This window comes from Pseudorca crassidens, chromosome 11 (assembly GCF_039906515.1).
Source record: "Pseudorca crassidens isolate mPseCra1 chromosome 11, mPseCra1.hap1, whole genome shotgun sequence".
NCBI lineage: Eukaryota > Metazoa > Chordata > Mammalia > Artiodactyla > Delphinidae > Pseudorca > Pseudorca crassidens.
This window is the reverse complement of record NC_090306.1, coordinates 13,003,751-13,075,839: the sequence shown is the minus strand read 5'-3', so window position 1 is coordinate 13,075,839 and position 72,089 is coordinate 13,003,751. Positions and strand designations below refer to the sequence as shown.

Below are 72,089 nucleotides of genomic sequence, written 5' to 3'. Positions count from 1 at the left end.
AGGAACCAGACCCTGTGCCATCAGCGTCAGGCGTGAGTGAAAGTGCAGCCTGCCCTCCGTCTCCTGTTGCTGACGATCCTTCAGCTCTACCATCTCCCACCTCCTCTCCCTCCTCCAGTCAGTAACTCTTCTTGCCTGTTCACTCGATGCCAGCCCCTGTATGCCAGCTGTTGGACTGTACTGCTGTACTTTTCAAGGTACTGTACTGTAAGATTAAAAATGTTTTATTTTTTGTGTCTGTTTTTTATGTATTATTTGTGTGAAAAGTATTATAAACCTATTACAGTACAGTCTTATATAGCCGATTGTGTTAGTTGGGTACCTAGGCTAACTTTGCTGGACTTAGGAACAAAATTGGACTTAACGAACGTGTTCCCAGAATGGAACTCGTTCGTATGTATGTAGGGGAATTACTATATATCCATCCATGTTACAAATTCCTTCTAGTCTTGTTCAAAGTCAGAGTATAAAACTAAATGCATAAAATCATTTTTTAACTCCTTCAATAAAGTGTCCCTAAACAAGGAAATAGCTCATTATATAGACTATCCTAGTAAGAGGAACTGCTAGTAAAAGCGAGATCCCACCCAGGTTTTAAATGGAGACGAAATAACCCTTTCAAATGGTCGACAGCCCTCTTCAGCCAACATTTCTCCTTTCAAACCTAAATCCTTTGTGTTTCACTTTCAGCCTTTTCCCTTCTTTTCTGCCTTTAGTAGTGATAGATAAAAATGCTTATCAACTGTTCTCTAATAAGAAACTTAAAATACTCATAGATCATCTTGAAATCGTTTCTCATCCAAAATAATCCCCAATCTTTTGATCTTCTCTCAAAGGTCTTATTTTCCAAAACTTGGATAATCTTGGTGGCTTTCCTCTGAACATCTTTGATGCTTTCACATATAATTTTGGTTGTGGAGCTCAGAAGTGGGTACAGTATTCATCCTGGTGTGAAATGTGTTAAGAACCATAGCTAACGAGCACTGTATCTTATATTGCTGCTTTATGTATGATATCAATAAAGTTCTTTTTTTCTAATAAAAATTCAGCTTCACTAATTCATGGCCAAGTTGCACCAGAGCTAATGGTTTCATGTTGCTGGGGGATGCCCATGATGTTTGTATAATCTGATTTTCTCTGCCACAAATGAACACGTGTGTCCATATCTGTCATATTGCAATTTGATCCAGCAAAATGGTATGTCTTCTATTTATATTAAGATTCTTTAGAATTCTTAGTATTTCCCCAAAATGGCTAAATATCATTACCTTTCCCAAGCATGTTTTGCGAGGTCTCTCTTTGTCAGCCAGTTGTATATATTCAACACGGAGCCTGCAGCTGACTCTTGTGAAAACCACTTGTTCATTGATGATCACTCTTTAGGTAAAATTTTCAGTTTTGTGTCCACTTGGAGGCCTATAAGTGCCACCCTGGTAGGAGAAGGGGTGGTTTGGCAAAACTGGGAGGTAGGCTAGGGACTAATACAAAGAGTTATTATTTAAGGCAATGGGGAGACCAAAACAAAAGGCATCCCACAAAAAATTTAGACTTACCATTATGAAATGATCTGGTAGGGTTTAGAGATATGACAGCCTGGCTTAAAAGGCCTGGGAGGAGGGACCAAAGCTAGGTAGTACGGATAAATTTCCCAATTGATTACCTAGTATGCTATTATGAGATCAAAGGAAAGAGAAAGTTCAAGTTGAGAATGGCTATCATTTCCCGTTGATCCTACCAAGTCGAGCACTATCTCTGAAACCAAAGAAAAACGGCGTTGTTTAGAGAATTAAAGATGCAAAACTCTTTTTATTACCCTGAAATTCTATTTCCTGGATTAAAAATCAGAGCTTCCATATTCTTTGATAGGAGAAGGTTATTTTCTGGCTCTGTAGAAAGCCATCCCTATCCCTGCTACGCACAATACATAAGGGAACATTTAGCCTCGTATTTCATATGCCATCCCTTACCATATAAAGCCCCCTAGAATACATAATAAAAAGATAAATGAAAAGCACATTAGAAACGCACCTAGTGGTGGGAATCCGGCCAATGTTGATTGCAGATGTTTTGTTTGAAACAGTGGCTATATTGAGGGGGGGAGACATGCTCTTTATATAAAAGCTAGTCTTGCCAGAGAATTCTGGGAGGAAAGAAGATGCTCTAACGAATACCACCTTCATCTCAAATATGCATATCAAATGTATGCATTTCACTTTATTTTCTTCTAGGTTACCCTAGGTATTACATATAGGTCATGTTTTTTTAATCATTTGTAGTGATTCTTTCAGAGTATTTCATCAATACTTCTTCATTACATGAAGTTAACAACCTAAGGATGCACTCAGTTTGAGCTGACGCACCACCGCATTAAAGTAAAAGTTAAAATTCCATCGTTTCCAACCCCCCAAATAGCAACCATGGCTTCCTGTAGTCCAGACTCATCTTCCACTTTTCTGTATGCCCTGTGCTCCAGCCACACTGAACTTTTCACTCTTCCCTAAATAAGTGTGTTCTATGAGGCCTCCTTTTTCTGTCTAGGCTGAATCCTCTGCCTGGCAAACACCTACTCTCCTGCCAAGTGCCTGCTCTAAAGATATCACTTGTGGCAAAGCTTCTCTCATCTCGAAGACTGAGTTAGACACGGCTTCATCAGCCTCCCTCACTCTGGCACTCACAGCACTGTGTTCTAATTGGTGGCAAATGTGTTTTGCATCCTCCTCTAGACCATGAGCAACTCAGGAGTTCTCCAGGGTGAATAACAATATCTGGCATAGAGTAGGGGCTTAATAAAGCTTTGACAGACTAATCCATCAGTTGGACAATGAGATTTACCATTCAGGAATGTTTACATAATCCCGGAATCTCCAGATCAGTAATTCATGGCTAAATTATTCAATAATGTGCCAAAGAGGGTGATGAACTAGGGAAAAAATTTAGGAACAAATTAACCTGGAATAAAGCAAGGCTCAGTAAATGAAGTATGGCTCATGGAAAAGCAGATGTGTGTGTTTCCAGGGGGGCCCATAGAGATAAATGGGGGGGGCTGAGCCTCCCAGCTTCTCGGTCTAAATGATATGGCCACTGGCGATGCTGATTCCACAAATCAAGGGTGTGCAGCCCTGCTTTCACACCCAGAAGCTACGATGAATCACGCACACCCTCACCTTTCATGCTTTCCTTGACAAGTGAATGTTATAGTGGAGTGCCAGATTAGCCCTGATTCCAGTAAAACAGGCAAAAATTAGAGTCCTCTTTCAGATGCCAGCTCTTTAAAGCAAAACAAAATGAAAGAAAACCAGAAAATCAGGCTTGTTTCTTTAAATACAAGTTCATAAAAGACAACCGGCTCAGTTCACCAGCTTTGTTTTAAAGTGGCAGCAAGAAGAAGGAGGGGCTGTGGCAGTTCAAGGTCCCAAGCTACGGTAACATGTCTTCTTGAGCTTCACCTGAGATTCAACAAGAAGACATTTTTTTAAAAAAATATTTATTTATTTATTTTATTTGGCTGTGCCAGGTCTTAGGTGCGACATGCGGGATTTTTAGTTGCTGCAGCACGTGGGATTTTTAGTTGTGGCCTGAGGGATCTAGTTCCCTGACCAGGTATCGAGCCGGGACCCCCTGCACTGGGAGCGTGGAGTCTTAACTGCTGGACCACCAGAGGAGTCCCAAGAAGACATTTCTGATTAATATTATTAATAATCTCTCTTGGGATTTGTGGGAGGTCTTAGGTGAGCCACACAAAATTTCATGCATGGGGTACCAAAGTGACTCCAAATATTAAGACAAAACAGATGTGGTTTAGGTCTTTCAGTACTGTTTTGTCTACAGAACATAAAACAAAATGAACAATGCATTACGTGAAACAGCAGACTCGTCAAAATGCTCAGGTAATATGCTATGGAGAGGTGAAAAAAAAACCCGCATTTATCTAATCCACCCTCCGGAAATGGCAGAATTCCAGGTTGTTTAGAATAAGAACCTCTGATAGAGATGAACATTTGTGGACCCCGGAACACTCCAACTCAGTGTAGTTAGAATAGCTATTGTCCCCGATGAGAAAATCAGCTGTTTATGCTTCTGGTTTATAGCTCCAAGTTCCCTTTTTTCCTCTGTTGAAAAAATCTCACACGTTAATAAACATAAATGAAAAATATTTCTGGTCTAAAATTAAACCCTATTGCTTTGATGGATCATTAAACCCCACTCACAGATTCTTTCCTCCAATCTGAAGTTTTTGTGGCAAGAATGTTAATTTTTTAACTCCCAGCAACCATTTCAGCTCAAATTCTTTGACAGAGACGACCAGGGACATAGAGGGAATGAAACACTTAGCAGGGCCGGCCTTCGTGCTTTTTATGCCCCAAGTAAGGAAACAAGAACAAGACTATAGTGGCCCTGAATGGAATCAGAAATGGGAGAGAGGTTTTCTCCCCCGACAAGAGGCTTCTTGAAGAAAAACAACGTTAAGATGCAATCTGTATCGGGGAAGCCCCTCAACGCCGGCTCCAAGTTCCTGTGATATTGCAATCCATCCAGAGCATCGACACCTGAAGACAGTGCCCCCAAACTTCTGTTTTCTCCTGGACTTGAGTACATGCCTGGTTTTGAATTCAGGAAGCTGGAGGCACCCTAGACTCACTGACAGACGCATAGGAGATGCCAAGGGCTGCTTTCAATTTGAGCCTGAAGTTTTACATTTTAAGAAGACAAATGAACAGCATTACCTGTTTACTTCAATATTGACAGAGGAAAAGCCCGTGTCCCCCTTGCACCTGTTAATACTTGCGCCTTCTACTCATGTGACCGAGGCAGCTGCTCATTTCAATTAGCCCAGGGCCAGTCTTGGCATTTACCCACAGACACAATACCGCACAAAGAAGTACCTCTGTGCCTCCGTGCTGGCGGGGCTCCAAGTCACACTCAGCTTTCAAAAAAAGGTGAAAGTAAAGAAAAACATTGATGTTAAGAATTCTCCTTATTTGAGGGACAAAAGAGGAGTATGGGATTAAGAGATGCAAAGTACTGTACATAAAATAGATAAGCAACAAGGATTTACTCTATAGCACAGGGAACGAGATTCCATATCTTGTAATAACCTATAATGGAATACAATCTGAAGAAAAATAACTGAATCACTTCGCTGTACATCCAAAACTAACACAATATTGTAAATCAGGTATACTTCAATTAAACAAAGATATTTCTTGATTTAAAAAAATTGAAAAAGAATTCTCCTTATTTGTCTAATAATAATTTTTAAAAATATATCTAAATAAGAAGTAATTGCCCAGCCTGTATCTCTTGCCTTCAGTGTTGTTTGTTTTCAAAATTAGGTCCTCTGGTTAGAAGGAATTACAGACTCTCGCTTCCAGCTCATGTCTACCATCATTTGGGGGAGGGGCCTGGGAGCATGGAGACAAGCTCTGCGTATATTCAGTGATAAAAACATCAATGGCAGCTTCCTCCTTGAATTGCTGCTGAAAGCCCTACCATTCTTTGTCTCTCTTTCTCAAGCACCACCAGACATTACTTTTTCATGTGAATTATATTGAATGTGCCCGTATATGACATCCCTAAGAGATGCACAGAGACATTTCTTTATTCACTTCCCAAGTCTTCACTGCTGCTAGCACAGGAAATTTATCACCTCCTGGGCAAAGACCACGCTCTTACTTTTAGTGAAGCTCTAATCTTGCTGTGAGACACTTAATATATGCCTGGTGCTGGAAAAGTTCCTTCATTCAGATAATGAGGGGTGGGTACCTTCAAAACTACCTGTCTGTTCTATTACACATGGATGGAGAAATAGCCTGCTCTGGCCCATAGTGGTGAGTTACTTCCTTTTGCTTCATGATAGAAAATGAGCCAGCTGACTGGGTCTGTCTTGTGTCTACGCAACCATCTGGAGCACCATGTCAAGGGGTAAGCAGACATGTTTCCCGGGCCTTCACTGCCTCCATAAACTGGCCTCAGTGGGGAACTTCTCTCTCATTTGCCAGGAGGTGCATCTGTAGACAATCTCGTTTTTCAGTCTGAGTGTTTACACATTTAGTAAGAGGGCAGGTTCTATAAAACTCCTATATCTGTATATATTTGTTTTGCTGTCAAGTTCCCTGTAGTTTTTGTTTGTTCAGGGGCTGAGTTTGTAGCAGGTGTTTGGAACAATTAACAGAAGCAGGGATACCAGTAGTGGGCAAAGGGTGGAAGACTATGAAACCAAAGCTTGACATTTTAAAAAACAAAGACACTTAAAAAATACACTTAAGAACTGCAGACTAGAACACACCAATAGTGTCATTTAATCTCTTATAATTAAACTATGAATACACGCCTTGGCCATAAAATATTGGACTAAGTATAAAAATGTCACGTTTGTGAATATATTTTATATGATTTCTTTTTAATACTAAAACCATATTCGATAGGACTTGTAAAGCTTGAAGAGTGAGACATATATCAGATCTGTCTATGCAAATGACAGAATCAGTCCATTCTATTTGCTCCAGGTCGGGAAAATGCACATACAGAGAGAACAACCAGGAATGCTCTGAGCATTTTTGCTATTTGCAGAAACTTATAATCAGATGGAGGGAGGCTTTTTGCTTCTGTGTGGGTGACTAAGATAGTTAATTGGAGCTATGCCAAAGAGTCTTTTTCATATCAAAGCAGTTTGGGGAAAATTATATTTATTTGGATGGTTTCACACTTTGAGTTTTGATTTCATTAAAATCAGCATGAATTTACAATTATAGATTTCCAACTTATTCCATAAGCATAAATGCCAACTCATTTATGTTCTAACAAATAACACAGGCCCAACACTTTGCCTAGAGAAGAATAACTGGTCTCAATCCTCTGTTTTTCATGATTTTAACAAAAGAAGTTTGAGCAGTTCTTTCTACTCATATTCATTGACCCAATAGGTGCTGGTGTTATATGCATGGGGGAGATTTGGCCCCTGTCTGTAGAAGTTCCCTCTTTATTTGTGAAGACAGGTATATTAAAATTTATAAAAGACCGTATAATCCTTCACAGAATTGTGTCAATCGGTTACTCCCAGAAGAAGGAGTAGTACTTAATTCTGCTACTACAGTCATAGACAGTCTTTCTGAAAAGTTAACATTTTAACTAAGCCTCCGAGTATAATTAGAAAGAAGGTACTACATCAAAACATTTTCTCTGGGTACTTGAATTAGCAGAATATCACTGGGTTGCTAGATAAGGAGACCAGTGGGCTATTAAGAATATTGAGTAATCTTTTTTTTTTTTTTCTTTTGCACTATGCGGGCCTCTCACTGTTGTGGCCTCTCCCGTTGGGAAGCACAGGCTCTGGACGTGCAGGCCCAGCGGCCATGGCTCACGGGCCCAGCCGCTCCACGGCATGTGGGACCCTCCCGGACTGGGGCACAAACCCGTGTCCCCTGCTTCGGCAGGCGGACTCTCAACCACTGCGCCACCAGGGAAGCCCTTGAGTAATCTTTACAGTGAAAGAAGTCAGCCTTGCCACAGTGGTGTGGATGCCTTAGGAAAGATGAAAGTCAATGTCCAAGAATTGGTGGGCAGGAGAGAGAAAGAGAATGAGACACTATGAAAGAAACTGTATATAAAGTAGCACTAAAGGGGAAAAGAACCAAAGAAAAGCAGAAAATGTCCCCAAATTGGTGGTCATATGTAGAACAAAAGAGGTTAGGTGGATTAATAAACGGTGTGGGATTCAGGTCAATTTAGGCCCCTTCTCTCCCTGAATCATTAAGGCTAAGAGCTCTCACTGACTTTCATCTTCCAATAAAGTCTAATTATCCATAAGGACCTAGCCAAGTAGTTGATTATTTTTCAGATTGGTCCAGTGTCAGATAGATATTAAATCAAAATGGCATTCACCCTCCTACCCAGGCTTACCCCTTTCTCCAAGCTACATTAACTCTTCTTGGGGGCCCCACATTCCTATTCTTCATGGCAAACTACCCAAACTACATTTTTCATTCAAGCATAGATGTCTTTCTAGACCAAGTGATGAATAGATTCACATAACAGACCTTACTAAGTATTGTTGACCTTGAGTGTATTGCTAGCACTAAAATGCATATTCTCTCCTATCCTTTTTCCTAGTGTGTCTTGCATTAGGCTTTCCCACTTATCAAAGACAAAATGATTGTAAAGTAAAATTCATCATCTGTGGCTATTAAGCCATCATAAATTGATAGTATTTCCAAGGGAACAGGCAGATGGCTAGCTGTCTAGGTATATGACATTAGGGAGGAGAAAACAACGTTTCATAAATACTAGATATTTTTCTTTCTTGTATGATAACCTTCTTAAGAGTATATGTCTTATCTTTAGTTTATTTGGACTGTCTGTTTTTATTTTTATTCCCAATATCTTTAAACTCTGTAAATCAACTCTCTCTATATAAATTCTCTTCCAAAACTCCTCCCCATAAAACTGTATCTTGAGTTATATTTAGCACATGGTGATATATATGTGGTTGACTATGTAGGCACTGAACACGGCAGTGCAGCCAGTGAGAATTTATGGGTTAGCCCACAGAAGAAAAAAGGTGAACATTGCTTTGTAGGGAGAAAACAAACCAAAATGTTCTGTAATTAATTATACTGTTAATTCACAACTTGGCTAGGTCTATAGTACCTGCCCATTCTAAAGGAAGCAGCTCAATCAACCCTTCTTCACAGAGCACAGGAATAAGATTCAAAAGACCTGAATTTGAGTTTATCTCATATATTTCCTGGCTCTACAAATTTAAATAACATAATCTCCTTGAGCCTTACATTCCTTTTTAATAAACTGGGGATAATAGCACCTTTCCTGCCTGCCTCGTGTACTGTTTGGAAAAATCAAATAAGGTGATGTATGTGCTAGGTTATTGTGCTGGGCCAGACCACAGAAGCTGGTTCAGTTTCCAGGATTAGTGAGAAGGACCACAATGAAGACGCCGTGCAAGGTATACAGGCAAGATGAAGGAGAGATAAAGATGGGATGGGATGCACCACCCTGATGACTTCTTATTCCCACTGAATGTATACCTGAAGTTTGATGGTCTTAGCCATCCAATAAAGTATTCACCAAGTCAGAAGATTCCAGAATTCATTGCATTTTAAGTCACTGATGGCTGGTGGAGCAGTGATTGGAATAGGTTACATGTGGCCAAATTACCCAAATTTAACATCTTGGTTCATAATCTCTTTCTGCCCCATTGTTATGTAACCTACTATTTCCATGTTCAATTTCTTAGACTTATTCAAAATTTTCATGCAATGAACATGACCATGGCCTATCACAGTTCCAAAATTTTTGTAAAATATGATGTTAATGCAAGACAAGAGGCTATTAGGTTCATATGGTTTGGTCTTACAAAATACAATTGCCTCTAACTTATTAAAGAGCTAATTATGATGTTGTGGATTATCCAGGACTTTAGAATTTATTCTTTTTCCTCTTTTGAAAAATTCGTTATTATTTAATATATACAAAGAGACTAGATAGATAATAGTGGGCATAATTTACACAGAAGGGCTGAAACAAATAACACCATCATTACACCAGGCACATAAAAATGGGCCTGGAGAGATATTTTTCCTGATGTGCAATGAACTCAAAATGAAGTACTGCCATTCTCAGTTCTATCCTAGAGCTAGATAGCCTCACAGCCCAGGAAGTCCTCTCCTTGAGATGGATGTAGATGAGGATGGATGCAGCAATAGTTTATCACAGATCATGACTCAGCCCTTTTAGAACCTGAGTCCCTGTTCACAATAGAGGTGGGAGTTTTTAGAGCAGGAATAAAACATGGTTTCAACACACCAACCGCGACAGCCATGTCAGACCTAGGCTTAGAGCCTTCAGGACTCACTTGTTCTACATTCTGGTATTTAAAACAGGGTTTCTCCCTTCCTAGCTCACCTTTCACAAGGCTTTTTTTTTTTTTTTTTGGCTGGGATCTTAGTTCCCCAACCAGGGATGGAACCCCGGCCCCAGCAGTGCAAGTGCCAAGTCCTAACCACCAGGGAATTCCCCCAAAAGTCTCTTTATTTTGTTATTTTTTAAATATTTATTTACTTGTTTGTTTGGTTGTGCCGGGTCTTAGTTGTGGCAGGCGGGCTCCTCACTTGTGGCATGCACGTGGGATCCAGTTCCCTGACCTGGGATCGAACCCGGGCCCCTTGCATTGGGAGCATGGAGTCTTATCCACTGTGCCACCAGGGAAGTCCCCCTCACAAGTCTCTTTAAACCAATGTTCAGATTTATCTCTCATTGACTTTTGTCCTAAGTTGCTATTATAACTGGTTGTTGTTATAACTCCTTTACTTAATTTATGGTAAATAAAATATGGTAAATAGAGTAAAAATATGTTTATGGCCAGGCCTTCCTAATGAAAATAAAATCATGTTTGTAACTTTTTTTTTTTAAGGAACAGACTGCCCTTAAATATAATAGTGTTTATTTATTTTTTACTTGTTGACAGTTTGCTTTATTTATTTATTTATGGCTGTGTTGGGTTTTCGTTTCTGTGCGAGGGATTTCTCTGGTTGTGGCAAGCGGGGGCCACTCTTCATCGCAGTGCGCGGGCCTCTCACTATCGCGGCCTCTCTTGTTGCGGAGCACAGGCTCCAGACGCGCAGGCTCAGTAGTTGTGGCTCACGGGCCCAGTTGCTCCACGGCGTGTGGGATCTTCCCACACCAGGGCTCGAACCCGTGTCCCCTGAATTGGCAGGCAGATTCTCAATCACTGCACCACCAGGGAAGCCCCATGTTTGTAACTTTTAAACAGAAAAACATACTCAGTATCACAACCTTAACATGATTATTGTGAGTTTCCTTTTTTTCCAAAGAAGATAATATTTTTTAAATATTTATTTACTTTTTGTTTTATTTACTTGTAAACGACATTCTGTAGGAAAGTTCTCATGTACACTCTAGTTTCTTTCAGTGAGATGATGAGGTAATCACAAACAAAAGTTTACACTATCTCCTGAGCAACATACCACACTAGGAGACTGGATGACAGAGTAAAAAGAATATTCCAGTGGAGTGAGGAGATCCTTGTTTTAACCTGAGGCTTGGCCATGTAGCTTTGTGTAAATCACTTTGCTTTTGGGCAAAGTGATTTCTCACTTATAGAATGGGTTCCATCATCCTTAAGGTCCCTCCCTGATAAAGTCCCTCATCTATAAAATGACTATAATAACAGTAGCCACCCCCAGGGTTGCAGTGAGGATTAGATGATATTCAGCACAGAGTTTGTTTTAAGGACATTAACAGAAGTTCAATAAATTAAATATTTCCATGCTAATTTTATTATTAATATTCGTCCTAGTTATTTATTGTCAGGACTGTTATACTACTATGATATGAATATGCTACACTGGCATATTTACTGTACATAATATAAATATGTAAGCTCTTCACAGAATATTTAGATGTGTACAGTAGTTGCAAAATATACTAGAAATGAAGGCCAAAATATTGGAGTTAAAATATCTTAGAAGTCTAGGTTTTGATTTTTGAAAAAACAAACTTATCATTACTGTTTTATGAATTCTAGAAAACAGCCAAACAAGTTTAACAGGTTTTGTCTGTTTCCTCTGATCTTGTTTTTCGTGTGTTTTAGTATCTGATTGGCAAGGACTTGGACCTGATGAACTGATACGGTCAACATCACCAGGGAACTTCTCTTTATGCAGGGAATTGATGGCCAAACCTTGGCCTCAAGCATGATTAATATGCCCAATATTCTCCTTCAACCTCCACAACTTATTCAGATCCTAAGGAAAGAGACACTTTGGGGAAACAGACTATTACTTTGTTTCCAGCTGTTTTCTTTTCCAAACTTGTTTCCAAACGTTTTGGACTGAAGTATTGCAGCATGATTCATAAAGACATTAACCTACATTAATATTTGTAGATATGGATGTTAATTTGTGAATTCTTATTTACACGTGTAATTCATACATTCTCCTGTGGAGCAGAAAATTCATTTCCTCGTTTTTTTAATGCTAACTCATTCTCATCTCTGGTTTCAGCTAAGGAAGTACAAAAACACTCTCGCAAATTTCAGTTGATTGAATCTTGAATAGCAATTTAAAGTCTGAACTAAGGAAAAACTTGAAATGTTTACAAGGTAAATGTTCAAAGATTAATACCACTTTCTTGCCTAGAAAGACTTTGTAACTTACTAGGACAAGACATATCATATACGACTACAAGGACATGAAGCTGATTAGCAAAACAATTAGATAATTATATTATTATATTAATAATCAGCCTTTATAATAATAATTATTATATCAAAATAGAAATTGCTTTCCAAAGTAGTTACCTCATCAGACTATATGCTTATTCTAATGACTCTGCCATAGCTCAAAGCATTTTGAGATCTCCTCCTCCCCTGTAATTGTATTCATTAACAATTTCAGTAAGAAATTTAAATAATATAGAGGTTTACCTGAAGAGTAAGTTTCCAGTCTTGATTATTCACGTTCATTATAGGAATACCTACTAATAAATTTGTGCTTTTTCCAAAAATCAAATGCATCCTCAAAAAGTAAATATTGGCCATTTTTTAAGGACTTTGGAATAACAAATAAAATGGAATCATAGATCCTTTGTATAATATACAGTCATGAAACATTTTTTAATTACCAAAAAGCATTACCAAAACTAATACAAAAACAATGCCAAACAAGAGGTTATGATTATACACATAGGGAGTCCAATATGGGCAGAGGTAGGAAAGAAAGCTTCAGGAAGTAGGTGAAATTTAAGTGAGGTCTTGAGTGATAGATAGAGGTGGATAAGTATGTAACACTACAGAGTAATATGTCACAGATGATATGTTTTAGATCTAGAAGAAAATTCCTAATTTTACTGTTAAGGAAACAGAGAACCAAAGAGATGTGATGACTTTCTCATGGAAATCCAACTAGTTAGAGGGCAGGAATTGGTTTTACTGAGGGTTGGTTTCGGGCTCTTTTCATGACAATAGGACATCTAACATCTCTGTGTTCAATCAAATCCATAAGTGGTTTGGAGTATGGAATAGGATTTTTTATTTACTGCATTAGAAAACCTAACAGATTGTTTTAATGTTAAATTCAAATCTAGCAGTGTATTCTGTTAACATTTTAAAATGTTGTTTTCAAGTTTAAAATATGTTACATGCCTTTCAAGCTAAAAGAGACCCTTTTATATTTTATTAATTTCTAGATAATTACGAGTACGCTCATGAAAATTGGTAGAATGACAAATGTGGTATAAGATCCCCACGATGGGAAATGTTCAGCACGTATAGACAAGGCGTTGTCTGGAGATACAGCTTGATTACCTTTAAAAAGAGGGGAACAAAAAGGTTAGAGGAAGCTAAATTTCTCTATGTGGAAAATATTTTTCTTATAGTTATCAGCACACTTACAAAATTCACATCTTACTGCAAAGATAGAGTTGAAACTCTGAAAGCTGCTGTGATTACTATAAAGAAGTCCCAATGTTGAACTAGAGGGAGCGTTTCACAGGAAAAATACTTTCCTCTGCCCGTGTTATGAAGGGGTTAATTATGAGACCTGAGATAAGGTGTTGGAACATCTAGGTACTTCATCAAGCCATGGAGTCAGGAAACAAGGGAGAACAGATGAAGGTGCTGGGGATAATAATGATGGCAAGTAATGATTTCCCTAGAGGTGAACTGATCTATGGCCACAAGCAAAGAAAAAAAGGCTAGAAAGTACCATAACATTACCTTGGAGTACTTAACAGACTCGAAAGCAGTAACCCTGTGTCAAAAAAGGCCCATCAGCCTGCTCATTTTAGGTAAAAGAATTATGCCTAAGTACAAGAGGGGAATGCAAAATTCACATATGAAATTAAACAGCTGAAAGGTATGATTTAACAATGCTCAAAACTCAATAAGCCAAAGATAAACAGCAAATTAGATGACTCAATGTCAGGAGGAAAAAACATCTTCCATCGATCCCATCGTCAAAAATTAATCTGCCTGAGAATGCCCTCTGCTCCAATCCCCGAGCTGATGAAGAGTGGAGAAATGGAGTAAAACCTATGTACGAACGCTTCACCTTCAGGCTAGACCCTGATTACAATCTCCTGTGAGACATTTCAGCATGAAGCGCCTCTCATGTTGGGACTACAAAATTAAATTGCGATCAATACTTTACAAAAATAATTGGGGAAAAATGTTCAGAAGTCAGAGCTGCACTGTGTGGCCACAAACATATGAAAGTTATTTTTTTTTTTCTACCTTTCTGGGGGTTATTCTTCAGGATAGATCAGTTCAAAGGTGTCTCTTGACAATAGTGTTCTTGGAACGGTTTCGCTCACCTTGTTAGGGAATTTTAAAAGCAGAGGAGCATTTACAGCTTACGGAGAATGGGAGCTTATTGCTGTATTCTGCTTTCTTTCCTTTGGAGTGCTAATCTCAGCCTGTAAATTCTTCTTGTCCCTCTCCCACTGATGTTGATTTAAATTCCTTTGCAAATTAATTTTCGTCATTAAACAGAAATGACAAAAAAATGTTATATTCCAACGAAATTAAAGAAACAAACAAAACCATAAAGATTTGGTAGATTTTGAAAACTTTGCTTAAGATTGGCTTCTGAATCCCTCACTACCTTTAAATGTTGACCTCTGTAGTTAAATTTAGGGTAAAATGTATTGAATCAAACTCTTTCCTGCCTTGAATAATGCTTAGTATTCAGCTTTTCCTTCTTGTCTCCCTCTGAATGAGTTCTTATTTTTGGCAAAGATTTACTTTTTAATCCGTAAAAAGAGGGGAAAGTGGAAAATGTAAATGCCTATGTAAAATTCTTGCTTTTTCAATAAGTGCTTATTTGGGGTTTTGTTAGACAGTGAGTTCAAAATATTGTATTTTTATAATTGCTTTTTTGGAATCTACATAGGCTTTTCTGGGTTTTTATTTGTGGTGCAACCCTCTGAGTAGACAGACTACTGATTTCCCTCACGTGAATCATTTGTTATAACCTGAGTCACACAAACAGAGGGAAAAAAAGGAGCTGCATTAAGAATACACAGTACGGGCTTCCCTGGTGGAGCAGTGGTTGAGAGTCCGCCTGCCGATGCAGGAGACGCGGGTTCGTGCCCCGGTCCGGGAAGATCCCACGTGCCGCGGAGCGGCTGGGCCCGTGAGCCATGGCCGCTGAGCCTGCGCGTCCGGAACCTGTGCTCCGCAACGGGAGAGGCCACAACAGTGAGAGGCCCGCGTACCGCAAAAAAAAAAAAAAAAAAAAAGAATACACAGTACGAACCACACTAAAGTAGGTGGTATGTGGCTAGCTCAAGGCGAGTACCCGAAGAGTAGTCAATGGCTTGGTGTCATCCTGGGGGAGAGGGAGGTAGTGAGTAGTGTCTTATAGGGCTTTGGGACTGGGGGAAGGGATTGAAAGTGTGCTTATTAAGTATGAAAATGACTTCTTGGACTAGATTGCAAACACCTAAGAAGAGGTGAATACCATTTAAAGTGACCTTCACCGAAGAAATGACAGCACCCTCAAGAACAGTGGGCAAGGGCAGATCTTACTGGGCACCCCCAAATGAAACAGACAACTTGTGTCTCATGAATTAACTGATAAATTTCAAATCGGTTACCTTCCACTACTCTTCATGCTCTTGAACAACTTATTATTTTCACACTGTTATTCTGATCAGAAAAATAGAATGCAACATGATTTTAAGATTCACTGGAGGTGAACATAACAGAGATGAGGAAAAAACTATGCAGCAGGATCAGGAAGGAGAGGAAGGAGAGACATCGAACCTTCCCTTAGACAACCTATGGCCCAACCTACTGTGTCCTCCACACACTGCACTCCCACAAAATACACTTTCTGCTCGCTCAGAAATATACCTTCTGCAACGTGCTTCACAATTGCAACTGTGTCACAATGACTCAACTCCTCAAGTCTCAGTTCAGACATCTGCTCTTCTAGAAAAATCTCCCTAAGTCTCCCAACCCCATAATTAAGCATCTTGACCCTGTGTATACATTTATTATGGCATTTCTCTTAATATATTAAAATTAATTTTTTCCCTACTAGATGGTGATATTTCTATTAGACTGGTTTGTCTTTTATTCATCTTTGTACACTCAGACATTTTTCCAAAGTAAATAACCCAATTTCTTTTCAATGTTCTTTCACTGATTTAATTTTTTAACTTGCTGTGTGTCACATGGGACTTATCGACTTGAGGTTTGGATTCTTCATCTCTAAAGTGAAAGGGTTGGACTAAATAAAATGTCTCTAAGGTCCCTTCTGGGTCTAAAATTTCAGGCAATAAAAATGATGGAATATTTTGCTAAAAAGCTAATCACAATGGCTGCCCCAGCCATACCCAGTTCTACATGGAATGAAAGGACTCTTTAAAAAATTATTGTTCTTGTTTGTTTGTGTTCTACATGACACCACCTCACCCTTGGCTCTAGCAATGGTCCCTCACCAGAGACATCACGTATTAAGTCATACGACATGAAATTGCTGCTATTTGTGTATTTTGACATATGCACCTGTTAATTTTAGGTGGAGCAAACTAACATCTGACTATTCAGAGAATGGTGGCATGGCTTTGTAATAAAGTTTGAGTAAGATCAATCTGAGTCCCTACCCAGAATTGAAGAGTGATACCAAGAACCAAGCAATTAGCAGGATGTGGAAGCTGTACATAAGACTGAAGAGGTAAGAAGCAGAGGACAGGTCAAAATGGGGAAGGTGGTGTCTGGAGATGCAGGGTCATGGTGACCTGAAATTGCAAGGAAACGAGGTCCATTTGTTAGCAGAAAGCATGAGGTAAGGAAAAGAGATACGCAATAGAAAGACAAAGTAGCGAAAGGAGAATGGAATAGCGAGCAAGTGTGCCATGTAAATACTGGAGTTCCTTAGTATACACCCATGAATGCCAGCTACCATAGTCCCACTGCCACCTTGGATCCACTGCCAGTTCAAATAATCCTCAACTGTGATGTAGTTTTTTACCTTTCTACTCTCGATACCCATCTTCCCATGACCAACCATAACCTGACGTTCCTAGAAGCAACCACTATAACCTGAAGCCAGATAAATAAAACAAATATTAAAACACAATACCAGGCAAGGCTTTAAAGGCTTTATAATAATGGTGGCTACAAGCCAACATGTGTCTATCACGTGCCTGGCACTTTATGTATTATTTACATCCCTAAAGGCAGCTCTGGGATGTAAACATTACTAATCTCACTTTACAGATGAGGAAACTGGAACTCAGGAAGAATGGAAGGTTTTGTCCAAGGGCACACAGCAGACAGAGCTGAAGTCAAACCAAGCTCTATTGTTGCAGAGTCTGAACTCTTCCCACTATGACACACTGCCTTCTCAACCCCTGAAATGCAAAGTGATGTTAGAATTAGAAAAGTTTACTCCGAGTCTTTTTTGTATGTCATATACAAGTTATCCATCCAACTAAAAACATATGAAAGACTTCCCAGTTTAGCCTTGGTTCTGACATTATCAGCAGAGCTATTTTGATTCATGTATTTCCTAATAAATCAAATGTTTGCAATGGCCTCAGGCCTCCAGGTAGGAAATACACCTTCTGTAGTGCTCAACGTCTACTGGCTTTGGATTAATGCTCTGGAGAGAAGCACAACCTAAACAAATTTATTTTGTCCTAAAAATCAGGACTATTTTTGAATCCCATGGGAATGTCACCATCTGACTGAGATAAACCAGTGAGTTTGAGATGGGATACTTATGCTAATTAGATAATGGCCAGAGTATACCTGTACAAGTATACTTCTGTTATCTTCATTAAAATTAGTGTTACATATGTACAGGATACAGTAACAAGCATGACAGAAAAGATCCTGCTCTCATGGAATATATATTTTATGAGGGAAATAGATGTTTAAAAAAGGAAGAAGAAATAAATGTAATCATTTTAGATAGTATTAGCTTTCATAAATAAAATGTTTCAAAAACAAATGAGCTGGAGTAGAGAGAAGGGGCTATATCAGATGGGGTGTCACAGAAACCTTCTCATTGTATTTGAGTTAAGGCCTGAATAATGAGCAGAAGCAAGTCACAAAAAGGTTAGAGAAAAAAATTCTAGGCAAAGAGAATAGTAAGTTCAAAGGCTCCCAGGCAGAGACAACCTTGACCTGTTATCGGAACAGAAAGAAGAGCTGTGTGGCTAGAGTGATACAAGTGAAGGGAAGAGTCAGAGAAGACGAGATTGCAGGCAGATGAGGTAGAAATTCGTAGGGCACGTAAGGAGTTTGGATTTTACTCTAAGTAAAAATGTGGAAATGCTGAAAAATTTTAAGTATGTGAATGGCCTGAGGGCACATAAATTCTAGATAATCACCATAGGAAGACTATCGGAATTTACTTACATTCTTCTATGTTGAAGACCTCAGTGTAGTATCCATCACTTTGGTCAATGTATCACCACCAGTGTCTGGTCCTTAGGCTTCTAGGACAAAACTTGATTTTTTTCCTATCACATCAAATGAAAATTTATCTCTTAGGGTTAAATGCACCCTAATTAAGGACTTAAGGATCTAGATACAAAGCCAGAATGGCCATATACCAATCTCTAATAAATTATTGGAGAGTCCAAAAAACTCAAAGTCCTTTTCCTTCAACCCCCGGCATTTCTCTCCACTTTGCTAATGAATCTGGAATAGTGCAAGTCGACTGACTAAAACTCTCTCTCCTCAGCATACTGCTCAGATGAGCACAAGAGCCAGAGTTGCCTATGACACTCACCCATGGCCATGTGCTCGTGATTAGCAATCTGCCTTCAAAGGGAAGTAGTCTTTCTTTGGATCTGATATATTCAGTCAGATGATCATGGAGTTTGCTGGCCTGGGAGCCATTCTGCCTCTTTCCCATGACTTTGCATGTCTATTCTCAGGTTACATATTGATCTTTCAGTGTCATTCCAATTTCATTCACATCTAGATTCTTGGGGGTTCATCCCCCCATAGACACCAAAAAGTGGAACAAGGGGAATGTAAAGATAAATCAAATAATCAGTTAAAGGACTGTAGACATTCCTGACTCCCAAAGAGTAGGTATGCTCACTAACGGAAGTTATGGCATCTTTGGAAGTAGTTGACAGCTTGACTTTCAGTCCCTTAGGAATCTATTCTTTCAGACTTTGACTGTCTCAGCCCTGCCTCAACTATTTTATTGTGTTGATTACAGTCAACAGGCTTGGCCTCGACCCAGCCCAGACCTGCAAGCACACATCAGCTCAAGTAAGCCATTCATGATATGCCTTCTTCCTCACTGGGATCTCTTCACATGAAACCTCCTGGGAGGGCTACTGCCTTCATCATGTTGCATATTTATTCTGACCTCAAACCTCACGATGGGAACTCCTAGAATTTCAGGTTGGGGACCACCTTGTGAATTGTGTAGCCCTTCCCCCAGATTTGCAGATGCAGAACCAAGTCCTTGAAAGGTTAAACAACTTGCCCAACTGGAGATTCAGTTCATGGCAGAGACAGAACTAACACTCAGGTCTCCTGATACCTAGTTGAATATCTTTTCCATAAAATCTTACCAATGTTCCAATGTTACCTGTTCTCTCAGGGCCTTGCCAGGTGCCTGTATCATCAATTTATTTGAGTTGGGGGTTTATGGCTGATAATAACTTGATATGTTATTTCTCTTAGATAACACTTTTGCCTAATGGAAAGACTAATTCAGGGAACATGATGGGTTAAAAGGACAATAGTTTGAGACAAGATGATCTAGATATTTCAGACTCTTTTATGTGAAATGCTCCGGCCCACAGCCCAGGCTGAAGAGCCAGTGCAATGCAGACCCCATAAGCCAGAACTGATTGAGTCAGTGCTGGCCATGTGGGTTAGGAACTAATGATAAGGACCGACATTTTTAAAAATGAGCAATTAAAATTCTTCTTTTTTTTTTTTTTGACTTGTTGGTCTTTGTTGCTGCGCACAGGCTTTCTCTAGTTGCAGAGCATGGGCTCTAGGCAAGCAGGCTTCAGTAGTTGTGGCACGCGGGCTCAGTAGTTGTGGCTCACAGACTTAGTTGCTCCACGGCATGTGGGATCTTCCCGGACCAGAGATCGAACCGTTGTCCCCAGCATTGGCAGGCGGATTCTTAACCACTGTGCCACCAGGGAAGTCCCTAAAATTCTTCTTTTTTTTTTGTGGTACGCAGGCCTCTCACTGTGTGGCCTCTCCCGTTGCGGAGCACAGGCTCCGGACACGCAGGCTCAGCGGCCATGGCTCATGGGCCCAGCCGCTCCACGGCATGTGGGATCTTCCCAGACCGGGGCACGAACCCGTGTCCCCTGCATCGGCAGGCAGACTCTCAACCACTGCGCCACCAGGGAAGCCCTAAAATTCTTCTTTTTAGGATTTGTAATAGCAAGTACAGAGAGAACCAGACTGAGCAGTGAGGGCTAAAACTAAAAATAAGTAATGAGAGAGTTCCTAGAGTTCATGAAAAGCTGAAGTTATGAGGGAGATGAGTACGGTGAATAACTATGAGTAAGATGCAGAAGTAGATACGATCAGTAGGCAGAGGACTTAAGTACATATATTTATATATATATATACACGAAAGAATGACCTATTTGATAATGACACAGAGAGAAGCAAATATGCAGACTCTTAATCATTGCTCCCTGGGAGGAAGAGGAGATGAGTCACAAACACTTGCTCTGGGGGTGCTGGAGATGGTCATGGATACCTCTGGTTACTAAGCTCTGTTTCTCTCTGGGTCCTGGCTGTCAGGTCATATAACTGAATGACTATGCCTGGATTCTCATGAAATTACTCTTTCCTTATTTCCAACTATATCATTTTAATGTGGCAATACATAAATGACTCAGATGAATTTCTATTCTTTCCATGAAAAGAGCTTAGCTAAAATTTAAGAGAGGGAGTCCATCTCCGTGCTGTATGTACATTGCCCTCACTGGAAATGGTTAGTTTATTTATGTAATAGATTAGCTTTTTGAGGAAGTCCAGTGATGCTGGACATGGCTTCTGTCTACCTCTGTCCGTATCGAAGGATCAGGCTTGAGTGGACTTTGTGTTTTGCCTTGTGATGTCATACAAAGATTTCATATTTTCAGGCGTCAATGAAAATATATAAACAAGTATTTATTTTCAGAGATGAAAAGGAATCATTGTAAAAGATTGGAAAATAATTTGAAATCATCAACATTTTGCAGTTTAAAGGTGCTTTGACGTTGTTTCACTGCTCAGAGGTATTACAGTGAATCAAAAATTCAATGGAAAAAAAAATTCAATGGGAAAAACACCATTAGTACTAAATGACAACATTGCTGTCTTTTCCAACTCAGCAACACGTTGGGATCTAAAATGTTAAAAATTCAATTGATGGATATTTTTACTAAATAGACCTATTGTTCTCCAGAAATGATATTATCCTCTGAAAACGATGCTTATTGGAATTTCTTATTGCTACCAAGTACAGATTTATTGCAAACCCCCCATCACCCACGTCCACATCCTTCACCATGTATGTTCTTGGTGTGCACGTCCATGCAAACTTTTCAGATACAGAGGATCAAAGTAGTCAGAGGAAAAAGGAGAACTAGCAATTTAAAGATACAGTCATTATTTTTTTTAATTATTATTATTATTTTTTTAGATGTTGGGGGTAGGAGTTTATTAATTAATTAATTTATTTTTGCAGTGTTGGGTCTTCGTTTCTGTGCGAGGGCTTTCTCTAGTTGTGGCAAGCGGGGGCCACTCTTCATCGCGGTGTGCGGGCCTCTCACTATCGCGGCCTCTCTTGTTGCGGAGCACAGGCTCCAGACACGCAGGCTCAGTAGTTGTGGCTCATGGGCCCAGTTGCTCTGCAGCAAGTGGGATCCTCCCAGACCAGGGCTCGAACCCGTGTCCCCTGCATTAGCAGGCAGATTCTCAACCACTGCGCCACCAGGGAAGCCCCGCAGTCATTATTTTAACTGTATGCTGATAAAGTTGTAGATTATTCTTTTACTAAAAATAAACTTTGACCTGAAACCAAGACAATTCTTGAAATCCAAGTAGCTTTAATTGTTTCTAAATAAAAATTCAGAATGACATAAATACTGAATGGCTCCTGGGCAATGTGTCACTACAGATTAAATATGTTTTGTCCCGGAAACTGCAGTTCATAGAGTATAGATAACAAGAGGAATGAAATTGGTGATCCCAGCTAATCCAGAGTGGATATTAACATATATCACATAACTGTCTCCAAATGTGACCCTATTTTCACTATCAGTGTCTCAGTCCCCAGGAAACTGTTGCTAGTGAGAGAAAAGGAGGACAGAGGAGAAATGTGAGGGTTCTGTAGTGGTGGGAAGGGCACATTAACAAGACTGAAAACTGGAAGCTTCTCCTGATCTATTCTTTTCATTCTCTGTCTTTTTTAAGAACAAGGAAGAAGAAATAGCATCTCATTTCTTAGCCTAAAAGGAGCATAAATAACCACATCCTCTAGGAATGCTAGGACATTTCCTTTTTTTCTCTTGAGTATTTCTGATGTTTTGTTACTAGAGAGGGGAAAAAATTGCCTATATGATTTTTTTAAAGTTTATCAAATCAGCACTTACCAATTACTGCCAAGTTTTATTCCTTGAAAACTGAGAGAAAAGAAAAAAATCAGAATAGGTATCTAAAAGAAGACTAGATAGAGAATGCTCAAACCCTTTAGGAGCCAAACAAAATCTATGTTTCTGTACTATTAAGTATAGTACAAAAAGGCAAAGTCATGGGCATTAGCCCCATAGGGGCCAGTTAGCTGGACTCAAATTCAAGGCCACAGAATAATCTAACTTTGCTGCTGGCGGCTAATTATATCAATGACCAACAGGAGGAATAGAAAAGTGTCTTCTCATTGCCTGTTTTAACTTTGCCTAACACTTTCAGCTTGACTGTTATCATCGTCAACAAATTTTTTAAAAATTGGAAGCGGGCTTCCCTGGTGGCGCAGTGATTGAGAGTCTGCCTGCCAGTGCAGGGGACACGGGTTCGAGCCCTGGTCTGGGAGGATCCCACATGGCGCGGAGCAACTGGGCCCGTGAGCCACAACTACTGAGCCTGCGCGTCTGGAGCCTGTGCTCCGCAACAAGAGAGGCCGCGATAGTGAGAGGCCCACGCACCGCGATGAAGAGTGGCCCCCGCTTGCCACAACTAGAGAAAGCCCTCGCACAGAAACGAAGACCCAACACAGCCACAAATAAATAAACAGCAAACTGTCAACAAGTAAAAATAAATAAACACTATTATATTTTAAAAAATTGGAAGTAATTTTAATATCATATCAATGTTAAATGTAGGTATATTTATGAGCTGCTATACAGACATGACATCTGTAAAATACAACCAGCTGTCTCTTCTGTAGATGGGATTTTAGTATTTTATTTGTCCAAAGCTAAGACCAACTAGTCTACTTTAGCCTCATAGTACGTACTATGGTTTTTCTCATTGTAGCTTTCTCCACCCCCGCAAAAACCCTTATGAATATCATAGTAAACAATCATGAGAGTTTTAAAAAGTCCCAACAATTGTTTTTGCTTCTCCTTTCTAAATTATATCATGGGTAAATATACATACTTAACTTTTCTTGACTAAAGACTTCATTTTTAGAACCAGGAAGAAATACCTGAGTCTTAGTTTTATCTTCTGCTTTGGTATAATTTTCATAGGTTTTGCACAATAAGATAGTAAATGATTTTACACTGTTATGGAAAAACTAGAGTTTCAGGGTTAAGCAAAAGTATTATTAAAATATCAATATTATATGAAAAAGTCTATGCTATATGTAAGGAAATGTTTAATATATGTTTTTAAAATACATATTGGAAATGGAAAACTAAGCTTTGCATGTTGATAAGGTGATGGGCGGCAATACCAACTGTTGAACCAACTGAGTAAAGATAAACATGACACAATATTGCAATGTGTTAAAACATACTTTCTGTTTCATCTGTAACTATTTTTGCAAAAATCTAAAAACAGTTTGCTAATCACTATTTGGTGAAACTTTCTTGACAATAGCCTGTTAAAGGTTGTGAGGAAAAAGTATCTCCCTCCCTCCCTTCCTCCCTCCCTCCCTCCATCCCTTCCTTCCTTCCTTCCTTCCTTCTTCCCTTCCTTCTTCCCTCCCCCATTGGTTTTTTTTTTTCTTTCCTTCCCTCCTTCCTCCCTTCAATGTTTAAATATGATCAAATCCCTTGTCATACCTGCAAACTAAAGCAGAAAATTCTGGAAGATTGAGAGAAGCCCACTGCAAGTTGACAGAGCGTGCTGACTGCTCTGGAAGTCTGCAAGAACCAGCAGTCCCCAAGTTTCCTTGAGGTTCATGTGAGAAAATAATAACTAACATTTATTGAGGACATATTATGTGCCCACACTCTTCTAAGCTCTTTACATAGAGTATCCCATTTAATCTTCATAGAACTTTACTTCCTACAATTGAAGAAATTGTCTCGAGAGAAGTATTTTAACTTGTTCAGAAGTTTAGACAGATAACAGCTATTATGGAGTCAAGATTCATTTCTTTATACTGTCTCCTTTGTGATCAGGTTAGAACACAAAGCTATGAATCATCCCTACCTAAGTGTTTCCAAGTTGAGAATCCTGGAGAGAGGATATACAACCTAGAGCAGTGACTTTCATCTTTGCTCCTGTAAAGTTTACTTCAGGCATGAGAGACACAGTCAACAAAATTGACTGGAGAAGATAATGCGGTACTGAAAACAGTGTAATGGGAGCACACTCAGGCATGGATGTGTGTATATTTAAGAATCAGTACGTAAGGTCCACTGTCTGTCTGGTTTACTCGCTCTGGATGTACAGACCTTGACAATGGTTGTCAGTTAGGGTCCAGCCAGTTTATACATCTAAATCAGACAATACCTAATGGGGTTCTTTAGCCAGTCAATTGTGAATGACTAAAGCTCCACTATGAGACAAACTTTCTTGCGGCTGAATGTCTAAGACTATGCCCTGGTTTATTTTTAATGTTCAGAAGCGTAAAATCCAAGATTGATGGTGACATGATAAGAATGGTCATAGGAGGAGGGATGTGTAAACGAGAGAAGAAAGAAAATAGAGCAAGGTAAAAAAATATATATATGGTAACCACGTAGGAATTCCATTGCTTGTATATTCATAGCACTTCTTTCTTCCCCATGGAAGTGAGAAGAAGGGCCATAATAATTAATCTATGTGTCATTATTAACTCTGTCTTAAGGCAATTTAAAAAACTGGAAATATTATGTTATTTTATACAATCATCCTAAAGGGTTAATCGACATTTCCTGTGAAAGGAACAATGATGTTTAGCCAAATGGTTTTAAAAAAGCAGACAACAAAAAATAGCTTCAATAATTCATATTAATTCAAGTCCTATGGTTAATGGGGCAAATGGAGTGCTCTGAGAAGGGATAAAAGCACAGAGCAGCAGCAACAAGACTCTTCAAACCACTGCTGGCGAAAGATACTGTAAGTCCAAAATACCCCTAACCACCTACTGTTCATACTTTATACTCGGGAAAAACTTACTATCACTCTAATTTTGCAGATGGTAGCTAAAACGGTGTCTATACAATTATAACACAAACAAGCAACTGCTTTCATTCTTTGTTGTTACGGTTCTTAGCCTTCATGACGCCATCCAATTTGTCTGAAATGTACACTGTATTAAACTTGTACTCATTTGATCAGGCACAGAAATAGTGGGGCTATGATGAGCTCTATACAGCCCAACAGTTAGATTGCTGTCAGGCTAAAGATATATCAAAGTTGAAAGCCAAATCAGGGATTGGATTACCAAATAGAATGATGAATAGTCAGTCTGAATTGTTTAGAAAGATGATGGATTCATCAGAGATCAATCCTTTAAAGTCTACATACATGTTCATTTTATGAACATTAATTAGGCAATGGCTATGTAGTATGCGTTAGGCACTGTGTCAGGCACTAAGGATAGGAAAAAGCATAAAACTTCCCTTGTGAGTTCTAAAAGTCTCCATCACTAGTCCCTCGGATTTAATGTAATAATGCAACCTAGTCTAGTAGTACTATACTCTGATGAAAGTAGCAAGAGAGAAAGGGGAATTTAGCTTCATAAGGAGAAGTTCCTTTTTGAGCTGAGTTTTTATGAATGAGGAGGAAAGAAGGTAAAATTGCATTCATTCACTCATTCACCAAGTATGTACTGAGCATCCACTGAGTACCAAGAACTTCGTGGCACTTTAAGAATATAATGATGATCAAGGTAAGACGTCTGCCTTTAGGTTGCTTATCGTCCTGTGGAGACTCCAAGTATGTAAAGAGTTCCCTCTCCCCCAAACACACAGACACACAGACACACACACACACACACACACACACACACACACACACACACGCAAAAGCAAGTTGAAATCAAGGAAAGGTAAATAATTTGATGTGGCTGGAGCACAGGGTGCATGGGGAAATGTAAACATCTAATCCTGTCCCTCTTCTCCTTTCCTACTGCTCACTCCTCCCCCTGTTGCTTTATTCTGGTGCTGGTTATTTTCTGTCTGAGCCAATGCCACAGTATCCTAACTGGACTTTCTACCTGAAATTTCACTAACCTCAAACAATGCCATATAATTCTACTTCAAAGGCTCTCATGGTTTCAGGAAAAACTCCTCCACAAGGTAGTCAAAGCCTTTCACAGACTGGCCCCACTCACTTACCCAAACCCTTTTTCCCTAACCCCCGCTGCTTTTCCTTGCACCTGACGTTTTCTCTCTACCAAGCACATCGGCCCAGTGGTATCGTCTTTCTCAAATCTCCAAGCTTTTGTACACTCTGCTTTCTGTATCTGGACTGCTCTTACTTCTTTCTGCATCTAGGGAAGCCTCCTTATCTTTGAGGACTCTCTCCTTTAGGAAGCTTCTCTGACTCTCCTGGCCCACATCAGTGCCACTCCTATGGACTCCCATAAATCCACGTGGTTACAGCTGCCATAGGGAAGTCCATGTTATATCATTTTCACTATGCTGTTGACTGTGTCCTTCATTAGGTCTGGAGTCTCTACAAAATAAGGGCCACGTTTTTGGTTTCAGGGGCATCAACATCTTATACCATGTCTGATAATAGTAACTCTACAAAATATATTTGTTTAGTGAATGAATGAATGAATTGTTGATTCAAGTGTTTGATTAAAGCAGTTTAGATCACATGCTAATATTTTATCCTCCATACTATTGGACAATAAAGAAAAAAGTAGCCTTTTTTCTTAAAGGGTCAGAGAGTAAATATTTCAAGCTTGGTCTCTGTTACAACTATTCAGCTTGGCCTTGATAGCACAAAAACAGCCATAGGCAACAAGTAAATGAATCGATATGGCTGTGTTCCAATACAATTTTATTTACAAAAATAAATGACCAGCCTACAGGCTGTCATTTGATGACCTTGGCTCTATACCATAGGTCACAGACACAAATCCCACAGATCAGATCTGCTGCAAAAACACATCTTTGTTGTTGTTGTTGAGAGATAATTCTTCATGGGTCTCTCATGTCTCTGCACATCACACAAGCAGAAGCACTGATGGCCTTTGTTGTTCCATACTATCTTTGCAAGGATGTTCGTATAGTGAACAGAGGTGGAAGCTAGAGATAGTGTCCCCTTCTAGAGTAGAGGGTAGACAAGTGTACTGCCCATTATAAAATGCTCAGGTTCCAAAGCCCAGGGTTTCTCTCCTGTAACACAACCCACTACATATGCAGGTTCTCATGACCCTCTTCACGTAACGTTTTGGGAATTGGACTTCAGGAACCAGGAGACATGCTGACACTGGCTGTTGCTATGACCTTAAGTAATAACGTCTTTTATGCCTCTTGTGTTCCACCAGCATCTATGAAACTGTAGCAGGCTAAAATGTAGGAGGATAAGGCATCAGACCCCTCATGGTGCTTGATGGTTTTTCCTAAATCACACTTTAAATACTTAGAGCCAATTATTTTCAAATGGCAAGAACGACGTGGCATCGGTCTCCACAGGCACGATGCCTCTCAGTTATTTTCTGACCCGATTGCTTCACTGATTTATATTCCTTTTCTGACTCCTATGGGCCTTTGATTCTGCGACCCCTGCTCAAGACAATAAGGCTCCATCAAAAGCATGGAATTAGATCCGTGTTTTAGAAAGACGACTCTGCTGACAATGTGTAGATGAGTTATGGTGAGGGAGATCTAGAACGAAATGTTGGAGGACAAGGTAATGTTCCAGAATACGGAGGATGAAATGACAAATATAGTAGATAAAAAGGAATTATCAGGACTTGCTGCCATATTGGTGTATCTTGTGAGGGAAAGAAGGACATTGTGAATTCTGCTTGTGATCCATTGGATAGTAGTGATGCCCTTAACTGAAAGTGAAATTGGGAGGAACTTGATATAGCTTTGATGAAGAAAGGAGTCCAAGGAAACACTGATTACCTGAAGGACCAAACTTATGGAACCTAAAGAAGATTTAGCTATAGATGTTAATAAGCAGTTGAGTCTATCACTCTGGAGCAGATTGGCAGGTTGTCTATGGGTGAATTTCAGGGAGTTTGTAAAGCCTGAGAAAACAAATATAAAAGGTAGTATACTTGTTGCCTAGTTGTCTTTTTTCTTCTTCTTCCTGGTGCTGATGTCTTTCATTAGACTCTAAGGGGCCTCTGGTAACTCTCTAGCAAAGGTGGGCTGGAGTTAAAGATTTGGGACTCATCCAGAAAATGGTTGAAATTATACTCTGGAATGTGTGTATGGTAAGAAGAGAAGAGAAGAGGGCTAAGAAGAAGTAATTGGAGAAATAAACACAAAATATTTTGGGGAGACAGAAACAGGAAAGTTTCAGAAAAGAATGCTAAACCTTCAGAGGAGTCAAGTAGATTAAGGCCTGAAACAAGGCCATTAAATTTGGTGACTGGTAATCTAAGCAGGTCTGGAAGCCAGGCTTCAGTGGGATATAAAAAAAAAAAAAAAAGGAAGATTAGAAAGTGAGGGCAGCATGAGTGAGCTATTTTTATGGGTTGTCTGAGTCTGAGGATTAGGATGAAAGATTGGATTTTAAGGAAATTTGGGGGAATTATTCAGGATGATAAGAGACTTGACTATGTTGGAAATTGAAAAGGAGATACCAGAGGAATAAGGTAATTAAAGATGTTATAATAAGGGCAAAAGTTATGAATGTGTGAGTATTCAGAGCATCTTTAAATTCCTTACTTCTCCCGATCCCAGGCCCCATGCCCTCATCTCCACCCTAGCCTTATCAGCCACATTGCGGGAATTGTTGGAGAGGAGAACCAGATAAGAGATTGAAGGGTAGGGAAAAAGAAAGAGAAAGGATAGAAATTTACTGGAGAGAGCATAGGATAAATTTGAAGGAAAAAAAAAAGTAGAAAAAGAAAAAGGCCGTCACCATAGGCAATTTATGATGGGAATTGAAAGTCTGGAGGTAGAGAGAAAGAGGTACCAAAGCAGCAAGTGAGAAAGTGGTAGAACAAGAGGAACAGTGGAAAGTGGCTTTAAAGAGTGGAACTGTGTATTTTGTTTATTTATTTGGCCATGCCATGCATCATGCGGGATCTTAGTTCTCGGACCAGGGATGGAACCCATGTCCCCTGCAATGGAAGCATGGAGTCTTAACCGCTGGACCACCAGGGAAGTCCCTCGATTTTTAAACAAGACTTCCTTTCACGATGTTTGAGAACTGAAAGTAAAGATCTGGATTCCTTTTCACTCCCATCGTTTGCTAGAGTGTGTTTCTTTGAGTATCGTGCAATATTTAGACTGGACTTCTTGGGGCTGTAATATTTATTTGGGTTACACAAAAAATGAGGAGGTTACTTAACAGTACAGCTCTGAGTAGGACCAGAATTTTCTCTTCCAGAAGGTACTTTGTACATTCAAGGCCCCAAATCCCAGCACAGTATAGCAGTAGTGTTTAGGCTGACAGGATGGACAATTATGAAGCCATTGGTAGAAAGGAGATACAAGTGTTGAAAAGAAATTTTACATGTTCTTTACTTCTCATTCTAAAAGCCAGGAGAGTTGAAGGAAAAGAAAGATGGCGGAATGATTGTCTTCTATGGATTACTACTTCTGACCCCTTCCACTCTAAGCTTGGGGAAAGAGAACAAAGATTGGAAATGGGGAGGTGGGTTGGGAGATGGGAACAGAACATCTATGAAGCAAAGCTAAGAATGAGGAGAAAAGTAGGAAAAATACCATTTGGCCAACCGTTCTTTCCTCTTTTCCTTCCCTGGAAACCAATCACATTGACATTCCTGTCCAACCCAAACTATTTTAGAGAGCAATAAGGAAAGAAGAAAAGAAAAGGGAAAAGAGAAGATAAAACCTAAAGGGTAAAAACACTTATTTAACTTCTCCTTCCATTTTCTTCTTCATTTTTACTTGGCACCATCCATGCCAACCTCAACCTGGAGCCTCCGTCCACCAAGATTCTGTTTGACTTGTGCCTATGTCTGCTGCTTAATGCCACACTGCTCTACTTCAAGATCCTAGAGCCAGCACCAGTGGCTTTAGAAAGTCCATCTTCCGCTGGCTGTCCCATAGGAAGTGTTCTATAATCTAGGACTAAGATTGCAACAGGCAAGACATGCTCCTGATACCTGGAACTTAAAGTACAGAATTCCTGTTCCCTTATTCACATTGTTTCTGCCCTAGATTCTTTCTGATTCAGACAATACCTAGTATAATATATGTGGGAGAGGGATAATCAAGAGAAGAGGGTGTTGTTTATATTTCAAAGGCCTCAGTTAGTTTTCTAACCATTTAGTAAAACACTTTGTTTGACCTCATTGCTTTTTTATATTTACTTAAAATTCAGCATTAGCGAAGTACCACTGTGAATTGTTTTATGTTTCCCTTTGTAATTTATCAACGACTGTTTTTAGTTGTATGAGGCTTTAGGGGCTATATGCAAGTACCTATTTTTCATTACATTTTAATTTATGCAAACACTACAGAAAATAGGAAGATATTATCTCAATAAACGGTAGCTATAAAAATTTGCGGGTTAAAACTCCACCATAGAAAAACATCTTTGAGGTTACTTTAAGCAAAAGGCATAATCCCACACAATTGCGCATATTCACTAAGTTTTGGGACAGATAATTTCAAGATTTTAAACTGAATTAAAACTTGTAGATTCATAGTTTGGTCTCAAGTCACCCTAAATACCTGAAAAGCTTACTAGCTTAATGGAATGAGTCTACATTAAAAAAAAAAGTGGATCATAATTTTTTTGTCCTGGCATAAAATCTTTTTATAACCTACCAGAAAAGTTAAAAAGCCATATTCATAAAATATTTGCTATCATTTGCCTGTGTGTTTCTAATTATTTCCATATCTTGGAAGCAGTTTGTCTCCTGCAATCACATAAAATAAACAGCAAAACATGGTTTTTATTTGTTCAGATTTGAGCTGTAGACATTGCTTCTCAGTAATATTAAATAAGTTATTTAATTCGTTTCTGTTTAAATATTGATAAAGTTTATTATTTGTACTCCAGATTCTTCCACAACCTAGAATAATTTAGATAATTAATAGAATTTTTGATACATTTTAGAATAAGTTAAATTAATATTTAATTCACAGTTCTGTTTGATATCATAAAAAGTAATGATAAATATGAGTATTTTGGCAACCCGTAATTCTTTAATAGCATTCTCTTATGGAGATAAAATGTTTAAATATTAATTAATTTAGTACTATCAGAACTGCATAGTTATTAGGCATTTCCAAATTTGGAATTTTCATTACATAGGAACTGGGTAATGAAAAAAGAAAACTAAAAGTCCTCCTCTAGTCCTTATAGGGGACAGATCAAATGAAATTTTCTAATAATCTGGAGATGTTTCATAATTGAACACTTAGTAGTCATTTCCAAAATAACAAATATAAGGCTTCATTACGGCCTAGGATTTTCAAGTATATCCACGTCTGTCTCTATACCAAATAGGTTTTCATTACTCAAGTAGCATATGGTAGTAAATGAACCAAAAAGGAACATGTTGCATTATTTTTCTGCATTAAGTGCCGACATCATCTTTTTCACACTGTGTGTGTGGTTTTATGTAATGAGAATCCTTTTAGAGACAGTTTGGAGGTACACGCTCTATTCTAGCTGATACCTTTTTGAAGGAGCCCATTTTCAAAGTAACAGACAGTGTGTGAATTATGCCCAATCTAATTATCATGCAGTACTTTGGGAATTTACTCCTAAATGGCTGCTATTAACATAAACAAGTCAATTTACATGTCACAGTGAGGTTCAGGTTAAAAGAAAATATATAATGGATTTCTGTATATTTGTGATCTATTTTAACTATGCTTTTATTTAAAAGAAAAAAAAAGAAGATAAATAGATATACTGATTTTTCTCCATATAAACTTTGCTCTCATAATAGCCATATGAAGAGTTAGTGGTAGTTTTCACCATCAGTCACATATACTCTTTGAGTGCCTACTATGTGTAAACATTGTTCTGGACGAAGGCCTTCAAAGCAGATAGGTCTCTGCTCTGGTAACAACTACTCTGAACTAATTTTGCCTCAAATCTCTGCAATAACAACTTTAGAAATCTAGAGGGAAAAAACACTACCGTCAAAGGGCAGGGATGACTGGCATACAAAGAGGGTATTTTTCCGTTTTGAAATGAGACCTTGTAGTATGGAAGAAACCTTAAGTGTAAGGCAAGTTAAATTTTTTTAATAAATTCAAATTAACATTGAAATTGGTTGAAATGTGTCGTTAAACTGATGAAGTCAGCAAGACGATAGGCACTATGTAGTTAAAGGAGAAAAAATTTACAACATGGATATAGAATCATTAACCCAAATTTTCCTTGATCTTTTAAAATTAGGATGATTTACCAAGCTCAGGGAGGAAGGCCAGAAGGAGTTATAAACATACTTTTCAGAGTGGTAAATAAGTATCATGAAAAAATGTTAGATTAATCTTGATGAGTGAGTCAATTTGAGTATTAAAGATATATGGTTATTCAGTTGTAATGTCTTTTTCCTGGCATTGCACCAGAGCATAGGCTATATTTTCAAGGAATTTAAGTTCTATGGAAGGAGGACATTTGACAAAGAAACATTTCCAAATAAGACAGTCGCAGGATCTCCTTTTCTGGAGGTATGTAGGGAAAAGCATTTTGGTTTTGGCTGTTTCTACAAAGCAGCCACATAAACTGAAAAATAAAACCTCATTCAAGCAAAAATTAGGGGTTCCTCATCTAATTCCAAATAACTGCAGTGGTTATTCTCTCTAGTTTTATCATTATTACATAGACATGTCTCTTGTTCTATCAAAAAGCCCAAGAATGGTTTTGGTTCGTGGCTTTCAAAATCAGAGAACCTTTATATGCACAAAAGCTGAACCTGATTATGACATCAACTTTTAATTATAATCTAAGGGAAAAAAATAAAAGAGAATGTATGTTGGTTGGAAGACCATGAGCTGTTATCAGGGGGTATGACATCTAATTGATTCATCCATTCAATCATTCATTCTTTCAACAAATACTCATCGTGCGTTTACTAAGGTAGGTGGGCAACAAACAAACTTCTTCAAGAAGTCTAACTTACATTCTAGGGCAACAAAATGGAGAGCAAAATAAAGATATTCTCTGCTTCGGGGACTCCGGGTTTGATCATTACAATAATAGCAAGAGGGGGAGAAGGAGGAAGATGAGGCAGAGAAGGAAAAAAGGAAGGAAAAACTAATCTTCGCATATACAGTAAGGCTGAGAACAGCGCTTGTTACCATGAAAAACCTCTTCTTTTCTAGTTTATTGTTGCCTCTGAGTCATCTCAACCAAATATTTTATATTTTCCAACTATAGTGGTTACATTTTGCTTCATTTTCAGCACATTATTTTAATGGCACAACTTTGAATTTTGTTTTGAAACAAAAGCACTGCTACAGGATTAAGCTGCAAGTGTAGTTTTAAGATAGAAGGAGAGTGAACTCGATTTGGAAACAACTTTTCTGGCAACGGTATTTTTTTTAAATTATGAATTATTTAAGAATAAAGTCCAAACTCACTTCTGAAATTATCCCCTAGAATTCTAGCCTCCTTGAGATTTTCAGGATCTCCTTTGTAAAGATCCAAAATGACGATCAAACCCTTTTTACATCTATTCATACATTTATTATTAAAAAAAAAAAAAAAAACCTTTTAAACTTGACTGATTTATTTCAAACACTCGTACAACTGAACTAAGAGGGCGGGGAGGGGGGGAGGGAGTGTTTCTCCAGTACCCTTAAAAAGAATGTAGCGCTATTGTGTTCCTAGTTTAATCTGCTGGGATTCCATAACCGAGGAAAGATGGGTGTCAGATCTCCACGCATAATCTTCAGTACATCCGGACCTGAGAAACGGAGGTGGAGAAAACGAAAACAAGATAAAACTGAAGCAAGCTTGCCTTTAACTTTGTAAGAATGTGAATCAAATAGTGTAGGGGAAAAAAAAAAAGGCGTCATCAGTTTCAGGATTGGGGCTGAGACACCGACTCTAACTGGGTTCCCTGTTTCTGCTCTGTGCAGATACAGCTAATGCACCACTGAAATGGGAAGCAGGTGGACGGCAAAGCCAGAGAAACTTTTTTTTGTCCTCCATCAGATTGAAGTGAGAACAGGAGCCATACTTCGACAAAAAAAATAGAGAAACAAATGGGGACAGAACACCCACAAGTGCAATGGAAGCCCTTCACCCAGTCCTGGTAGAATGTTCTGGATCTGATACCCTCATAGTTATCTCAGAGCAAGATAAGTGTCGCCTTCAAGATTAAATATTCTTTTATAGGGAAAAGATATGGCAACCAATACCCCTCACTTCATCCTGCTTGATTAAATGGAGACTAACGATTCAAAGTAAATCACTTTTAGGTATTTAGACGCCAAGTTAAATAAGTAAGTTTTTCATTAGCATAATAAAAACACATGAAAATGCTGTTGTTACCGTACCCAATTTGAAGAAAACACTTAAATGGGAGAGACAATATATCAAAAACTGAAAGTTCCTAAAAAATCACATTAAGAAGTAACTGAATTACTTTTTTGCAAAGTATCCAAAAGGCTCTCAGTAAATATAAATTTTAAGAGAATATTTTAAAATATTTTTAGATGTATTTTCACTGCAACTCTGAACTTTTTTTCTGATGACCCTTTAGATCTTAATACAATCCACGTCCTTATTTTCATCACCTGAGTCTCCTTTTTAAGTCAAACACTGGTTTCAGATTCTAAAAGTGCTGCTTTAATGTTCATAAATAGTGTAACATACTATCTGAAATAGAGATGGGCAGTTCGGTTTCTAGACTGTAGAGATTTTGGCTTGTTTCTTTTTCTGTTTCTGTATGAGCTACCTGGCTTACCAGTTACTGGATAAAACTGGCTTTTCAATTACTTGTATTAATACATTTCAATTTATTTTAATCTCATTTCATGTTTTATTTCGTCATCCAATCAAACATTTTCTAACTACTTTCTGAATTTGTTACCAAACTTTGATACCAAACATCATTTCCAAACTTTGCTTTTCCTTTTCACTTTACCATATATACAGTGTGAAGGTGCTGTGGTCTTAATTCCATCCTCCTCTCTTGATTTCAGACCATACCTTTAAAGTGTCCACACAAAAAGTGTGCTTTTTGTTTCCTTTCCACTTGTTGCTGTTGCTTTCCTGGGTTTGGTCTTAGTTTTTGTTTTTTGATGCTTGTTAACACTGCCTCACTTCGCTGGTTCAAAAAGAACTATTATTTGCTCTATGAGTTTTCTGTTTCTCTTGGTGACTATCAGCTTCTGTTTCCTATTTTGGGGCAGAAAGGAAAAAGCCTGTGAATGATGGGCTCTGATTTCAAGACTAGCCCTTTAGAGCAACTTTCTAAAGTGCCAACCATTTAATTCAGAATCACTCAGAAATCTTTCAAGGAATGCAGATTCCTTGGATCTCACCTTTTCCTTCCTGGCATAAGATGGATTTTTTTTTCTTCTAAGAAAACAAAGGTTATTCTTAGATAACAGCTCCCAGGTTAGTTCCTTTCTATAATCTATTTCTTTCTCTTTTAGCAGTCACTAAACTTTAGAAATCTCTGAGGATACTTATTGGGGGGGGGTTACATAAATGAATCCATTTATTACAGGCTAGCAGTGTTTCCCATGGTGGAGCTTCTGATCTTTCCATTCCTTCTGTCTTCTGAGGATGGACTTTTCTGTGACTGCAGAAGTGGTATTGTAGGGTCAGTACCACCGGCTACCATTTTCATGCAGGAACCACAGTGCCAGACGCCCGCAGCTAGCTCTCCCTCTTGGCTTTGTGACAGAAGGAGCAAGCGTACTTGGTGTGCTGGCTCATTTCAATTTTCTTCACCATTTTCCTGAAGAAGACACCATAACAGGTCCTGTAGTTACGGACAGTTGCAACCTTCTTGGTGCATTTAGCCTTGTAGCCGTAAATTAGGTCCAAGATCAGAGATCTCTGAGGTTTTATCAGTGTTGTTGTTGATGTTGTTATTTTAACGAATAAAAACTATATGATCATCTCAATAGATACAGAAAAAGTGCTTTTGACAAAATTCAACATCATTTATGATAAAAACTCTCCAGAAAGTGGGCATAGAGGGAACCTACCTCAACATAATAAAGGTCATATATGACAAACCTACAGCTAACATCATACTAAACAGTGAAAAGCTGAAAGCATTTCCTCTAAGATCGGGGACAAGACCAGGATGATGACTCTCGCTACTTTTATTCAACATAGTTTTTTGTTTTGTTTTTTTTTTTTCGCTGTTCGCTGGCCTCTCACTGTTGCAGCCTCTCCCGCTGTGGAGCACAGGCTCCGGACGCGCAGGCTCAGCGGCCATGGCTCATGGGCCCAGCCGCTCCGCGGCATGTGGGATCTTCCCGGACCGGGGCACGAACCTGTGTCCCCTGCATTGGCAGGCGGACTCTCAACCACTGCGCCACCAGGGAAGCCCTTTTTGATGATAGCCATTCTGACAAATATGAAGTCACCTGGCAACCAACCAGACCAGGGGCCAATCAGCCTACCAGACTGCCCACATAGTTAGCCTGCCACAACAGAAGGACTCACGCAGCCCTCCTAGGGGAAATCTCTGGAATGTATAGCTTGGGTGATGAGAGGGAAGTGCACTGCAGGGACACAGAGGGCACTTCTCCAAGTTCAAGACATGTAACTAACCTACTACATACATAAAAATACCAGTAGCGAAGAATGAACTAATGCCATTTGCAGCAACATGGATGAACCTAGAGATTGTCATACTGAGTGAAATAAGTCAGACAGAGAAAGACAAATATCACTTATACATGGAGTCTAAAAAAATGGTACAAATGAACTTATTTACAAAACTGAAATAGAGTCACAGATGTAGAAAACAAACTTATGGTTACCAAGGGGGAAGGGAGGGAGGCATGAATTGGGACATTGGGATTGACATATTCACACTACTATATACAAAATAGATAACTAATAAGGATCTACTGCATAGCACAGGGAACTGTTCTCAATACTCTGTAATGACCTATATGGAAAAAGAATCTAAAAAAGAGTGGATATATGTATATGTATAACTGATTCACTTTGCTGTACAGCTGAAATTAACACAAAATTGTAAATCAACAATATTCCAATAAAAATTAAAAAAAATAAAATCCATGTTGTAAAAACAATAAATAAATAAAAATTTTAAATTCTTCCTGTTTAAAAAAAAATACCAATAGCAACTTAGACAAAATGAGGCAGCAGAGGAATGTGTTCCAGATGAAGGAACAAGGTAAAACCCTAGAAGAAGAACTGAGCAAAGCAGAGATAGGCAATCTACCTGAGAAAGAGTGGTCATCATCTTTATACATTAAGGAAGCAAAGCCTTAGAAAAGTATATTTCCCAACACCATACAGCTAGTAAGTATTTGGTACAACCAGAATTTTAACAAATGTTTGTTTTATCTCAAAGTTAATGCTTGTTTGTTGTTGTTGTTGTTTTGTTTCCCTGGTCAAAAAGGTCATATAAATATAGAAAAAGTAAGAATTGTTATGACTTGCCTATGGAACAAATGAATTCTATTTTAGTGAATTAGAAGCCAGTAAATAAGGACCAAAGGCAATCTGGCTTCTGTTTGACGATAATTTTCAACTACACTGTAAATTCTAGACACAGGTTTCTTTAAAAATTGACATGTGCCAATGGAATTTTAGAACATACTTGGATGTCTGGAAAAGGAGACTCTATGTAATATACTAGTAAATGCTTCTAATGGGAAACTGGCTTATATTAATAGCCATCAAGGCCACCTCCCCTGTAAGGTCTCTGAGCGGCAGAGATGCATAACCTGTAAAGGTGATATCATATAATATAACCTTTAATTACAATTAAACATTAATTAAATATTTTTCCAATTTTGTCCATTTCCTTGCAAAGAATTTTATAGATTAGCCTCTTTCTGTTTTCATAGTCCAGCTCTTAAAATTAGTAAGTAATTGCTGTTAGTCTTGTTTAAACTTGTTTGAATACAAAGTGCACAGTGAGATATTATTTTTATAGATATTATGCTTCAAATCAGATATCCTCTCAAAAGAAGGTATCATGAAAATTGAATCTGCCAGACCATCAACATGCATTGCAGAGACATCTAATATTAAAAAATAACAATAAAGGAAATCCTGTGCTTTCCACATGACATATTCTGCATTTATAAGCGTGTAAAGGACAAGCTTCTTTTTTTGTGAGTAATACAATATTTCTTAAAAGCATGCATTTTTATATTCTTTATTGTTAATCAGAGAGCATACTGCTATGATACCATTAACTCACAAGAGATTTCTGACTATATTTTTATATTGATGACACAGTATCCAGCACTAAGCCAGTTGAAAACAACAGGCACCCTCTTATGTTAAAGTGAATTGGAATGATTTGGATCAAAGGCAGAGATATTTAGATCGAGGAACTAAATCCCCCCTTGAGACAATCTATAAAGGTTCCCTTCTAAACCTAGATATTGAAGCTAAAATTAAGCAGTTCTTTTAGCTTAAATAGAATGTGCTCAAGCTGACATAAAGTTTCAGAGACGACTCCTGTCTGTATCCCCCAGAGTTTGAAAATTCTCATGATCTGAAGTTCGAGATGGAACAGATTCTTCAATGTTTGTCTTCAAATGGCCTGTGACTACTTGAGGCTAAGTGGGTACAAAGCTAACCTGAGACAAGAGGTTCTAGGAATTTCCTGACAATATCCCTATTCAAAACTTTGGTCTCTGCCATGGCCAAGTGAGAAGAGTTTTTAAACCAAAATTCTTCTAATCCGTTTTATAAAATTTCTTATTTGTCATTGCTATATCAGGACTTCACCAACTGAAGATGGCCAGAAGCTAAATTCAAAATAATTTAAACCAGCACAATATTGCAAGTCAACTATGCTTCAATTTTTTAAAAAATGGAGTTAAAAACACATTTTAAACCAGTTTCACAACCTTTACTCTATCAGAGTTACCTGGAGGGCCTGTTAAACTTTTGGACCTATCCCCAAATGTTCTGATGCAGAAATGAGCATTTCTAACAAGTTCTCAGATGAAGTTAACACTGCTGCTCCTGGGGTCACTGACTTGAACAAGTAAATAAAAAACAAAAAAAGCTCATGTGATTTTTAAGTCCAGTGGTCCAGGAGTCCTATTGCTGCTTCAGGTCTGGGTGGCCCAAAGGGAGGAACTTAGATACTGTAACGAGAGCTCTAACTCTGCAATTATTAGTCAGATTCACTCTGTGTGAGCAGTAAGTGGTCTCTGGCACACCCGTAATCATGGTATGCAAGATAAGCAAATTCATCGCAAAGAGACAGTCTTACCCAATTCTCTGTAAGGAAAGTTCTGGGGAAGGCTCTGTTTGGTCTTAGCTTATTCACATGCCTATTTCTGGGGGGAAAAAAATGACTGAGCCTAGGGTGAATTGTGATTGTGCAGGTCTAGGCCATGTGCATGGCCATGTGTCCAGGAGAAGTTCCTTCAATAGGCTTGGTCATTTCAATCCTATTTATTTATTTATTTATTTTTAACATCTTTATTGGAGTATAATTGCCTTACAATGGTGTGTTAGTTTCTGCTTTATAACAAAGTGAATCAGTTATACATATACATATGTTCCCATATGTCTTCCCTCTTGCGTCTCCCTCCCTCCCACCCCCCCATCCCACCCCTCCAGGCGGTCACAAAGCACCGAGCTGATCTCCCTGTGCTTTGCGGCTGCTTCCCACTAGCTATCTATTTTACGTTTGGTAGTGTATATATGTCCATGCCCCTCTCTCACTTTGTCACAGCTTACCCTTCCCCCTCCCCATATCCTCAAGTCCATTCTCTAGTAGGTCTGTGTTTTTATTCCCGTCTTACCCCTAGGTTCTTCATGACCTTTTTTTTTTCTTCTTAGATTCCATATATATGTGTTAGCATACGGTACTTGTTTTTCTCTTTCTGACTTACTTCACTCTGTATGACAGACTCTAGGTCCATCTACCTCACTACACAAATCACTCTAAAAGAAAGAGGATAGCATGGAATCCTCTTTCTTTTAGAGCAATTCGTGTCCATAAAATTCCTCAACTCTTCATGTGAGTATGCTTTGGCATGGCAGCTCCTTGGCAGGATGATGCCTGCAAACGTCCGTATCTAGTTTGGAAAGACAGTCTTGACGCTATAGCCCTGGGACCTACACGTAAATATAGAGTTTAAATTACCTTAATGGCAATTTTTTAATCCTTAGTAATGTTCTAATTATGACAGTAGCAAATTTTAAACAGTCTCTGACGGTATTATTACCAGTCCAGAGAAGAAAGAATTCAAACAGTATGAAAATTGGTGATACAGATGAACACAGACTTGTAGTTCAACAGTTCGACTGATTTCTCTCCTAAGCATAAGGTAAATTCGTTCACATTCAGAGGCTCTTTAAATGACATGATTTAATGTGACTAAAAGATGTACAGATGGCACTACACTGCCTCTACTGGGAGGAGAGGTCAGACAGCAATTGGCTCTAACACAACCCATACTAATGTATAGCTACAAGCTGCCACATCAGGGTCCATCCTTCCAAGAGCCTGTTAGGTGAAATAATCGAGCACTGTGACAGTACTCCCCAGATGCAGGAAAACATGGTGACATTAATGCTACCCTGAGTAATGTCAGACACTCACAGAATGACTATTCAGGAGCAAGTTTTAAAAAATTGATTACTTATTTATTTGCCTAATAAGAAACCAAATATTATAGAATATAAAAAAGAATATATATAGGTATATATATAAAACAGAATCACTTTGCTGTACAGCAGAAATTAACACAACATTGTAAATCAACTATACCTCAATTAAAAAATAAATAATTTTTTAATTTAAAAAAGAAAGCAAATACTATAAATATTAGGTGAGAAATCTAATATGAACCCAGCATCCTACCGATCGTTGAATTTTTTCATAGGAGCACTGAAGGATGACATTTAAAATCACAGCAACGTTGGCATTTATACTTTTAATACATATTATCAAATGTAATTTGTATACTACATACTTTAAATAATAAGAATGAGAGAATTAGACCAATTAGACCAATTAGACCAATTAGACCAAACAACACAAAATTCCATTGATATAGATAAAGGATAGTTGGTACTACCTTGATATTCTAAACTCAAACTTGGCCTCATAAACTAATGAGTGCCTTTTGGAAAATGACTATTGAAACACTGCGGCTTTCAAAATATTAAAGACCAGAAAAAGGTCATTGTCAAGAAGAAAAAGTTACTGATCATTTATTTCATGAAAGAATCTGTACAAAATACAGGTGTGCAAGGACCAAAGAGACACATTCATTAGGCAGAATATGACTACATATAATTCCATCTATAAGAAATGTTAAATTTGGTGATATGATTTGTGATGGAAGTAGCCCAACCTACAGTTGCATCTGAAAAGCAAAATGTAAAATACTTAAATTTTCCAGTTTAGAAGCAATGCCTCTTCCAACTAACAGGAGATAAGGGGCATGTTCTCCTACCTCCTCATTATTGAAGAGAGAAAAAGGGACAATGAAAGGCAAAACGAGACCTGGAAAGGACAAGTGACTACTGAGAATCGCCAAAGAAACTAGCAGTAGAATTAGAACAAGAATACAGGTCTTGTCTACCAGATCTGTTCTCATTCTACCATAACGTTCTTCTACGTCTCAGCCATCTGCTTGTGGGCTAACTTAAAACAATTAATTACAGTACTTAGGATTATTAAGTACTGTGATCATTTACTTCCAGTTCCCAGTCAACAAGCTGTGATGTATTTTCAGTTCCATTTTGCACATAAGGTAATTGGGATCAGGTGATATGTCAAATACTAAACATCTGGTTGATTTTGAAAGAAAGACCGTAAGTCAGATCTCCTTTTTCTGCTGCAGTATGTTGTCTTTCAAAATAACTATGCCCCTAACTGGGCTTGAACCACCAACATAGCAATTAAAAGCAAAACATATAAATAATTGTAAAGAGATTTTGGTTAAAGCTCACATTACAGGAGATGTTCAACTTCATACTCTCTTAGAGCCACTCCCCTCATTCTTTTAAATTCTGTTGGTTACTGTGATATTGCTAAATAAATTGTTCAATCTCTCATTTCTTAATTCATTAGCAATAAAATACATTTTCAACTTCCTGGTACTGAAGGTGGGAATGTAAGTCGCATTCTTTCATTTCTCTTTAGCCCATTCTCCAGGCAATTTAAAAATTATTAGTTAAATGCTTCCATCATTCCCATTGTAACTGTAAATAATATATTTAAACCTCTAGTACTTGTTCCAGCAATTATAGATGGTATGACTCCAGTGGTGTCTCTGCTATATTAAGATGATGTTAATACCTTACTCTTTTCTTCCTGTCTCCTCTTTAGCCCCTTCATCATATCTATAATTACCCATTGCATCTCTGTGCTTCACTGAGATAAGCCATCATTGACTGTATTGTTTTCATCTAGTTTTGATATCAAAATATGCTAATCTGATAAAAGCTAGTTGGAAAGTCTCTCCTCCTTTTCTCTTCTCTGGAAGAGTATATGCAAGACTGAAATTATTTGTTCCTTGAATATTTGGTAGAATTCAACTATAAAATTATCTGGGTTTATTGCTTTTTTGTAAAAAAAAAATCTGATTCTTTTATTGAAAAACCTGTTCTGGTTTACATGCTCAACTGAAGGTGAATATCCAGACCTCACACACAACTGGTCTTCTGGAACAGATTTTCCTGCGAAGACTTCACAGTAGCTAACCTGAGTTTCCACCATTGTTCTATGTAGTCTGGAGCAGTATACAGGATCTTGCCAGGCTATACATCAAATATCCATACGAGAAACCCTGGTCCCTAGGCTTCGAATTTTTTAAGTTGCATGATTAGGGAAGAACCAGCCTCCTTGGTGAAATCACAGAAGAGTCTATAACAGCAAAAAGATATGGTAGCTTCTTCAACATTCACGGTCTGGAAGAGATGTGATCAAGAGCTGGCATTCAAGCCCTGAAATTACAGCAGTGTGATCAAGCGGAACCTTTGTGCCCTGTACTTTATGACCACCTTAGCTTTTAAAGATTGGGGAGCACCAACTTTTTCCCTGGTCGGAATCCCAAAACTTGTGATTCAGCTACATGATACGATGAACCAGCATCCCGATCTACTCTGTCAGCATTCTCCCAGAACTGATTATATTAAGCACAAGGCTCTGATCAGTTTTCATGGAATTTTCCTTGAGACCAGACTCCTTTTCTGGGAAAGCCAGGCCGTAGGAAATGAGTCTTGGACAAGTTGACCCTTACCTCTTAGGTTTTCTGTTTTTTCTTAAATCACTTTTTCTAAATAGCTTTTTTTAAAGGAATTTATTTCATTGAATTTATCAAATTTCTTAGGACAAAATTTTCATACTATTCACATTACTTTTTTTTTTTTTTTTTCGGTACACGGGCCTCTCACTGTTGTGGCCTCTCCCGCTGCGCAGCACAGGCTCCAGACGCGCAGGCTCAGCAGCCATGGTCCACGGGCCCAGCCGCTCCGCGGCATGTGGGATCCTCCCGGACCGGGGCACGAACCCGTATCCCGTGCATCGGCAGGCAGACTCTCAACCACTGCACCACCAGGGAAGCCCTTCACATTACTTTTTAAATTTCTCCTTTTAAGAAAATTAATTTGCCAATTATTTTATGTTTTTATGTTTTTCAAAGAAGCAGATTTTTAACTTTGTTTTTCTATGACTGTAGCTTGTTTTTACATTCACTGATTTCATTTCCCTAACAAATGTTGATTGAGTTCCAACTATTGGCTAAGCATTCTTCTAGGTACTGGGAAAAAATAGTTTAAAAATCCCTCATGTAGGGTCTTCCCTGGTGGCGCAGTGGTTGAGAATCTGCCTGCTAATGCAAGGGACATGAGTTCGAGCCCTGGTCTGGGAGGATCCCACATGCCGCGGAGCAACTAGGCCTGTGAACCACAATTACTGAGCCTGCGTGTCTGGAGCCTGTGCTCGGCAACAAGAGAGGCTGCGACAGTGAGAGGCCTGCGCACCGTGATGAAGAGTGGCCCCCACTCGCCACAACTAGAGAAAGCCTTCACACAGAAACGAAGACCCAACACAGCCAAAAATAAATTAATTAATTAATAAACTCCTACCTCCAACATCTTCTTAAAAGAAAAAAAATCCCTCATGTGATCAAATATGCCATTCTAATGTAAATGACACAAACATGTAAGGTATATTCTGTGTTAAATGGGATATATTCAATGGAGAAAAATATATCAGAGTAGAGGAGTTAAGAAGAATGAGAACAGAGGTGTAATTTTGTAAAAGGGAGTCGAGAAAGGCCTCATAGAGAAGATCACATTGGGGAAAGACCTGAATAAGAGCAGGAAATGAACCATGTTTCTCTCAGAAAAGCATTGTATGTGGAAGTGTCAGCATGCTCCTGGTGTGAGAGCAATGTTTGGTGTTTTTGAGGTTCATCAGAATCCTTGTGTGACTGGTGTGGAGGAAGCAAAAGAGAAAGAAGGGAATGAGAGGGAGATGTTTGCTCTTACTTCATTATTCCTTTTCTTCTACTTTCTTTGGATTTAGTTTGATGATACTTTTTCTAATTTCTTTTTTGGGCCTCTCACTGTTGTGGCCTCTCCCGTTGCGGAGCACAGGCTCCGGACGCGCAGGCTCAGCGGCCATGGCTCACGGGCCCAGCCGCTCCACGGCACGTGGGATCCTCCCGGACCGGGGCATGAACCCACGTCCCCTGCATCGGCAGGGGGACTCTCAATCACTGCGCCACCAGGGAAGCCCTAGTTTTTCTAATTTCTTGAGTTGAATACTTTGCACAATAATTTTTAGGGTTTTGTCTTTACTAATATAAGTATTTGGGACTACACATTTTCCTCAAAATACATGACTTTTGCTACATTAGTTGCATTTTATATTTTATGCTTATTATTTTGTTACAATAATAGTCCAATGTCATTCTGACAGGTGTGAGGTGATATCTCATTGTTGTTTTGATTTGAATTTCTCTGATGATTAGCAATGTTGAGCATCTTTTCATGAGCCTGTTGGCCATCTATATGTCTTCTTTTGCAAGATTTTTATTCAGGTTTTCTGCCTGTTTTTAAATCAAGCTGTTTGTTTTTTGAAACTGAGTTGTATGAGCCGTTTATGTATTTTGGGTATTAACCCCTTTTTGGACATACCATTTGCAAATATTTTCTCCCATTCAGAAGGCTGTCTTTTCATTTTGTCAATGGTCTCTATTAATGTGCAAACATTTTCAAGTTTAATTAGGGCCCATTTGATTATTTTTGCTTTTGTTTTCTTTGCCTGAGGAGACAGATTCAAAAAAATATTGCTAAGACTTAAGTCAGAGAGTGTTCTGCCTATGTTTTCTTTTAAGAGTTTTATAGTTTTTGGTCTTTGATTTAGGTCTTTAATCCATTTTTAGTCTCTTTTTATATATAAAGTGAGAAAATGTTCTAATTTCATTCTTTTACATGTAGCTGTCCAGTTTTCCCAGCACCGCTTATTGAGGACACTGTCTTTTCCCCCATTTTATATTTTGCCTCTTCTGTCATAGCTTAATGGACCATATGTGCATGAGTTTATTTCTGGGCTCTCTATTCTGTTCCATTGATCTCTGCATCTGTTTTTGTGCCAGTACCATACTGGTTTTCTTTTTTTAACTTTTTGTTTTATATTGGAGTATAGTCAATTAACAATGTTATATTAGTTTCAGTTGTACAGCAAAGTGATTCAGTTATACATATAGCTGTATCTATTCTTTTTCAAATTCTTTTCCCATTTAGGTTGTTACATAATATTGAGCAGAGTTTCCTGTGCTGTACATTAGGTCCTTGTTAGTTAATCATTTTAAATATAGCAGTGTGTACATGTCAATCCCAAAATACCATACTGTTTTGATTACTGTAGCTTTGTTGTATAGTCTGAAGTCAGGGAGCCTGATTGGCTCTTATTTTTGAAATTAAGCTTCCATGAATTTAAACTTGCTGCCATTACATGATTGCTTTTTCAATCTCTATGGCTGACTGGGAGTTCATGGAGACTAGAGCATCATCTTAATCACCTTGTTTCCAGAGTAAAATAAGATACCTAATGTATAGTAGATCCTCAAAATAGATATTTGTTGGGTGAGTAGAGTTTATTATTGCCACCATTGTTCTATTTATTGATTTTCTAGATTGCATTCTCTTTTTTTCTCTTGGCTATTTGTTTTTCTATTGTTGGTTTATTATTTGCTTCCCTGTCAGGAAAAACAAAACAACCTTATAAAAATGTTTTGTGACTACTTAGAAATCAGATTTTTAGATGTTTCTTTGTAAGTTTCTTCTATTTGTAGTATCTAACTGAACAAAACAACCTTATAAAAAGGTTTTGTGACTACTTAGAAATCAGATTTTTAGGTGTTTCTTTGTAAGTTTCTTCTATTTGTAGTATCTAACTGACTGGGAATTCAGTTCTGCTTTATAAAAATGAGAAGATTTGTTTTAATTTTTGTTAATGTTGTGCTTTTAAGAGAATAAGAGGAGAAGTAAACCCCAAAAACACAGAAGGCTAAAGACTGATTTTCGGAAAACCCTTACAAATGAATATTTTTTAAAGAACTGGGATATTTAATATGAAATTTATATGTTTACAATGCTGCGTTGCTGATCCTGTCCATTTCCCCAAGTACCATTTCCCCTAACATCAAAAAGTCTTTTGTGAGAAGTTTATCTATGACAGCAGATAAGCAAAATGAGTTCCATCTCTAGGACAATATGATGGAAGAGGGGCAGCTTGAACAGGGTACCAAAATGACTCATAAGCTGACCTACTTTGAAAGAGGCAAAAATCTCAAATAGGACATTCCTTCTTGCACTGGACTTTCCACTAAACATTAAATAAAGATTGAATCCAATCTTTCTTAGATTTTAAGAGGCAGTTGACAGTTGAGCATTAGTTAGCTGTAGAAAAGAATGAAGAAGTGTCTATGATTGTTCAAATGCAGTTGAGTAGTAGAGAAGTAAGTTAGTAGGTTTGCAACAAAACAAAACAAGACAACTAAAATACAAGACACTTGTTTGTATTAACCTTTTGGGAAGCTGCTAAAATTAACATTAAGAATGATTCAGTTTATACTGCACAGAAAGGAAAAAACAAATTTGGAACTAAAAACGGTTTCATGCATTTAACTTATCTTTAAATTTAAAAATTTACATGTTATTTTTTAGGTTATATGAATAAGACAGATGCTACTTGTGAGCTCTGGGTGTTCAAAGAAAATAGCTGGTAATCTACTTAGCTGAGGACAATAAGTTTTACCTTATGCTCAGAAAAAATCAGGAAGATACTTTTACCAATTTTACCAAAACAGCAGGATAAACTTCAAACTAATCTTTCCCTTTTAGAAAAACCACATGTAAAAGTGAATGAATATAAAATCTTAATATAATTCCCTAGATTTGAAGAGCATCTTTCTTCCAAGAGCTTAAAGCAATTTGCTTTATGTTCTTATTCAGTCTAGAAACTCTTCTGTGACGAAGATATGCATTAGACAAATATATGCATAGACAAATATGTGTTTTTGCCCTCATTCTATGAATAGGAGAATTAATACTTGCTAGATTAAGACTGATTGGCTCAAGATTACAAAACTACATCTAGATCTCCTGGTTTCATGGCCAGATCTCTTTCCAAAGACTTTATTTACACTTTAAGCAATGCAGGAATCCCCTTTTCTCCCACTTGATTTCAATGAATGACCTTGACTGCTTGTCAGGCAGATGCCATGCTGTCTTCTAAAAACTAGATTCTTTCTCCCTTCCATATTTCCATCCATGTGGAATGCCCTTTCTCTCTTTGATGTATTCAAATCCTTCCTTCAGGTCCCACCTCATCTAAAACTTATCCTCTGACTAAAGAGACTCAACTTCTGTTGGTTCAACCAAAAAAATGACTACATTCAACCAATGTGTTTAACCAACCATAACCATGATTCTGGTATGGTAACAATATCAGCATATTTCAGAAGAAAGTACACCATTAACTTGTCTTCTTTGAGGACAGGGACCATGTCTTAGTCATTCCTGTTTATTCAGTCCCTACATAGGGCCAGAAATACAGTAGACAATGAGTGTAAATGCTTGCTGAGAGAAGGTCGCTGTATAGACAGTGTTGATATATTGTCGTTTCTGAATATTTATGGAATAGTTGAAATATAGAACAACAACTATTATTATACACTTATGTTAATATGTTTAAATCACAGAGCACAATATCAATTCAGTTGATGGTAAATAAAGCTGGCAACTACCTCACAACCACTGCTGGCTCCCTGCCCATCCTGCAATGTCTTTGATGTCTGTCAACTAGGTTATGATGGTTAAAGATGTGAGGAGTCTTTTTAGTTGTGCCCTCACCACATCACACCACTACTTAGTCTCTAGCTAAGTCTCTTGCTAACCCATTCCCTGGGGTTATCCCCCTTTCCACTCTTTTGGTTATTCTCCACCAGCTGCTTGTATATTACCAAGTCCTCACTGGATTTGGAGCAGGGATACAAGAGTGGAGGCATGTGGTGGTAGATTGTTAGATGGCAGTTGAGGTATCTGCTTCGTCTTTCTGGCCATGATCATTTTTTCCTCCCTTTTCCAATATCTTCAACTCTTCTGAACTGTCAGACAGGAATTAGAGTTTTCCAGGTGGTTATGGGTTTTCCGTTTTACTGTACCATTTGACCTGTGGCTCTCTATGTACCTAACAAGGAATCAGACACATAGTAGATGCTTGGTAAACACTAATTAACTCATCAGCCCCCTGGAAAGGGAGTTCAACAGAGGCACCTCTGAAATACCAGAAGGAAGAGCCAAGGTGACTGATGTTAATAAGAATTTCTATTCATCCCCCAAATCAGCAATAGAATTGCTCTTTCCAAAATCAATTCTTAACCAACATAAACCCAATCTAGCAAGCCATATTTCTATTTAGTTCAATTGCTGTCTATTCTACTCCTCTTAGAAGCATAAAAAATGCTTTTTAGTAGGAATCACAGAACCATAAACTTCCTACTTTTCCAGCTTCTTGGCTAACTGGAATAGGAAAACAGAAATGGTATTGCCATTAAAACTGAAGTTATGTAAGAGATACTGACATCATCAAAAGCACTGAGATTCATTTATCTATGAATAATTAAGAATCAAGTTTAAAAAGTGTGTTTTAAAAGATGGCAGATCCCCAATAGCTTAGAAACTTCAGCAGTTGCATTTTTAAAATTATGTTCATCAGCCTTAATACAAAAGACAAAGCTTTCAAACAGAACTCATTGATTCTCTTACTCTTCCTTTTCACTGTTCATTAAAAAAAAATAGGTGTGGGAGTCTCTCACCCATTTTTATGAACATTCTTTAACATTCATTGAACAATTCATGTATATGCTAAGCCTTGTTAGGGAGATAGCATTGGTTTTGCATTTTCCACCGTCTTGCAAAGGCACCTTCTGAGACATTTGTTACTGTAATCCATAAATGGATCATGATTGTACCCTTTGTTTCACCTTAAGCCCAAAGCAGCTCAAGTTAAATGCCAAGCTTCTCTGAGTTACAAATTTAGAATCTCTCCCAGGTGCTTGCTCGCAGGGTGCATTAGCCCACTGCCCGGGTTGATTAGCACGCTCTCTCCAAGTAGTGTATTGACTACCATATGCGCTTATCCTTTATCATACTTATATTCATTTTATTCTTATCCCAATAACGACAGCTTTCATGTAAAATGAAAGGAGAAAATGCGATTAATTTCTCGGTACACCTTTCACATCATGCACAAGCACACGGGCTTCTGAATCAAACACGTGTCTTCTCTGAATTTGGATTTTAGTCTCATTAGTCTCATTATTGCTCTCATTCAAAAATAATCTGAAGATAATCATTTGTTGTGTCTTCAGAAATGGTCAAGCAATAAAGCTGGCAGTGGGGTAGGGACAGCAAAGGAAAGGGGATAGAGGTTTCTGATTTGTCAGTGAGGGGAAAAGCAATGACAATGGAAAATTAAGCCAGTCATCTGGCCTAAGACAATGCTTGTTTTCAAGTTTAATCATTGGAGAATATATCAGAGGTATGTATTCAGCTTTGGGGTCAAGTAATTTTGAAAGTCCATTTTGGTGTGGATAGCCAAGAGCCTTAACAAGTTTGAATGAAATCCAACAAGGGCAAACTCTTTTAAGTATGTATTCTATTGGTTCAGAAATAACAGGGTGGATGGCAGGTGGTAATGCAACTCCCCTCTCAGGAAATCTAAAATTAGAAATCTTCCTTACAGTTCTTCACCTGGAGCTGCAAAGACACTTTTGCATGTCCTGTCAATTTAATGACATTTTTCCTTCTTGCTATTGGGCATACAATGGTTAAACAGAAAACAATTTTTGAGCAGCTGCCGCAAGTAGGGTGGGAAGGATGAGAAGATGTTTACTGGTGTTACTCAAGGAATGTCATGGTGTTTATAGTTAACAGTCCACGAAGGATGCCTTTCCAACTGGAACTTGCTCAGGAGGGATCCTTTCTGTGGAAGGTTGTGGAACAAATCTCTCACTCTGGTCCGGGAGGGCACAGAATGCTCAGGTTAGACACAGAGCTGCTGAGCACCTTATTTCCTTATAGAAATAAGATGACAGAGATTGCTACTTACAATTAACTTGAGGCCACTGCATTCTTCATGATTTGCTAATAGCAAATAGCAGCACAAACCGTGAAGCAAGGACATGACCAGTCAAAACACACAGAACACAGTCGAGAATGGTGTCGGAGGAATGTCAGTGATGCCGGAAAACTGAGAAGCTAGCTAGAAATCCACAAAATGGCTCTCATCAGTTCTTAGAGAGGAATATGAAAAATTAGTATGAGAAGCCCAAAGTATTACTTTCATAATTGCATATATTTATGCTTAATTTAATTCACAGTATAGTGAATAGAATTCTCCTTCCAGAGTGTGTGGTCAGACATGCCAAAACTTTCTTTGGCTGTGTTCCTAATGCCCTCCATTTAGAGCAGGGTTTCTTAACCATGGCATGATGGATATTTTGGACCAGAAAATTCTTTTTGTGGGTGGAATGCCCTGTACATTGTAGGACGTTTAGCAGCATCCTAGGCCTCTACCCACTTTATGTCAGCACTAACCCCATGGGAGTGACAATAAAAACATCTCTAGACATTGCCAAATGTCCTGGGGAGGGAGGGATGCAGAGACTAGATTGCTCCCTTTGAGAACCACTGATTTAGAGGGATATATAAGGCTTATCTTATACTAAAGTCAAGATTCTAGCCGACAGATTTGAAAATTGTCTAGTAGAAGTATGGATGGAATCTTGGCAAGGTTTATTTCTGACTATACATGCTTCATGTAGAAGGCAGGGATTGATTTCAACTAGAAGAAACATTTGTGCTAAGGAAGTTCTTTTTGCCTTCATGGAAAAACTAACCTACAAAATGTAAGGAGTTAAGGAACTGACTCAAGGATTTCCAGATGTCATCGGAGCTTGGCTCAAAGTAAACATTCCATCACTTATTTTCGGAAGGGATGAGGTTTTTTTTAGTTTGTTTTTGGCTTTTTTTTTTTTTTGGCCTCTCCATTTGCTGCCAGTTCAGTACAAAGCCAATTGAAATAAACCATTTTCAACTGCTTACCTACTTAAAGAGCATTTTTAAAACTCATTAACCCTCTAAGCATCTCCATTTGGTTATTTTTAGTTATCCATGGCCATGTAGGATTTCACTATTCCCCAATAAGGATAAAAACAAATTAAAAAAAATATCTCCAAAGACGCCACTTCAGGAAGAGTTTATTAAATTAGCAGTTGAGGGGGTTCCTTGGTGGCGCAGTGGTTGAGAGTCCGCCTGCCGATGCAGGGTATACGGGTTCGTGCCCCGGTCCGGGAGGGTCCCACATGCCGCGGAGCGGCTGGGCCCGTGAGCCATGGCCGCTGAGCCTGCGCGTCCGGAGCCTGTGCTCCACAGCGGGTGAGGCCACAACAGTGAGAGGCCCGCATACCGGGAAAAAAAAAAAAAAAAAATTAGCAGTTAACACATCAGCACCTTGGAGGGTGGAAATGTCATGTGATAGACACCATCTCCAGCCTCTAAGACTCACCGTTTTTCAGCTCAGGTAAGTAATCAGTTGTGCAGGTATTTGCCCAAATTATTTAAAACTCTTGATTTCTAAATATTGAGAAGATCTGGTTCAAAACAGGTGGTCACATTGTTAGTGGTATTCATAGTTTGGGCAGTATTGCTAATTAACAGATTCATTTTGACCCTCAATTTTTTTCTTGGTTGTCAAGGAGGTAAGAGAAAAGCTGTTTTATAAGTACCTTTTATGGGCCAGGTGAGAAGTTGGCTGACAGATTTTATGCACTTAGAATTACTCGAGGGATTAAAGTAGTCTTAGAGAAGAATGTGCATAATTTATATAATCTCAGAGGAAAGTCTTTTATATTCGCTTAGGGAGAGGCAAGGAACGGATGAACAGAGGTGATGGGCTTAGGGAACACCAGGAATTTGATATGACTGGAGCATTAGAGAGGTATGTGTGTGTGTGTGTGTGTGTGTGTGTGTGTGTGCGTGTGTGTGTGTGAGTGTGTGTTCATTTGAGCTCTACACTTGGTAAGTATTCTGTTCATTGCATCTACCTATAACTTCAGAGATGTATCAAGGATGAATTTGTCTCTGTAATAGTTTTTCCACAACACTGGTGAGTTGTCAGGGAAGATACAAATTTGTAAGCCTATATTCTGGTCCACCCATTAATCACTCAGCATAGGATTATTCTGCTACCATCAATGGTAAATTTAGTATCAAATTAGATAGTGTTAGATTGTCTTCTGGACCTGTAAACTGAACTTTTGTAGTAAATACATTTTTATCTAGACTTTGAACTACAAGCCAAAATTAAAGGTTTGGATTTTTTTGTTTGGTTTTGTTTTCTGTTTTTTTGTTTTTTGCTGTACAGCCCAAATTTCTCCCTATTTTCCTCATATGTAAAAATCACAGCATTAAAAAACTGAGTGTTAGTTGCATAAGAAAATTTTGTGTACAGAAATACCATAATTATCATTCACTAAAATAATTTTAACAAAACTGGTTAGCTTATTGATTGATAAAAATATTAATAAAATAAACAGGTAAGGGTGATTCAATTTTAATACCCCGTAGTGTAAGATTACCAACTGAGAAAACAATTATTCCCCTAAATAATGGTTTGTGTTCATGTTGTATATTTCTGCTGTTCTCCAATGTCCTCAATATCGGTCACTGCCGGAGGCAAGTGTTAGACAAGACAGACAAATGGTCTGATCTAGAATGGCAAATTCTATGTTTCCTTAATACAGTCTCCTGGAATGACAGCAGTTATGTATTTTTAAGTCGGCTCTTCCATTATGGCGATAAATGGTTATTTAAATACAGTCAGGTTCAAATTACACTAGTGGAAAATGCTGCAGGAGAAAGTATCAAAGACAAAGAACTTTTAAATAAATCTCATTTCTCCTCCCGCCATATGAGGTAATTTCCATGCCAGACGGCAGATGTTTATGCTGGTACTTCAAAGAAGTAAAAATTAAATGGATCTCAAAACTTAATTGTTTTTAGTTTAAAAATGCTCTCCAAAAAATGGGAAGTTTAGAATGATCTCAAAAACTCAGGATCTTAATATATAATTTTAATTTGGGAAAAAATAGTCAACTCTTAAGTCATTCAATTTTTTTAGAGTCCATTACTGAATTTTGATATTATTTTTCAATCAATTTAAAAGATGCCATTTTTTCTAGAAGGGATGGCCAAAAATCTTCAAAGGACTATATTTTAATGTGTAATGATTCAATCGGCTCTTTAAAACTGAGCAACAGATGAGGTGTTTAGACACTGTTAATCATTGTCTATATTAGTATAAATCAGAAAAGTTACCTATACAAGGCTGTCTTTTTTTTTTTTTTTTTTGCGGTACGCGGGCCTCTCACTGCTGTGGCCTCTCCCGTTGCGGAGCACAGGCTCCGGACGCGCAGGCTTCAGCGGCCAAGGCTCACGGGCCCAGCCGCTCCGCGGCATGTGGGATCCTCCCAGACCGGGGCACGAACCCGTGTCCCCTGCATCGGCAGGCGGACTCTCAACCACTGCACCACCAGGGAAGCCCCAAGGCTGTTTTTTTATGATGAGGATCAACACAACGCAAAAAACAGAGAATCTTCCCGAAACAAACAATTGCTACATGAGCAACTCCTGTTTACCCAGAGGAAACAAATCAACTTACCAATGAGAAACCTCTTCTTGCCTTGAAAGCTTAGTATGATGGAGAAAAATTTTATTAATATAACATGTAAATTAATTGGTCAAAAAAGCAAACTTGACCTGGTTGTTATACAGAGACTTTTCTGTAAATACATTAACACTGATCAGAAATAAATCCTGTTTTCTTGATCTAAAATGCAGGCTAAACATTTTAGCAAATATTTCTGGAAATCCCAGCTGAAGGACATCTCTAAGCCCAAATAAATCTAGCAGTCCTTTAAAACTTTTGTATTTGGAAAAATCCCCCAAACATTTCTTTTTGTACTATAAACAGTATAGAACAATGCCCAATTATGGGAAAATAATATTTAGATTAGTAAATTATAGTGAAACATTCTAATTATTAGTCGTAGGAACTAGAAAATCTGTAATATTCTTGAACTTCTGAATTCTGAACAATTAAGTCAACAAACCTCAACTGAGCCCCAGTGATGACTTTCCTGTTTTGCTATGTATAGAAATATAATTTCTGTGTAAGCAGAAACATGAAACAATCTCTATCCTCAATTTGTTTACAGTTTTTTTGGTGAAGACCTGGAGGCTTTTAGAAAAAGAAGTTATTTTCATTAACCAAGGCTAGTTTCAGCTTCAGTTTTTGTTCTTTTACAAAGCCTAAAATACATTCCTGTTGAATTTATTTGAGGCAGAGTTACAAATTGCACAAGCAACAAAGGGTAGCTTACTCTGATTATCTGTGAGATGCTGACTTCTGAGGGCACAGCGCCACTCTACAAAGAAGACTTAAGCCTTGACAAGTTTTGCCCATAATTTACGGAAGAGCAGGCATCCTTAACACATACTTGATGTTCTCCACTCTTCAGTCGGCCACAGACGCTCTCACAGGTCAAGCCAAGCTGCTGTCTTAGATTATCACAGTCCTAGTGGAGGATAATAAGTGGGTCCATGGATTCTAGAATGGCAGCTATGGAAAAGAGCATTTTGCATTTTTGTGAGTTAGAGTGCTAGCGAAGCTGCAGTAACAAAGCGACCACAAAATACAATCACTCAAATAAAATAGGACTCTAGCTTTCTCACATTTAACAGTGCAGAGATGGGGGAACTTACACACAGCTTTCCCCATCTAGATTCCTTCTGCTTTGTTTTCTACCATTTCTAAGTGTTGCTCATCTCGCATGGTTGAAGCAGGCTCACCACTACCCATGAAAATGTGAGAGAAGTAAAAGACAAGCAGTTTGATTGTTAAAGAAATGACCTAGACATTGAACATATTATCTAGCTGCTAGCAAGATTGAGAAATGTAGTCCCTAGCTAGACAGCCATGTGCCCTGCTAAAACTGGAGTTGGGAGCTAGGGAGGATTCTGTTCTTAGAAAAAAGAAGGGGTGAATAGACACTGGGAGGGGGCGGGGCAACTAGCAGTCTGTACCTTTAGCATTTAATAAATGGTTTATAAAATAATGCTTTTGATTAATCTAACTTCCAACAAATATTTCCTGAGTGCCTACTCTGTATACAGCACTGCACTAGGCTCCACAAAGGATTTTAACTATATACAGATTTTTACTCAAAAGAAACTCTTGATATTTGTAGAGACATAAGTTTTATACACTGAATACCACCAATAATGTTATCGATAATGTTGCTAATAACGTAATATCGTAGGCGCTCAATCAGTGGTGCAGAAAGTGTGTGATATTAGTGTTCAGTATTCCTTTCCTGAAAGGAAAACTAAAGGAAAAGGCAGCAGCCAGCTCATGGATGCCCATTCTTCTTTTGCACTTTTCACCTAATAATAACAAGGACCCAATACAAATAAGGTCATTTCAGTCTTCAAATAGTAAAATTATCTTTAAAAAATTATATATATATATGAAGTTGTATATTTATGTATATATATATGTATATAAAGTGACCGAGGACACGCTTATTTTTATTAATTTTTGGCATAGAGATTACGCCTATACTACTCACCTTTTAGTTAAACAGCATCCGTTCTTATTGTTAGTGAGGATGAATCAATCAACTGCATTCTCTAATGATGGAAGCAGATGGAAATAGAATGAGCTTCTGAATCTTCCTCAAGGGCATTGTAGAGAATGCTGCACCCTTAGCTGAAAATTGCTCAATTTCGCAATGGGGTTGGCCAATGTAGACATAGTCTTATATTTTCACTAATTTTGAATTAATACTCTAGAAACCAGCAGCTGACAATGAGCCTGAACAGTTGGTTTAACACCTGAGGCCTCTTTTAAGAGACCATTCTCATCACAGTCAAACAACAGGAGGATATATTAGAGGGGAAATGAGTGCATTTTCTCTAAGACCACTTAAGTAAGAGTTTCCCTTGAACTAATTAAGATTCAATTCTATTTCAGAAACTAATGTCTGAAGCAGACATTCTGTTTGGGAATAATTAATAAACGAAAGCAGAAGGTTCCAGATCACTCGAAATGGTACTTTTTTGCCTGGTGGATGTTCAATAAAAATGCTTGTTGAAAACAATTAAGTAGAGAATAATATTTTAGACATAATAGCAAACGTTCGAGGTGAATGATTATGGTATATAGAATTATTAATAAGATCTAAGAACTTTTTTAAAGCGGAATAACGGACACCCTTGACCATTAAAAACATCCCTGATCCCTTCAACGTTAAGATTTCAGCTCTTAACAGTTCTTAGGTATCTGAGGGGAGCAAAAGACTGCAAGCTGACTGGTTTTATTTTTTCAGAATAGATTGTGTATAATATGAATTATCATTCCATTTCGAAAGGAAAAATATTTAAATATACATATAAAACTTACATTTTGGATGTGATGGTTCATGCAACCCAATTCAAAAAGATGAGCTGGTCTAAACCAGAAAAATGCTAACGTAGCATGGAGGGAGCTATTTTTGCCTGGCAATTTCAATAAGCACTCAAAAGTTGTCTGAGTTGTACTTTGCAGTTCATATAATAAATTTCTACACATGTAAGCAGTAGGCCAGGAAGCACTGTCTTGCCTTTCACGTAAAGCATCTTTCACAGAATCTTGAAGGGGGATGTTACATTTCTCTTCTAGTAATAATCATACCACGTGAGATTAGTGACTGCCAAAAGCCCTTAGATTTGTATTTTATATCATATGACAACCCCAAGTTTTTTTCAAATAAAGAAACCTCTCTGTGATGCTCCCTGTCATTTTATTTTAATAGCAGAAAGAGTCATTCACCAAAGTCATCTGCCACCCACTATGACGTCTCAGTGTCACTCTGCCTTCTACAAGTTGCATAGAACTGGGATTATTGGGGGAGAAGTGGTAGTTATCAGTGCTACAAAATTGTGGGAAATGTGAAATCTTCAGGAAAAAAAGGGGAAACATCAAAATGTTCAATATTCAAGATTTCAGGGTAAGCAGGTTTTTAATACCTGACACAAAAGAGAAGGTGTGTCAAGAGAAAGAAACATAGAGTTAATTGCTTAACTCCTCCTTTATCTCTGTTACCAGTTTCCATCCAGAGGAAACATATACCTAATTGGGATTCTTACAGTTTTGGGCAGTGGTTCATTCTATCCCACGCTGATGTAAACAATATCCTCTGCTTTAACTGTCCTAGGAGACTCATTCTTCTTCTGTTCAAGTAGCTCACGTCTAATGACCTCAAAATAGCAATCTTTTCTTCTTCAGTGTAGTATCAAAACCTATCTTAAATCAAGGTTTATGAATTTAAGGTTCGATGACAAAAGTAAGCTATATTAGTCAAGTTTTAATAACGACATTCTCAAAAGTGTCAAAGTCCAATTACAAGTCAAATCATTATGCTGTATACTTCACCTTATACGTACTGTATGTCAATTATATCTCAATAAAACTGGGGAAAAAAATTTTAAGTTCAGTTGCATACAGTCAAATCCTTCACTTGTCATCACACTCATTATGATTAACTTAGATAGCTATTTAAAGATGTCGGGTTTCTGTGAGAGGGATTGGGGGCAAAGATCCTGAACCATTCATAAATCTCTTTTTTCTTTTTCCAGGGCACAAAATTACACTACAGTTGCCAGCCTCCTTTGAGGTTCAGTATGGCCTTGTAAATTCTGGTCAACACGTGTGAGCAGAAATCAGAACTGGTGCATGTCTTTTAAAAAATGTAATAACTAGGGCTTCCCTGGTGGCGCAGTGGTTGAGAGTCCACCTGCCGATGCAGGGGACACGGGTTCGTGCCCTGGTCCGGGAAGATCCCACATGCCGCGGAGCGGCTGGGCCTGTGAGCCATGGCCGCTGAGCCTGCGCGTCCGGAGCCTGTGCTCCGCAAAGGGAGAGGCCACAGCGGTGAGAGGCCCGCGTACCGAAAAAAAAAAAAAAGTAATAACTAGTAATCAGTTTATTATAATCATTCTTTTTTCTTTTTCTTTTAAATTTTATTGAAGTATAGTTGATTTACAATATTGTGTTAGTTTCAAGTGTACAGCAAAGTGATTCATTTACACACACATATGTATGTACTCTTGTTCAGATTCTTTTCTATTACACGTTATTACAAGACATTGAATATAGTTCCCTGTGCTATAAAGTAAAAGCCTTTTGTTTGTCTATTTTATATATAGTAGTGTGTATCTGTTAACACCATTTTCCTAACTTATCGTTCTTAAACATAGAAGCAATTGTCTTTAAGTATACACAAATATCTCCATTAAAATGAATTTTCAATTACCAGGGGGGAGGGGGGGAGGGATAAACTGGGAGATTGGGATTGACATATACACACTACTATGTATAAAATAGATAACTAATGAGGACCTACTGTATAGCACAGGGAACTCTACTCAATACTCTGTAATGGCCTATATGGGAAAAGAATCTAAAAAAGAGTGGATATATGTATATGTATAACTGATCACTTTGCTGTACAGCAGAAACTAACACAACATTGTAAATCAACTATAGTCCAATAAAACTTTTTTTAAAAATGAATTTTCATCCTTATATCCAGAGAGACCTAAACAGTTTAAAAACTGAGAACACTTACAAACCAAAAGATCCGAAAGAGAAAGGCTGAAAGGACTAAGGTTGAAGGGGTGAGGAGATGTAAAATTGGGAGCAAAGCCCATCACACTTTATGGAGTAAGAGCTCCAATTCATTTAAATATTAACCAGTTAAATTTAGATCTTAAAATACAAGATGTGGATAGAGTTGAATCTGGTTGATCATACTTTCCCATCAACTGCAGTTCCTTCAGAGTAAAATGAATAGAGAAACAGCTCCATGTATTCACCTTGCCTCTTATAAATTTTGAGTTCAAAGGATTCTGCTTAAAAACAATCTCTTACTGGGTCAGTGGAGCTTTTCTTCCTTGTCTAAGCACACATCTTTTCACCACGCTCCACTTTGCCATTATCCAAATTAAAGTCCAATAAGGAAAGCTCCTAGTCGTGCATCTGGAGCCCAGGTTGGTCACACATACACTGCTCTGCTAAGAGGTCACGTTGATGCAGGAGTACAGTATTTCGAGTTTGTTTTTCCAAGTCTGTAGAACACACAGCACTGCTGTATCAGGTAAACATGTGCACGGGAGAAAACGAGGCATGGGCTCAGAGAAAGCAGTCCAAGGGAAATCGAAAGGACTTTCTCTTTGAGAATTCCCCGGTCTTCGTTTGTAAGGTATCCAATAATTTAATTACATCACATATATAGCAGAGGACTGCTAAGATCTGGGCCGTGGAGGGGCCCCAAGATGGAAGAGTCCTTGGTGTCAGTGTCAGCACATAGAGCCTCATACCAGTCAGGAACGTTGAACTGACTGTCACTTGAGCAGAAAACACATAACTGTCATGTTCAGGGGCCGAAAGGTTGAGGTTATTTGTCACAGTAATACCAATGAGTACCATTGTATAGGAATTCAGGGAAGACGGCCTGGTTCGGGAAGGCCTGCCTTCCCGTACTCTACGATGGAATTACAACAATTGATAGCTTGCTGATTGGGCGTTACACTTGCCCTTTAGCAAAACACACACAGCCCTTGCTTAATTATTTCACAGGGATCTTAGAGTTACATTTTTAATCAAATAATTTTCTGAAAATATATCACCATAAAGGTGAAAGAAATCACTCTTTCATCAGAAAAACTACCGATTTTTCCAAAGGAAGAAAAGCAACAGAAAAACTTTTCTCTAGTTGCTACCAGCCCGGGAGAAGAAGGAAGATAAATCATGGAAGCTTTTTCTATCCATGTCATTAGATGTATTAAAGTGGGGAAAATAAAACTGTAATAGGAGAAATGTTCATTTGTGTTTCGACTGCATTGTGTTTCATGATAATTACTATTAAACATTCACTATATGCCCGACAGTGTAGGAAGTGCTTTTACATAGTTTTTTTTTTTTTTTTTTTTTTCTGTACGCGGGCCACTCACTGCTGTGGCCTCTCCCGTTGCGGAGCACAGGCTCCGGACGCGCAGGCTCAGCGGCCATGGCTCACGGGCCCAGCCGCTCCACGGCATGTGGGATCTTCCCGGACCGGGGCACGAATCCGTGTCCCCTGCATCGGCAGGTGGACTCTCAACCACTGCGCCACCAGGGAAGCCCTACATAGATTCTTTTCCATAAATCTCATGACCTATAAAGTTAGTAGTATTTTTATACCAACTTTACAGATGAAGCTTATAATAGTTAAGTAACTTGCTCACAATCCCATAGTCAGTGATGAAACTGACATTCGAACTTAAGCTAATTCATTGAAATAACTTATTATCCTCTTAGTTTCAGTTGTCCCCAAAGCAACCCCACTTTATTTTGTTTTTTTCTCCCTATTACTTGATCACTTCTATTTTGTTTCACTATTAATTATTCAATAGTCACTTGACCCATTTATCCTACATCATCTTCCTCTGAATATTCTCTTAAATCTCTTCCACTGTGCAAGTAGGTCAAATAATCACCAACGCCATACGATTTAAGAGACACCAAGAAGGCTTCTTGTTTTATACTATCTCCATTAACAGCCTGACATAGAGCCTAAAAGTTACCTTTTCAGAGCGGTTTATTACGGTTAAGGGACTGCATCTATTAAAACACAAATGCCCCCATGAGTGTTCATTCATTTAATTATCCACTCAATAAAGACTTGTTTTTTAAAAAGCCATTGCAATTTAATCTGAAATTAGATATGAGATTATTTACCAACGACGGAGCTCAGAGAATAGTGATGAGAAGTGATTAAGCTGGAGGTGATTAACAACAAAAACCACAACACCCAGAACATGAAGCATTGCTCCAAAAAAGCTGACCTGAATTAGACACCATCATGGGAAGCACTGAGCGAGCAGTCTCAAGCAGCCTGGGACTGAGGCACTCAGGATGAGAGTGCCTGGGAGGAAAAGGGATCACTGGAAGAGAGGACAGAGATCTTAAAAGGAAGGTAGGGGTATGTGAGAGAGAATGTTTAGCAACTTTCCTTTGGCTCTAGACCCATCTGTGTTCTGGGTACCCACCCCCCCCAGCTCGCCCTCCATGAACTCTGACCCTCCAACCAAACACATGGCCTGTAGAGTTCCCTCAATTTCTGATTTCTTCAGCAGGAAATTGCCACGCCAGACTTTTCACTCACCATTTCATTGAACGATAAGAATAGCTCAAGTGGACGTTTAGTTTTTCATCCAGACCATTGCAAGGGGACAATATAAGAAACTGAGGCTATCCCAGGCAACCCAGATATATGTTGTCCTACGAACAACTAACTTTTATTGAGAGCTCCTTCTGTACCAGGCACTATGTTAAATTCCTTACGTGGACTATTTCATTTAATCCCCACATCAACCTTACATATGAAGCGTCTTCCACTACTATTCTTATATCACTGAGGAAACTGAGATCTAGAGAGATTTAGTAACATTTCCAATCCATCTAGCCTTTTATTTCTATAACACAAGTGGTTAAAAACTGTAGCATTCAAATTCATAAACTATGCCTCTTCCATAGCCCCATGTGAATCATTATTCCTGTTTTAGATTGTTTAAGCAAAGCTCCCTTGTAGAATTTCCCCATAGAAAAGACATGACCCAAGGCCATATTCAAAGTAAAATTTCCTGCTGGGCTTTATGTATCTCATCAAGGTCCCCGAGGGCTAAAGACGTAGTTGAGAAGCTGAGTTCCAGAACTCTTTGAGATATTCTAGCAAAAACCTGCACCCCATTCTAAATCAGGTAAGATTCTTGATCTGACATTCTCTTCCCATTTCTCCACCATTTCGGAGCTCAGTCTAATTAGAGGTTACTCAGTAAGGAAAATCCAAAAATAAAACTTGGCTCTGTGTACTATGGTTAAATTAATGTTAAATAATAAAAATCGGACAGAAAGCTTTTAATTCCACTTTCTTCCTCCCTCTACCGCATTGTGCCAAGTTAGAGGGTCCTGGGCAGCTGGTAATCCAAACACCCCAAAACTCACGGGATTAGCAGAAAGTTTCTTAGATGATGGTATTATTATCCTCACACTTCTTGAGGTGTAAAATTTCCAGGAGGTTGGGAATCCTCAAGAGTTTACTATTCATCATTTGATTAGGAAATGAATGGAAGAGACAAATAAGAACTGATTTCTTGAAGAATTGTCATAAAGTTTTAACAGACACAGTTTTAAGCATTTTATAATTTGATAATAATAGGTAGGCCAGAGTTGTTACCACAACTCAGTAGTGCTCTGGGTATAAAATACTGTCCCACGGGCTTCCCTGGTGGCGCAGTAGTTGAGAATCTGCCTGTCAATGCAGGGGACACGGGTTCGAGCCCTGGTCTGGGAAGATTCCACATGCCACGGAGCAACTGGGCCCGTGAGCCACAACTACTGAGCCTGCGCGTCTGGAGCTTGTGCTCCGCAACAAGAGAGGCCGCGATAGTGAGAGGCCCGCGCACCACGATGAGGAGTGGCCCCCGCTCGCCGCAACTGGAGAAAGCCCTCGCAGAGAAACGAAGACCCAACACAGCCAAAAATAAATAAATAAAATAAATAAAATTAAAAAAAAAAAATACTGTCCCAAATGGCTTGGAACTGTTTAGATTTCTGTTTGAATTCCGAACTTTCTCTCTCTGGCCCAGCAGGATGGGTCATATAGCTTCCTTTAACAAGCCACTACTTACTACTGAACGTGGAGACTTCAAGATGTACTTAACCTTGATGGAGGGAAACACTGTATCTAATAAAAAGGAGTCAAAATTCCAAATTACTGCAAAGCACTGCAGCAGGCAAGCTGCAATTCCAGTCATATGAAACCTCTGTTTACAGTAAAAAGATGATATGAATCACAACAACTATCACAGAAGGACTCAACTGCCTACCTAGTCACATTCCATATATTTATAATATATAATTTCATTTCCATACCAGCTTATTACACATATTAAAGCAATACTTTTCCTTGTACAGCCAAGATTCATTGATAAAACAATGAAGTGAACTAACACCCTTCCTAAATAAAGTTTCACCAATAGCACTGTATGTTAATGGACCTATTTCATTGTTAATGTGACTGACTGCTTATTGATTCTTGCAGGAATCCAGCAAGGGCTTCAGAGTACAATTTAGTTTGGAGAGCTCCGGGTCCAACATCTATGCTCAATTACAACTTTCAGAAGGGGAGATCAATAACATTTAAATTGCTTATGGTAATCACAACTTCAAATCATTGAGATCAGCATAAGCAATCTGCTGACCCCAGGCAAGCTCCTAAATGGAAACTTGTAATGAGTGGTCATTTAGTTTGGGTCCATTCATATTATTTTGGAGGCAGGTGATGAACAATTAAGGATCAGCCAGCACCTTCTCTGCACAACCTTCCCATCTTTATTCCCAAAGTATTAATATGCAGTAACCCTCGGGTTCATGTTTGGCACTTCTTTAATGGGTATTCTGTATGAATAAGCAATTATATTTTCTATTAAACAATTTCAGTGTAATTGAATTAGCAGTTATAATATTGCTAGGGCAAGCAAAAGCTTTCCTAGGGAAAAATTAAGTGATACTGGGTAGTGCAAATTAATTTATAGAACTGAAAAATGTAACCAATTAAATAGAATTGCCTTTGCTTCCCCCCCTCCTCCAAAATACAATTAAGCAGCACATTGTTTCAAAGAATATGTTTCAGAGCAATTTGTTTTCAATCATAATAGCTGTTTTTCATTCATTATGAAAAGCTGTCTATTATAATGAAAATTTCATAGGCAGTTTTCCTTGACAAAGCAGGTTGCAAGTTTAAACAAAGATAACCTGCAGATTACTTCCTTGATAAGGAGTCACCTTAGAATTACATTTTAATAAATCATGGAAAATAAATCTTCTGCATTACAGCATGAAGGTTTAAAGAAAGAAAGAGCAAGTAGAGAGAAACTAGTCAATGGAAATCTCCCGCTGCCAATATAATAATAGATGGACCAATGATAATATATAAAGCGTATTACACTCACACACACAGCCAAAAAGAAAAATGTAAGATAAATATCACGGAAGTCACGACTGTCACAAATGAGACTTGAGTAATAATCCCATCTTTACCATTCATCATTCCTACTGAGCCTCCTCCAAACATTTTGCTGAATTATAAACTAGGGTATTTAGGCCACATTTTTTGCAACCTAATGAGATGGCCATCTTTAGATTACTACTAAGATTTAAAGCATCCTACCAAGTTTTTCCAAACGAAGTAAAATATAAATATATACATATATATGTAATGTGTATATATATATATAACACACATATAATATATGATAGGTATGTATATATTTAGAAAGGAAATTAAAACTATTGTTGGAACAATTGTAAATATTTAATAAATCTACCTTAGTAAGAAAATTGTAGTAAAAATATTTAGTAATACCAATGTCATTTCTTTTATGAATGCCTGGATCTGAAAAGGCCATGGGTGTCTCCATGTGAATTCCATAAAAAGGATGGTTTAGATTCGTTAGCATTGGATAGCCCTTAAAAGGCTTTTATGCAGGCAGTGACGAGTCAGGTTCTAACTTGGGTGCCTCGAGGACTGACTGGAAGGCCAGAATGGGCCGGAGCGAGGGAGGGCGGGTAGTGACTCCTGCACTCGTCCAGGTTAGGAGGTGGGCATTTGAATTAAGGAAGAAGTGGAGAAGGAAATGAAGTCATCCGTTTTCAGAAGCTGAATCGACAGAACTTCACCTTTGATTGGCTATGGAGAAGGAGAGGACTCGAGAATAGCTTGAAGGTTTCTGTTTTGGAAAAACTGGAAGGCTGATATCACTATTTATGAGTTAGAGAACGTAGATTAAGGAGTATGCAGGGGAGGTGACTAAGTTCATGTGTTCATTGAGAGTATTTCCAAAAGACTGAATTAGATTAATGTTATTTCTGGACCCTCTGCCTCTACTGAGACAGTAGTGATTGAAAAAGGCATTTACTACAGAAACAACTACTGATGTTCCTTTGGTAAGTTTATCTTCACAGAATGCCATCTACCTATTAAATCAGTGTGAGTTAGGTCCATTGTCTGAGAGGGTATGGCTTCTGTACTTGGACAAAATTTTTGGCAATCTACTAAAATAGCATCTTTGGATTGGTACTAAGGTTTAAAGGCATACTATTGATTTTCTCTAAAAAGATGGAGAATATATATTTCATTCAGCCTCTAAGTTTTAATGATAAACATAGTGAATAATGGTTTGAGCCTGTAAGAAATTTCATCTAACATTCAGAAAATATTTGGCAAAGATTTATATTCATTTAAAAGAAGTGGATATCAAAATTCTTCAATTGGGAGAAAATAGTGAAGCTAAGTGTTTCTAAGGTTTATAAAGTTTAACAAACTGCAACTAGAATGTTTTTAATTTTTTTTAATTTTAAAAATAGGAAGACATCATGGAGCCTGGCACAATATCTGGCACATAATAGAAACTCAATAAATGTGAAATAAATGTGTTTATATTTGAAATGTAAAGTGAACAGCTACCCACACATTTTAACTTGTCCATATATTAAGGCAGTTGTTTATGTATTTTACTATCAAACAAATGAAAATGTTTTGGCATTTAATAATTCAATATAACTCTCCACACACACACTATAGTAATTCACCCATCACCTACTCTGTTTTAATAACTTACTGCTGACATTTTTATGGTTCTACAATATTAACAATAGAGTTCATATTTGAACTTTTTGGAACTAGACAATTGCGAAAGATATAAACTTCATGGATAAGAAAAATGTACATGAGTTTCGTGACCATTATAAACTTAGCTTTCTTACACATATTCCTGGCATTTAAGATCTGATGAGACATAGCAATAGATGATGAAGGATTTGTCCTTTTACACAGTTACCTTATTTATCCATATGCTCATTCATAGACTGTTTTTTCACTTGATGAGGCTACTTGATTCTGCTGTTTCTTTCCATTCTGTAACGTCATCTGCTTTATCCCCCTGAGGACTCCCCTATGCTATTCAGCATTTCCATGCACCCAATCCGTAATAAAACTTAAAACTTCTGTTCACTTTATCCAACATTTATTAAATACCTACCATGTGCTGCAATAGGTGAAAAAAGAGCTAAATTAAATTCCTTCTTATATCATTTCTTCCTCCTTGATGATATCAGTGGCTATCATATGATCCAGCTATTCCACTTCTGGGTATTTATCTGAAGTTAATTTGAAAAGATTACATGCACCCCTGTGTTCACTGCATTATTCACAATAGCCAAGATATGAAAACAACCTAAGTGCCCATTTATGGATAAATGGATATAGAAGATGTGGAATATATGCAATGGAATACTACTCAGTCATGAAAAAGATGAAATTTTTGCCGTTTGCAACAACATAGATGGACCTTGAGGGTATTATGCTAAGTGAACTAAGTCAGGCATAGAACGACAAATAATGTATTTCATTCATATGCGGAATATAAAAGAAGAAGAATAATAAATGAACAAATACAATGAAAACAAACACATAGATACAGAGAATAGTGGAGTAGTGGTTACCAGAGTGGAATGGGAGTGGGAGAGGGAAAAATGAGTCAAGTGTATGGTGACCGATAGAAATGAAAGTTAGTGGTAAGCACACTGTAGTGAAAACAGAAGTCAAAATATGTTACAAACATGAAACTTACATAATACTATAAACCAATGTTACCTTGAAAACAAGAAGAGTGACATTGCTCTGTATAATCCAGTGGACCCTTTACTGTATGACTTCTAAACCTCACTTTCCTCATTTATAAAATGGAGATCAAAAATAGTACACACTTGAAAAAGAATAGGTATATGTATATGTATTAACTGAACCACTTTACTGTACACCTGAAACTAACACAACATTGTTAATCAACTATACTCCAATATAAAATAAAAATTAAAAAATAGCACCCACATTATAAATTTGTTGAGGGAAAAAATGCAATGTTGTCTATAAACTCTTTAAAAGAGTCCCTGAAACATAGAAGGTGTTCAGTTAATGTTGGCTTTTATTCTCCTTTGCATGGATCCATTTTTCAAACCAGTACGATAGATTATTATGGGACTATGTATGTTTACTTACATCTAATTATAGTCCTCAAAATTCTATGAAAATTGCCTTCCTGTAGCCACTATCAAAGTTTTCATTCCATCATATTTATACCTACTTATTAATCATTTACTGCAGATTAAGGACTGGTGGTACGAATATGAGTAATCTTTGTTTCCATATAGACTTTTAGTTCAATAAACTCTCTGCCTTCACATTTTCCTAATGTGAGACATCTGACACCATCTTTTCCTGGTTCTCAAATCTCCCCACTCTTTCCTCTTTGTCTATTTAAATTTATTGACCAGTTTTTTATATTAACTACAAGTTTTATCAATGAATCAACTTGGGTTCCCTGAATTTCTTCTTTACACACTCTTACCTAAGGTACATTTTTACTCACATGGGGCTATTTTTTTCCAATAGGAAAATTACATATAAAATGATTTATCCCTCATCTCTTCTTCACTACATCTTTACAGGTTATTTTATGATATCAACAATCAAAACATGAGACAGCTTAGTCATAGTTGAAAAAGAAAGCACTTCAGGGTCAAGTAGACCTGTCTGATTCCTAGCTGTGTAACTTATCTGCATGACTTCGGTCAACTTATTTGACTTCTTTCTCCTTTTCTCATCTTTACAATGAGAATAATTGCACCTAGCTTTTGGGGTTACAATGAAGATACATTGAGAGAGTGAAGTAGAGAGTTTTGTACAATGCCCTTGTTATCTAAGTGTCATTGGAAATAGATGAATTGGAGAGAGATTAAATTATTGTTATTTAATTATTTAATATATTGTTCTTGTAAGCTTCCAGAATTTTCTACTTAAAGTATGTGAACTATGGAGTCCCAACTTTAAAAATGTTATTTAGCAATTTAATTTGCCTATTAGAAAAAAGTCAGTTTCTAAATGAAATAATTTATACCAGTGCACTATTACCAGTAAGCTGCCGCCTGGGTGGGAGGGAGTGCATCGGCTCTGCCACTGGCTATGTGATTAGTAGGTGGAGAAATCACTTCATTTCTGAGCTCAGGTAATCTCATGTGGAAGATTAATATGGGTTTCTAAAGTTCCTTCCAATGCTAATATTTTATGATACTAAACATTCCTTTTTTTTTTTTTTTTCCAAAGTTAAACTTATGGTCTGGGTTGAACAATGTCTCTTCCAAATGCCTGTGTTGAAATCTTAATTTCCAATTTCTCAGCGTGACATCTGAAAACAGCATCATTGCAGATGTACTGTTATTGCAGGAGGATGGGCCCCTCATCCATGTGACTGACGTCCCTATAAAAGTGGAAAATTTGGAGCTAGACATGCACACAGAGAGAATGTCATGTGAAGATGAAAGCAGAGATTGAGCTGATACTTCTAAAAGCCAAGGAACATCAACGAGAGCTAGCAGACTACCAGAAGTGAGAAGAGAGGAACAAAAGAGATTTTTTTCTCACAGGACTCAGAAGGGACCAGTCTAGTTGACATCTTCTTTTTTTATTTTATTGAAGTATAGTTGATTTACAATGTTGTGTTAATTTCTTCTGTACAGCAAAGTGACTCAGTTATACATATATATTCTTTTTCATATGCGTTTCCTTTATGGTTTGTCACAGGATATTGAATATAGTTCCATGCGCTATACAGTAGGACCTTGTTGTTTATCAGTTCTATTCAATATATACAATAGTTTGCATCTGCTAATCCCAAACTCCCATTCCTTCCATCAGATTTGTAGCCTTCATTCTGTGAGACTGTACATTTCTGTTGTTTAAGCCATCCATCTTATTGTACTTTGTTACAGCAGCCCTAGGAAACTGATTCTTCTTATTCCATAATTAACTAGAAAATGCTTAGCTTTAATTATAATACAAATACATTTATATGTATTTGTAGGTATGAAGAATATACACTACCGGAAAACTTATTTGATTGATTGATTGTTTGAAGTAGACTGTTGATTGAAATATTGAGCAATTAACCATGGAATTCAATGACTGAACATTAGCGTCTCCAATTGAGAAGAGTAAGGAAAACAAAGCTTCAAAATTATAATGGCTTTTTAACATCAGAAAGGTCCCTAAATATATTTCCTTCTCTTTGAAGTCTAAGAGGATGTTGCTATCTCTAGATTGCCCTTCTCAATTTTGAACTCCCTGAATGTGTTTCCTTAGCCCATGAGAAGTGCAGAAGAAACTTTCCCCATCAGCATTCTTGGTTCATATCACACTGGCTAGTTGCCTCTGTGGAATTTTGATTTTCTTATGAGACTGCTTTTCCCATTTGCCTTGCATTTCTTTTTGTTTCCCTTTCTGTGAACACTGTGAGGGTAAGGTTTAGAACAGTTTTGTTAAATTTAAGAAATATCTAGTTGACCAATGCCTACAAAATAGCGTAGTATGTATACTTTTGTCCTACAGAAAGACCATGATTGATCATTTAGGCACATCTTATCATAAATCCTTCCCCCCTAAAACTACTAGGGGACCACTTCTAGTTGAAAAGATCTAAGTTCAGGACCAGAACATTTTAATGCCCCGTCATTCACTGGAATGTAGTCGTAGCTGCTTCTGTTAGGAAAATATCTTAGGGATATTTTCGAAAAGATTTTTTAGTTTATATAAATATGCCATAGTGATGAAGAACACCAGCTCCAGAGTTAAACTAGACAGGGTTCAAATCCCAATTCTATGGCTTTAATAGCTGGGGTTCTGGGATTATTATGTAACCTCCATAAACAGAATCCTCATCTCTTCTAATAAAAATACAACCTTGCAAGGTTGTGGGTAGGATTAATGAGATAAGGTGTGTAAAGTACTTAACACAGCATTTGGAGCATAGTGTTGAGTATGAAGTGCTCAATAAAGGCATACTGTATTCTTCTTAGCAGTGGTAGTAATATTAATAGCATTTCCAGCTTTCAGAGTCATTATCAACAATGGAAAATTTCAGCTTGGCAGATTGAGTGCCTCCTAAGTGATCACAAGGCAATTAAACAGGCTTAATGTTATTTGGCCACTTCGTATCGACACAATCTAAGTTGGGCCTCTGAATATTAGGACGTGGAATTTGAGATCATTCACTAGTGTATGATGTGGCACTCTTGCTATCCATATAAACATAGGGTTCACTCAGGGAGAGTCCAATGTATGACACAGAGATATAATACAAAATAAAGATATAAACTGTAAATAACTACTTCTAATTGAGTAGTTCATCGTAAGACAAAGTAAAAACTTTTTGACTCTCTACAGTTTTCAGGATTTTGTACACTGTCCACGTTTAGTTCCTCTGTCAGACCTGCCATTTTATGTGTAATATAATACTGCTTAAGGTTATCAATCTTTAAAAAAGTGTACCATTGCTTATAGCCACTCTTGCTTTGCAATACAAATGACATAATTACTTGTTCTGGCTGGAGGGGGTCCAGTTCCTCTAGTTCATTTTTTAAATGCAAATCTTATTAAGTATTTTATCCTAAAATGGTTAATGCAAAAAGGGCAGTGCTAGACTAAGATGGACAACATGCCTAAAAAATAAATACTAGGCAAGTAATGAAAACTGAATCAAATCAGCACACTGGAAACCAAATTGATGACTTATTGAAATATGTTAACATGGTGTAATGGGTAACAGCCAAAGTCAGATATAGAATAAT

General features: G+C 38.0%; 1 long non-coding RNA gene across 1 annotated transcript; it reads right to left on the bottom strand.

Annotated features, from left to right (window-relative positions):
- Positions 1-34,247: 34,247 nt before the first annotated feature.
- On the bottom strand, positions 34,248-56,956 carry LOC137202775 (uncharacterized). The gene is made up of 4 exons (XR_010932780.1): positions 56,896-56,956; positions 55,648-55,886; positions 35,693-35,881; positions 34,248-34,442 (listed from the first exon to the last, which is right to left on the bottom strand). It is a non-coding gene; the product is annotated as an uncharacterized lncRNA (long non-coding RNA).
- Between the last annotated feature and the right edge of the window lie 15,133 nt (positions 56,957-72,089).